This window comes from Phalangium opilio, unplaced genomic scaffold, assembly GCF_054372755.1.
Source record: "Phalangium opilio isolate 3A_F unplaced genomic scaffold, DU_Popi_V2 ptg000032l_1, whole genome shotgun sequence".
Classification (NCBI taxonomy): Eukaryota; Metazoa; Arthropoda; class Arachnida; order Opiliones; family Phalangiidae; genus Phalangium; species Phalangium opilio.
Genome location: NW_028324159.1, coordinates 8,839,431 through 8,911,519, shown reverse-complemented (window position 1 = coordinate 8,911,519; position 72,089 = coordinate 8,839,431). Strand labels below are relative to the sequence as shown.

The 72,089-nt window shown below is 36.0% G+C and overlaps 3 protein-coding genes and 2 long non-coding RNA genes across 5 annotated transcripts; 2 read left to right on the top strand and 3 right to left on the bottom strand.

Moving 5' to 3' along the window:
* The first annotated feature begins 15,631 nt into the window (after positions 1-15,631).
* LOC149685916 (uncharacterized) lies at positions 15,632-16,753 on the top strand. The gene has a single exon (XM_089870884.1). It carries the CDS (start codon positions 15,632-15,634, stop codon positions 16,751-16,753), a length of 1,122 nt encoding a protein of 373 aa, XP_089727010.1.
* A 5,308-nt stretch (positions 16,754-22,061) lies between these two features.
* Positions 22,062-22,638, bottom strand: LOC149685915 (uncharacterized). The gene is made up of 4 exons (XM_089870883.1): positions 22,618-22,638; positions 22,447-22,542; positions 22,263-22,386; positions 22,062-22,208 (listed from the first exon to the last, which is right to left on the bottom strand). Exons 2-4 carry the CDS (start codon positions 22,515-22,517, stop codon positions 22,062-22,064), a joined length of 342 nt encoding a protein of 113 aa, XP_089727009.1. The 5' UTR covers positions 22,518-22,542; positions 22,618-22,638.
* A 210-nt stretch (positions 22,639-22,848) lies between these two features.
* On the bottom strand, positions 22,849-25,633 carry LOC149685914 (uncharacterized). Its single transcript, XM_089870882.1, has 6 exons — positions 25,515-25,633; positions 24,671-24,749; positions 24,497-24,577; positions 24,229-24,432; positions 23,390-23,962; positions 22,849-22,992 (listed from the first exon to the last, which is right to left on the bottom strand). The coding sequence occupies exons 1-6, from the start codon at positions 25,631-25,633 to the stop codon at positions 22,849-22,851; spliced, it is 1,200 nt and encodes a 399-aa protein (XP_089727008.1).
* Positions 25,634-33,463: 7,830 nt separating this feature from the next.
* Positions 33,464-55,043, top strand: LOC149685913 (uncharacterized). Its single transcript, XR_016384026.1, has 2 exons — positions 33,464-33,549; positions 54,791-55,043. It is a non-coding gene; the product is annotated as an uncharacterized LOC149685913 (long non-coding RNA).
* A 4,453-nt stretch (positions 55,044-59,496) lies between these two features.
* Positions 59,497-60,787, bottom strand: LOC149685912 (uncharacterized). The gene is made up of 4 exons (XR_016384102.1): positions 60,700-60,787; positions 59,920-60,225; positions 59,751-59,855; positions 59,497-59,677 (listed from the first exon to the last, which is right to left on the bottom strand). It is a non-coding gene; the product is annotated as an uncharacterized LOC149685912 (long non-coding RNA).
* Positions 60,788-72,089: the final 11,302 nt, after the last annotated feature.

Genomic DNA, 72,089 nt, shown 5'->3' with positions numbered 1-72,089 from the left:
CTTTTACTCGGGAAAGGCATTTTAAGCGGGTAAACGCTTTAAATATCAACTTTAATAGGTTTCTAACTAGTAATAATGACTAGATATAAGTCAGGTAAGTAAAAATTATTAATAAACCTTAAGAATAAGTTATAGTTTATAACTGACATACCGATTTTAGTCCGATTTGGATGTTTCAAATGTTTGAGGGTGATTAACTGATGTCAGCCTCAGGTTGTTGAAGCTTGTATTGTATAGAATAGTTTGAAAACATAAACAGTAAAAGGTATTTAATGATTTTAAAAATATTCAAAGGTATAGTGAATGAAAATATCGTATGAATATTTCTGCTTTTAGGTTCTGGGCCTAGACACAAAATATTCAAAATGCCTAAAGCTAAAGATAAAACGGCTACAGGGAAAAAAACGTTCCCAGAAAAAATGAAGAGGATGCCTTTGATAATCCAAGACCTTCAACGTCAAAGTCAAAAGATACAGATTCCGATAAACGTTCGTATTGTATTTGCCGAACGGCAAATGACCCAATGAAAATGATGATACAATGTGACGTGTGCTCTGAATGGTATCATCCTTTGTGCATTGGATTGGACGAAGAGAATGCTGAGAGAATGGATGATTTCGTGTGTGAGGCTTGTGCGGAAGTTCTTCGAATAAATCCTTCGTTATCTGAAAAAGGACTGATCCGCCTTCAAGGAAGGGTTTCTCCCAAAGAAGGCTGGTGTGACACAAATATGACAGATAATTCAATAAATGACTGCATTAAGTCAAAATCACACCAAAATCAAGGATGGGGTCTGTATCGCGAGGGAGCCATCATTCGTGTAGAAACAAATGAACAAGACAGTTTATCTTTTATTAGAGCGGTATGTGAACCATCTATGAGAAAAATGAACTACGTATTTCATTTCTGCTTCACGACTGATAGTTGCAAAATTAAATGGGCCACATGCTCGTGTCCTGTGGGAATTAATGGTCAGTGTAAACACACAGCTGCAGTTCTTTACGAAGTCCTAGATATGGTGCGGTTAGGAGCCGATACAATTCTCAAAGGCTCTTGCACAACCAAGCTACAATTGTGGCATGTAAAACGCCCTGAAACTGACGAACCATTGCTATTTAGCGATGTACGCTTTGTCAAAAATGACCCAGAAAAGCCCCAGAAAGCTGATCTCGGTTGTGTCGTTAAAACACATGACCCAATGCCTGATTGGGCGCAACCAGTCACCAAAGAGAAGATTCAGCAGCTTGTTTATTTACTCAAAAAAATTGATAACTTGCCTGTTATCAATACAATTGAAAGTAACGGTTGTGTACCAGTTCTACCGCGAGTAACATGCCCTGTTACTTCAGATTTATACTCGAAACTTTGGCAGTCCATTGAGAATACTTTGGTAGAGCTCGGAATCGGATATCCATTATCGTTTGTTATTCACGTTTATGTCTACAAATTATTCGCGGTTAATTTACCCAGTTATAAAATATAGTAGCTTCTATTTTATAGGTTTGCCTATGCGGTTGTAGGTTGAAAAATGTACTGTATGCAAGCCCATATCAATCAACTGTATCCATTCGGATAAACGTTGAGTAAGTTACATTACGTACAGATAAGCTTACATATTTCGTAATAGGGTAATTTTTCTTACCTGAACATCAAAACTAGTTAATGTATAGCGTTCGTTTAAACTAAAACTCTGCGAAGCATTAATATAATTGAGATAAGTCTGTTTGCCTATTAAGCGATTATGAACCTGGTTTCAACATCTTATGTTAAATTAAAAATACAGTACAGTCATAAGTTTATGGCATTTGAACTTTGTGTCCTTGTTCATTGTTAGAATCTGAAGTTATAAAGGACGAGTAAAGTACTATTCTCAATCACAGTCGTACTTAAAAGTCATCTTATGACACTTGTACATGTGCCTCGAAGGCACAATTGTGCCGACAAGGCCTCGTTAGTTCCTTTTCTGGTTGCTCTTCATTGCTAATTAACAATGTAATTGCGCAAACATTCAGTGAATTTATACATATTTCAAAAAAGACAAAGTTGGTTGTTCACATTAGTAATGTATTATTAAAAATACTCCGTTTTCACCACTATTATATACAAGTGAAATATAAAATTCTGTCTAGTGTCATAGTAAAACTCTTCTTTTAAGTTCGATAAGTGTCACCAGAAAAATGTCCCTCAAAAGCAACTGACGACCCTTAAGTGAAAAATTTTCTCTTGCCATTTTGCTAACTGTTTGGTATACTTCTTTATTCACCTGTAATGGTACAGCTTGTTATGATATTATTCCACGACAATACTAACCTTAAACAGGTTCCACCATTCGAGTTTGTCGGTGTGAGGAGGAAGCTGTTCATGCTTGTAGTACTTGAGAAGCACTGAGTCTTTGATTATCCTTCGAGATCTTTCGGATAGACGCTATACAAGTAGTCAATGCCGGCGAAAGCTCCGTGAATATCCATTGTCGACGCTTCACTGCAATCATAGTATTTGTTAAAATCGTTCAGAGTAGGAAATTTTGAAATTCTTAACTTAAGAGACAGGTGGCCAGCCTAATATCCCATTTGCTGAGCGCAATAAGGTTTCTAGCCCGAGTCCCACAGGGACCATTAGCGAACTGTTTCGTCTGTCTCTGGCCCTCCATATTATGCCAGAGCTGACTCTTAATGACGGTAGACCTGCCATGCAGACTCCGTTTTGCGTACCCGTACGGGATGTGGACGAACTGCGCCTGTCCCAAGAACTTGGCCTCCGCCCCCCCCCTTTTAGCAAACCTCTCGGCTTGCTCATGGCCATGATAACCGCTGTGACCGGCACCCAGTACAGCTGAACCCTGTTGCGGGCTGCCAGTCGAGCAAGCAGATCAAGGCAGCTGCGCACCAGTTGAGAAGGGATCTGACACTGGTTCAGCGCTTCCAAGGCGGCCTGACTGTCAGAATAAATTCTTACAGTCCGTCCGGTATAACCTTTATTGACGCAATAGTCCGCGCAATAACAGATCGTGGCAATCTACGCCTGGAACACACTTGCATAGGTGCCCAGACACTCAGAAAAACCAACCTTTGTGGTTTGGCAGTAGTAACCGGCACCAGAGCCGGAATCAGTCTTAGAACCTCGGTACCAAGAGGCAGCAAGTTAGTCCACTCGGCCTGGTTGGGAAAGTGGGTGCTGAAAGGCTTTATAAAATCAAAACTGGTAACGGTTTTGTCAGAGCGCATCGTCAGCGACGGTTCAAGGGCGGCATGCTCCCAAAAGAGCTTGGTATGGCTGTGATCCCTAACTCTGGGTACCCAACAGCCATTATTGTAGAGCCTGTAGGCCCCCATGACGGCCTCCTTCTCAACGAAGAGATGAAGAGGAAGCTTATCAATGAGTATCTCCAGGGTCGATCTCATGGTCCCCGTGCCCCAATGCAGGCCAGCCGGTACCGTTTAAGACGTGTATAAAAAATATATTAAAAAGAGACTGAGTAGATTATGCCTCTATATGTAATCTTTAAGTATTTTAATCCAAGCACTAGCTCAACGTTTTACACTAAAGACGACAACCTAGAATAACTTGCTTAAGTTGGTCTTGGATCCTTGTGTATACGACGCACCTTCGTAAGAAATAGTTACTATTTTTGCACATAATATACAACAAATAAGATGCTGGTACTTACTTATCAGAGTACAGCCATTTGTCAAATTATTTTGCCATGTAAGACTCTCGAAATGAGATGTTGAAATGGCGCCTACAGTCACTTCACGTTTGTGCAACGTCAGGTTGGCACGATTCGGGTAAACCGAGTTCTGAAGAACAACCTGTAGCCATTAACCAAGGTCTACATGCAATAATATTCAGAAACACTAGTACCACCGTCCAGGACCACCCGAGTGACCCACCAGATAAACTTGCAGTTGATAATCCGTGTACATGCATCAGCTTGCAGATAACGGATTAAGAAACGGTTAAAAATGGATAACTACAAAGCATTAACTTAACTCTGAATAAAAAATAGTATTGCAAAATCGGATTAGATAAGGTTGTTGGTTTTTTATCAAATTATATACACCTACTTTAATTGCAGATTAAACTATCTGGCAACAATATTAATTGTAATTAAAGAAACTTATTTAATTGACTTTAAAAATTATAATTTAATTATTTTATCTGTTAATTAATGTTCTTAAAACGTACGTAAAAGATTATGTCAACTCCTTTACGAATCCAAAATTACGCTACGTAATCATGAACGGATGAAATTAAACATTTATGGATTTGGTTTCGAATAAGGTTTTTGGGAAATATAGATAAGCTTAAATTATTTGAATGGATAGATCTGATTGATATTCAAGAGTTCGTACCTAAGCAACAAAAAGTAAACATTGTAAAAGATGACAAAATCTACCTTGTTGAGGTAAAATGCCCATTCTCTTTGTACCAAAAGAAGAGGACAATCGCTCAAAGAGCTAGAGCTCGGAATTTGTATAACTTTTGTTGCTTAGGTACGAACTCTTGAATATCAATCAGATCTATCCATTCAAATAATTTAAGCTTATCTATATTTTCCAAAAACCTTATTCGAAACCAAATCCATAAATGTTTAATTTCATCCGTTCATGATTACGTAGCGTAATTTTGGATTCGTAAAGGAGTTGACATAATCTTTTACGTACGTTTTAAGAACATTAATTAACAGATAAAATAATTAAATTATAATTTTTAAAATAATTAAATTATAATTTTTAAAGTCAATTAAATAAGTTTCTTTATTTACAATTAATATTGTTGCCAGATAGTTTAATCTGCAATTAAAGTAGGAGTATATAATTTGATAAAAAACCAACAACCTTATCTAATCCGATTTTGCAATACTATTTTTTATTCAGAGTTAAGTTAATGCTTTGTAGTTATCCATTTTTAACCGTTTCTTAATCCGTTATCTGCAAGCTGATGCATTTACACGGATTTTCAACTGCAAGTTTATCTGGTGGGTCACTCGGGTGGTCCTGGACGGTGGTACTAGTGTTTCTGAATATTATTGCATGTAGACCTTGGTTAATGGCTACAGGTTGTTCTTCAGAACTCGGTTTACCCGAATCGTGCCAACCTGACGTTGCACAAACGTGAAGTGACTGTAGGCGCCATTTCAACATCTCATTTCGAGAGTCTTACCATGGCAAAATAATTTGACAAATGGCTGTACTCTGATAAGTAAGTACCAGCATCTTATTTGTTGTATATTATGTGCAAAAATAGTAACTATTTCTTACGAAGGTGCGTCGTATACACAAGGATCCAAGACCAACTTAAGCAAGTTATTCTAGGTTGTCGTTTTTAGTGTAAAACGTTGAGCTAGTGCTTGGATTAAAATACTAAAGATTACATATAGAGGCATAATCTACTCAGTCTCTTTTTAATATATTTTTTATACACGTCTTAAACGGTACCGGCTGGCCTGCATTGGGGCACGGGGGCCATGAGATCGACCCTGGAGATACTCATTGATAAGCTTCCTCTTCATCTCTTCGTTGAGAAGGAGGCCGTCATGGGGGCCTACAGGCTCTACAATAATGGCTGTTGGGTACCCAGAGTTTGGGATCACAGCCATACCAAGCTCTTTTGGGAGCATGCCGCCCTTGAACCGTCGCTGACGATGCGCTCTGACAAAACCGTTACCAGTTTTGATTTTATAAAGCCTTTCAGCACCCACTTTCCCAACCGGGCCGAGTGGACTAACTTGCTGCCTCTTGGTACCGAGGTTCTAAGACTGATTCCGGCTCTGGTGCCGGTTACTACTGCCAAACCACAAAGATTGGTTTTTCTGAGTGTCTGGGCACCTATGCAAGTGTGTTCCAGGCGGAGATTGCCACGATCTGTTATTGCGCGGACTAATGCGTCAATAAAGGTTATACCGGACGGACTGTAAGAATTTATTCTGACAGTCAGGCCGCCTTGGAAGCGCTGAACCAGTGTCAGATCACTTCTCAACTGGTGCGCAGCTGCCTTGATCTGCTTGCTCGACTGGCAGCCCGCAACAGGGTTCAGCTGTACTGGGTGCCGGTCACAGCGGTTATCATGGCCATGAGCAAGCCGAGAGGTTTGCTAAAGGGGGGGGCGGAGGCCAAGTTCTTGGGACAGGCGCAGTTCGTCCACATCCCGTACGGGTACGCAAAACGGAGTCTGCATGGCAGGTCTACCGTCATTAAGAGTCAGCTCTGGCGTAATATGGAGGGCCAGAGACAGATGAAACAGTTCGCTAATGCTCCCTGTGGGACTCGGGCTAGAAACCTTATTGCGCTCAGCAAATGGGATATTAGGCTGGCCACCTGTCTCTTAAGTTAAGAATTTCAAAATTTCCTACTCTGAACGATTTTAACAAATACTATGATTGCAGTGAAGCGTCGACAATGGATATTCACGGAGCTTTCGCCGGCATTGACTACTTGTATAGCGTCTATCCGAAAGATCTCGAAGGATAATCAAAGACTCAGTGCTTCTCAAGTACTACAAGCATGAACAGCTTCCTCCTCACACCGACAAACTCGAATGGTGGAACCTGTTTAAGTTTAGTATTGTCGTGGAATAATATCATAACAAGCTGTACCATTACAGGTGAATAAAGAAGTATACCAAACAGTTAGCAAAATGGCAAGAGAAAATTTTTCACTTAAGGGTCGTCAGTTGCTTTTGGGGGACATTTTTCTGGTGACACTTATCGAACTTAAAAGAAGAGTTTTACCATGACACTAGACAGAATTTTATATTTCACTTGTATATAATAGTGGTGAAAACGGAGTATTTTTAATAATACATTACTAATGTGAACAACCAACTTTGTCTTTTTTGAAATATGTATAAATTCACTGAATGTTTGCGCAATTACATTGTTAATTAGCAATGAAGAGCAACCAGAAAAGGAACTAACGAGGCCTTGTCGGCACAATTGTGCCTTCGAGGCACATGTACAAGTGTCATAAGATGACTTTTAAGTACGACTGTGATTGAGAATAGTACTTTACTCGTCCTTTATAACTTCAGATTCTAACAATGAACAAGGACACAAAGTTCAAATGCCATAAACTTATGACTGTACTGTATTTTTAATTTAACATAAGATGTTGAAACCAGGTTCATAATCGCTTAATAGGCAAACAGACTTATCTCAATTATATTAATGCTTCGCAGATTTTTAGTTTAAACGAACGCTATACATTAACTAGTTTTGATGTTCAGGTAAGAAAAATTACCCTATTACGAAATATGTAAGCTTATCTGTACGTAATGTAACTTACTCAACGTTTATCCGAATGGATACAGTTGATTGATATGGGCTTGCATACAGTACATTTTTCAACCTACAACCGCATAGGCAAACCTATAAAATAGAAGCTACTATATTTTATAACTGGGTAAATTAACCGCGAATAATTTGTAGACATAAACGTGAATAACAAACGATAATGGATATCCGATTCCGAGCTCTACAAAGAGCTCAAGAGAAAGATTTCTACTTGACTCTCAATGCAGAACGAAATCTATACGAAATAAAAGAAACCCACGACTATTATTACCAAATACAGGGGCAACTGCTAGTTGCTAATGTCGCAGAATGTTTTTTCGTTGTACACGTCCCACCATCTGATCTAGAGTATGCTATAGTTTAGAGAAATGACAACTTTGATGTACCCAAAACTTTGTACCACGTATTATGATTATTTGTTGCCATATTTTGCAGAAGAATGGGCATCTGGTAACAAAAGGGGGAGGAATAAATAAGGAAAAGCCTGGTCACTAATGCGTAATATTAATTTATTTGAAAAAAATAGGCTTCATTCTCGGATTAAAGGTCCACAGAAATTTGATAAATGACAAAAAATCATGTAAATTTTATCAAGAACAGGACACAAAGTAATAGGAATCACACCCTGTAGTATTTGAAACTCTTTCACCTTCCTTATAGTTCGTTCAATATGTATCCTATTTTTAGCAATATCCCTGCTTTTGGTCACCTCTTTTTCCGTAAACTGATCACGATCACCTAGATAGTCTGGAATGCTTAGATTAATTTTTCTAGCCTCCAATTCCTTTCTGATATCAAAACCCCGATCGGCCATTACTAGATCCCCTTCTTCGAGTTGGTCAATTAAATGACAATGGTTGACCAGTTTCTTATCGGAGGTTCGCCCAGCATAGATATTTGAAAAATAAGTTATATGTCCATTTGGGACTGGTGAAATGGCAAATAAACCTTTATGTTTGTACGAACTAAAAGTTTTGCGTTGAGCATTAGTCGCTGATGGCATGTTGATGTAAAATTCGCTACAATCTAGAATAACCCTCAAATTTCGAAAATGTCTCTTTAAATCATCTGGAGTTCTTAAGTTTACTTCCTTTGCTGTGGGCCAAATTAGCAAACATTGCAATTTCTTGGGCAAAAATAAAATCCAGGTGTTCAGTATTTTGGATATATAACTTTGAGAAACATTATACAAGTCCCCCAATACTTTTTCGGGTAAATTTTTCCTCAGACGAACAAGTACTATAAAAAATTCTTCGATTGGACTTAGTTTTCTGCGGCGACCAGGTTTTCGCAACGCTGACTCATAAAGGTTTACGTCGTCATCACCAATTTCTGGATTATTTGGGTGTTTACCAACATACTTTAGTCCATTGGCTTCGGGTAGCAAATGTTGATAAAATCTCCACAAATGGGTATAGGAATGAAACCCTGTATAATATTTGATGTCGGCAGCGCTAAGAAATCTTAGTATTGAGAATTTTTCTTGTACTAATTGTTTAAGCAGGTCTAAATTTTAACTTTCAATTCTTCTTTGCTTGGACTGCACACACAGATGATAATGATAGTGGTGTAATAGAGGTTCCTGCACTCTCTGATGCTGCTGGCTAGGTAACGAAGACCCAGGACTATCCAATGCTTGTGTTGTTTGGCGTTGTTTAAGTATAGTTTTCACCGCCGTTTGGTCTTGATCATCCGTTTCAGGTTGTTGGATGGTTTCGCTAGAAGCAAATAAAAATTAGATGATCGGATATTAGGGGCGAATATCGTTCTAACCAGCAATTACTAAGTTTCTGCTACTTGGAATTTTTTATATATCATTTACCCCATAATAATTTCTCACTGACTTTAAAGGGATCCACCATAGGCTTCCAGCCCTGGTCTAACTACTGTTAAGCAGAATGCCTACCCGCCCGCCGCGACAGCAGCACCATTCCTCAAGGCCAAAGAGCTGGGTGTTTTCCCCTGGGAACTATAGTCAAACAAGCGAGAGAATAGCGCTGAGCCCCATAGGCTAACATTTATTTCAACGCTATTCTCTCGCTGGTTTGACTATAAAAGAGGACATAAACCCAAAAAGTTCTGGCAAGCCAGACTTAAAGGTTTCCAAACAGTGACGTTGTTCTTAGTTGATTAATTGGCTTGTTCAATGTGTGCGGGTGTGCGCAACGTTTGTAGCGAAAGATTCCTTGTTAGCAGAAACATTTTCCAGATTAAACTCACTTGGTGTGATAGCTATGATATTCTTTCAAGTAATGCAGCGCTCTATATTTTGCTTCCTGATCTGACATTTTTTCAGCCAAAGTGTGGTTTCCAGCCTCACTGTTGCTTCGTGCGCTCAGTTCTTCTATGGTTAGTCCCTCGGTGACTAACGAGGTCAAACTTTTTGGTTCAATAGCTGCATCAGATTCTTCATTTGCATTCAAGATAGGAACAGCAAAAACATATTGCGGATCTTGAGACCAAGGAAACTCAAAAAAAAAATACCGCTTTTTGCCTTTTCTTTCTTTATACTGCTCCTCCTTGAAATGCAACGAACATATAACGGTTCCCTTCTTAATGCGTGCAATATCAATCTGAGCAACATTCGCCCATTCAATTTTCCTCAGTTCATTTTGTGGGAACTCGTGAAATGATATATTGTCTGGATGTTTTGAGCTTTTACTTTTGCAACCAGCAACAGCACACATGTGAACCATCTTTTATACAACTTTCTAAGTTTCTACACTATCTATATCGAAGAGCACCGTTTGAATATATAACATGGACTACCAACTGCATGTATCAGCAAAAACAACAGTTTGTCAATATACAATGTTTGCTTACTCACTTTCAAAATTTAACTTAATATATTTTACATACTTCTGAAAAAAGGACGCATATTCTATGCCGAAACTAAATAACAAAATATTTCATCCACCGAAAGCGATTCAACGTTCCGAACCTAAAAGCAGAAATATTCATACGATATTTTCATTCACTATACCTTTGAATATTTTTAAAATCATTAAATACCTTTTACTGTTTATGTTTTCAAACTATTCTATACAATACAAGCTTCAACAACCTGAGGCTGACATCAGTTAATCACCCTCAAACATTTGAAACATCCAAAACGGACTAAAATCGGTATGTCAGTTATAAAATATAACTTGTTCTTAAGGTTTATTAATACGTTTTACTTACCTGACTTATATCTAGTCATTATTACTAGTTAGAAACCTATTAAAGTTGATATTTAAACCGTTTACCCGCTTAAAAACGCCTTTCCCGAGTAAAAGCTATTGCAGCAGACGACGGACGACTTTTTTGAGCTTTTTCCCATTACTCGCTCCCCACGAATGCCGAGATAGGCCTAACTTCCGGCGGTATGGAAAAAGGTGGATTAAGGCTCTTCTTCCCTCAAAACAACGTTTTTGAGCACTGATTATATCAACGTAGTTCATTTATTATTACAGTTATAAATTTTAGGGTTTCAAATATAATAGAGAAATGTCTGCTTAATGTACTGGTGCTAGATTTGTCCATCTCAAATATCGGAATCATTAGTTATAACTATTTAAAGTCAATTAAGTTTAGCCCTTACATGTCTCCTTTTCATCCTACCGTTTTGTAGAAATAGCAAACCAATTGGGTTGCGAAATATGGCATTTGGTTCAAAACATTTGAATGTATGATATCAGTACTTTTTGATTCCTATATCTTTTTAATTTTAAATGATAAGTGGGTTGTAAGTCAAACTTTAACTTTTTCCAAAAATAAAAGGCCAGGTTATTGGCCTGAAGTTTCAGTTCTGAATATGGTATCATTATAAAATTACTCTCAAATCATAGATCAAAGTCTCACCTTTTTTATAAGGTATTAATAAAATGATATGCTTCTTTAGTTTTAAATAACCGTAGGATGAAATACATCCTTATAATTTATCCATTGCATTAACACAGAGCCCTTGTTCCGAAGGAAAACCGCCAGGGGTAGGTGGTGTTTCCAAAACAGAGAAATTGCTTCTCTCCCGCTCAGAAAGGGGCAGTCGAAAGGGAAGGGGGTCTAGTTGGGGTTATAAAGGACATTCCGAAGCCAAAGTTTTTGACAATACTTACAATGGGAAAAGGGGGAGGTGGAATAGGGGTTGAGAGAGAACACTGGACTATAGAAAAAGGCTAGGAGCACGCTTGGCTTAGACTTCTGCATTTTTCAGTAGAAAACCCCACATTCTGTTGGGGGGGGGGAATATTGAAGAAAGTGTTTGGTTACTTGGTATTTTACAAATATGTTTCTAGTTTAGTTTATGTGCTCGGTTATAACAACTGGTTCGGACTGTGAATATAGTTTTAGCTTCTTTATAATTTTTGTGCTAGGAAACATTTTTACTATTTGAATAGGAAGTTATTAAAAACCATGGGTAGTAAGCAAAGATATAAAACTGCGAAAAGCAACAAAACTGCAAAATCAGCGAAATTGCGACATCAAACTGTCAAAGAGGATTTGCAATAAAAGGAGCACCCCGAAATCGATATAAATCAAGAGTTAGGTGAAGTACCCACTAATTACGAAAATTCTGAAGAAACGATGGAGCAAAATGATACGAATAGTACTCCGAAAGGACCTAAGAAACCGGAACGTTTGAGCACTCCGAAACGATCAAGAATTGAAGCGCGTTCTTGCACTCCGGTCAGCTGTCGCAATCGTAATCGTTTTGATTTAGGGCAACTAGAATTTAGGTAATTATATGAAATTGTTTCACATTAGAGAGATTGACAAATCTAATGAAAAACGTGTATTTGTACGCTTGAGAGAACAAATCTCGCCACGTAACCACGCGTTCACGCGTACAGGATTTTTCATTTTAGATATCCCTAACATTATGTTTATTTAATTTCAACCGTTTGTTTCTCGGTTTAGGCGTATATTGGCCGACAATGCTCTATATCTGGCTAAAAAAATCAACAAAATGAAAACGCTATACTCCCTTCAAACCTCACTGGCTATCGAATCGTAGAAATTCAACATGTCTTTGAATGGAGTATGAAGTTGCAAGCAGAACACGCCAAAATATGTACAGCGGGAAACCTAAAATGGGTGAAGGAAATTCACGAGGGCCTCAAGAGCAACTTTGTTTTCGAATGTTCATCTTGCAAAAGAACTGAAACGAGAACATCTGATAACTCCAAACCAGGTGTCAACGAGAATGCTGTTTGAGGGGCTGTTACATCCAGAAGTGGACACACCCAAATTTCTAGTGTCTTGGCAGTATTGAATATACACCCAATAAGCTATAAAAGGTATCAAAGAATCGAGACCGAATTGGAATACGTTTAGAGCTCCCATCTGACTGACGAAATGAAGAAAGCTGGGGAGGAAGAACGAAGGTTGGCCGTCGAAGCCGGAGATGTGGACAAGGATGGTGTTCCGTACATTACAGTTATATATAAAAAAGACTTGGTTTGCCCAAGCCTTAAAAACAAAACGATAAGAGTTTTTCCAGTTGACTGAAGCGCGGATATTATTTTTCTCTATTGAATTTTAAAGACAATCCGTATTTTACTACTCTTTAGAATTTAATTCAATCACCTGATTTTACTGCTAATGGATTAGTTTCCTATAAATTAATTGAAATAAAAAACTACTTATCTCAGATTTTTCAAGAACAATTCCATTTTCCTCAAACATTTTATCATGAATTTTTTTCTTTTCAAGGGAGAACGTACTTTAATTTTCAAATAATACTCTCAGTAATAATATATTATATCATGATTATATGCGTTCTTTTTGAATGCAAAAGGGGGCTGTTATAACCTTTCTTATATTTTATAAAGGGGTTCGTTTCTTTTAGCACAGTCACAATTATTGTACTGTGCATATCAGTACTAGTGGGGAAGATTTAAGGAGTGTTGGTTGAGTTGCTGTTTAGTTGACTACATTATGAAAACTTGATGTGTTTAAAACCTTTTGAAAAGAAAATTCTCGGAAATTAAAAAAGATAGTGTCAGTTTGATTAAATTTACACGATATCACTCAAAATAATAAATGCATGATAAAATGTTTCAGGAAAGTGGAATTGTTGTTGAAAAATCTGAGATAAGTAATTTTTTATTTCAATTAATTTATAGGAAACTAATCCATTAGCAGTAAAATCAGGTGATTGAATTAAATTCCAAAGAGTAGTAAAATACGGATTGTCTTTAAAATTCAATAGAGAAAAATAATATCCGCGCTTCAGTCAACTGGAAAAACTCTTATCGTTTTGTTTTTAAGGCTTGGGCAAACCAAGTCTTTTTTATATAATATCTGTTCCTTCAGCCTTAATTTGTATTAATCTACTATAAAAATAATAATATGCTTGTCAAACGTCATTAATTCGACGTTCCAGTAAGATGTTCGTGAGCATATTGGCTCACTCCGAGTGCCTCTCATTATTTTATGGGAAAGATTAAAATTTTAAATCATTTGGCAGGGGAGTGGTAAATTAATTCACAATTGGTAGGCGGGTGGTAAATTAATTCACCATAGATAGGCGGGTGGTAACTTATTTCATGAAAAAAAGGCGGTTGGTAACTCAATTAAGTTTAGCTGACCTTTTTGTATAGATTTAAAAAAAAAGTTATTTCTAAACCACGCGCCAGCACGCGCACATTTCATTGAAAGTTTGTTATTTAAGAATTTTGCCTTCTATATACTAAGATTCTTCATCAAAAATAGACAACGAGCTTTCCAAGACTCGAACCTGCGATGTTTTGCCTCGAATGCAAACGCGTTATCCATTACGCCACATGCCCGTACTTCGTAACAAAAAAAAAATATCCAAACATTGTGTTTATAGGATTATTTCATTTATGTTGAATAAAAGATCTGTAAAAATAAACACCGAGCTTGCCAGGACTCGAACCTGCAATCTTCTGCTCCGTAGGCAGACGCGTTATCCTATGCGCCACAAACCCGATGGAGGCTAAACATAATGTTATGCAAACAGTGTAATATATGTAACGGTTTTACCATGATTTATAAATTAATTAAAATAAAATACTTAGACTTCATTGTTCTTAATCAAACTTCAGAAGTTCAACATTCAATAGTTGCTTGATAATTCAAAAGTGTTCCGAACCTTATCTTCGCAGTAGTTTCTGAGTTATTCGATGGAGTGGACCACCAAAAATCCCATGCTTTTTCTATGGGACGCTAAGCCTAAAATCTGTGAATTATTTCTTTAACATTACGGGAGAGTGTGGGTTCTTATCTAGAAGGGCCTACCGGCCCTCTAGAATTTGTGATGGTGGTTGGAGTCAACGATCTTACGGTCACAACTACAACGCTCCTTCGGGAGTAGCCGCGATTATTGGCTATCGAACGAAGAAGCTGGTTTTTGTAGGAATACGCAACAAATTCTGCTACAAATGCGTACTTGATAGCAAGAAGACTGAAGCACAGCGGATTGATCACCAGTGCTACCAAAACTGGGATGGCTCATCTTCGGCAATGGAGGACGATATAATTGTTGAAGGCTTCAAATGCAGCGAGACAATGCACGGACTACGAAACAACCGGTTCATTGCGGATGGTGATTGAAACGTGCATTCCAAGATCATGGAAAAAGTACCTTATGGATTTAAAGTAACGAAATTTGAATGCGCTAATCACTGTGTTGAATGCTATACTGGATCTTTACACAAAATCACATTGGATACAAAGTATTCTTACGACGCAAGGGTTCGTATTTTGAAACTGCAAATAAAGAGATTGACAATTGCGGCGAGAAGCACCATTGGAACAAATGGCAACGCCGAAGACCTACGACGAGACTTAGCAAACGGACCTCTTCATGTATTTGGACAGCAAACGGACCTCTTCATGTATTTGGACAACATGACAACTGTAGGGAGTATTTCTGTAAATATCGACGAGGGGAGAAGATTCAAACGGAAAAAGAGAAGGAAAAAAGCAAGGCGAAATTTGTGATATAATGTAGTTTAAGTCAGTCACATATATACTCTTTTTGTTCATTTTCCACTACACTCCTCTTGGAAGAAAGATACTCCTTGGGGAGCATAGAAAACCAGTTTTTGGGTAGGAGAGATAGAGGAGTAAAGAATGATAAATATGTCGGGTTTTGTATCGTACGAGGTATACATGTATTTTTAAGGTGTCGGGAATAAAATTTGTAATGAACTTATTGAACTGAACTTAATTAGATGATACGTATATCAGGAACATAACATGGTGTCAGAGTTTTTCGCGATCGTTCTCCCCGCTTTCCATTTTTTCGGTCTCCTCCCGCGTTCTTCGTTCTCCCTCGGTTCTTCCTAGGGCGTGGTTTTTTTCTCCGCCGTTTTTTTTCCGGGAAGGAAGATGGTTACCCCAGCCGCTCCCGTGACGGTTTCGTCGGCATCATTTCACGTCGTCCCGCCAGAGCCTTTGAACTTTTCTATACCTGGCGAGTGGCTTAACTGGAAGCGACGCTTTGACCGTTTCCGACTTGCGTCAGGCTTAAAAGATAAGACATCTGAGGAGCAGGTTAACATGTTAATCTATTTAATGGGTCCCAAAGCTGAAGACATTTTCCAGTCTCTAACTCTTACGGCAGCCGAACAGAAAGATTATGCAAAGGTGCTATCAGCGTTCGATGCTCACTTTGTTGTTCGTCGGAATGTCATTTACGAGTGTGCACGGTTTAACACTCGTGTTCAACAGGACGGAGAATTAGCAGAGACTTTCATCACTGCTTTATATACATTATCCGAATATTGTGATTACGGGACAATGCGCGATCGGATGATCATGGATAGACTCGTTGTTGGCATCCGTGATAAACAATTATCTGAACGTCTACAGTTGGATTCAAATCTTACATTAGAGTCAGCGATCAGAGCGGTTAGACAGCAGGAAGAAATAAAACGTCAACAAATTGCATTGCATGATCAGCAAAAGCCTAATAATACAGATGTCAACGTAGATAGAATAAGCAGCAACCTTAAGAAGTTCACAATAAGTCCCAAAGCACAACAGCAAACCCTTCGTCCACCACAGAAACAACGCGTTCCTGATAACAGTAAACAAATTCGGTTCAATAACAAGCAAAAACAAGTGTATACATGTATGAGATGTGGTAAGCCAGAACAGCACAGCAGAACGGAATGTTCAGCCATAAGAGCGAAGTGTCTTAAATGTGGGAAGATGGGCCATTATTCAAGAGTATGTCTAGGACGAAAATCAACTATCCGAGTTGTCTCTGAAGAAGCCTATCTAGGCGCCATATCAAGCGACAATGAGACAGCACGCTATTGCTACAAGGCGCAGGTCCGTGTAAACGATGTACCCCTACAATTTAAAATTGATACAGGAGCTGAAGTAACTGCTATACCACTGTCCGCCTACAATGCTAATCGTCACATGGGACCTTTAGTTGAGCAAGACAGATGTGTTCGAGGCCCCGATAATAACCGACTCCAATGTGTTGGCATGGTATGCTAAACTCCAAGTCAAAGATGTCGTTATAAAGCGAAAAATATACGTAGTTCGAGAATTGGATGGTCCCTTGCTTAGCATAGATGCAAGTGAAGATCTTGGATTGTGGGTGAGATTACAAGAAGTAACCACCTCTGTGCACCCTGAACAAGAAAACCCAGCGCCATTTCAAGGCTTGGGGAAGTTGGATGGCACCTACAAAATCAAGTTGTAAGGAGATGCCCAACCCTTTGCGTTATATACCCCACGGCGAGTACCAATTCCGCTAATGGACAAAGTTAAACGTGAACTCGATGACATGGTTTTCCGAGGAGTCATAACACCTGTAGAGGAGGCTACCGCATGGTGCGCTCCTATGGTGGTCGTTGCCAAACCCTCAGGGCAGATTAGAATTTGCATCGATTTCACAGAATTAAACAAGTGCATACAGAGAGAATATTTCCAACTACCTTCTGTAGATCATATACTAGGGCAATTGACAGGAGCCAAAGTTTTCTCGCTACTTAATTGTAACAGTGGATATTGGCAGGTGCCTCTCGACCCATCTTCGCTCGCTCTAACTACATTCATAACGCCCTTTGGACGATACAGTTTCAATCGTTTACCCTTCGGACTCAGTTCTGCTTCAGAACATTATCAACGTCGCATTCGCCTATATATCGAAGGAATTCCCAACTGTGTAAATCTACAAGATGATATTTTGATCTGGGGTAATACAGTTGAAGAACATGATAAAAACTTACGTTTAGTCCTTGCGTCCCTCGAGCGTCATGGCGTAACGTTGAATAAGCAAAAATGTAAATTTGGCGTAACCTCTATAAACTTTTTGGGCCATCGAATCGATGGCATAGGGATACATCCTGACGAGGATAAAGTGAAAGCTATTCGAAGTTTACCACCTCCTAATAATGTTACGGAACTACGGAGAGTTATTGGAATGGCCAATTATTTGAGCAACTTTATACCTAATATGTCAGAGACGTTACAACCCTTATATAGCCTGTTAAGTAAGAAAACTGACTGGTTCTGGGGTTCCGCTCAGCAAGCCGCTTTTTACAATCTGAAGCGCATATTGACGGCGCCACCAATACTTGGTCTTTATGATCCAAAGAAACAAACATTTATCTCAGCGGACGCTTCTTCTTATGGTATCGGAGCCGTATTGCGTCAGGAAGATGAGAAAGGCATTCGCCAAATCATTGCATACGCATCAAAAACCCTATCTGAAGCCGAACGTCGCTATGCTCAGATAGAGAAAGAAGCGTTAGCCCTCACTTGGGCATGTGAACGGTTTTCTGATTTCATCACGGGTATAAACGTCACCATCGAAACTGATCATAAGCCGTTGGTGCAAATACTGCATTCAAAACAATTAGACGATTTGTCACCCAGGTTACAACGCCTACGGATCCGCATGATGCGGTATTCTTACAAGATTACGTTCATCCCTGGCAAAGCATTGGTGGCCGCCGACACGCTGTCTCGCAGCCCCCTAACCGACGTTTGACAAAACCTAATACCCCAATTGCTAATATAGCATAGATTATCCCTAAAGTCCCAAAAGGTTCTTTTTTCCTGTTTGGTGACTAATGATATGAGAGATTATTCCAAATCCAGGTAGGATAAGAATATAAACTTCTGGGTGTCCAAAAAATCAAAATAAATGCTGGTAAAGAATAGGGTTTCCCCCTCCTGCGGGATCGAAGAAGGATGTATTAAAATTCCGATCTGTAAGAAGTATCGTGATAGCACCTGCTAAAACAGGCAAAGATAGAAGAAGTAAAATAGCTGTAATTTTTACTGATCAAACAAAAAGAGGTATTCGTTCTATAATTATTCCTTGTGTTCGTATATTGATAATTGTAGTAATAAAATTGATAGCACCTAAAATTGAGGATACACCTGCTAAGTGTAATGAAAAAATAGTTAGATCGACAGATGCTCCTGTATGAGCAATATTTCTTGATAAAGGGGGGTATACTGTTCACCCTGTTCCTGCCCCGTTTTCTACTACTGTTGATGATAGTAATAGTAAAAAAGAAGGGGGAAGCAATCAAAATCTTATATTATTAAGTCGGGGGAAGGCTATATCAGGGGCTCCTAATATTAATGGGACTAATCAGTTTCCAAATCCCCCAATTATAATAGGTATTACTATAAAGAAAATTATAACAAAGGCATGGGCAGTTACAATAACATTATAAATTTGATCATCATTTATTATTGACCCAGGTTGTCCCAACTCAGCTCGGATTAGTATACTAAGGGCTGTACCAATTATTGCAGCCCATATCCCAAAAATTATGTATATTGTACCAATATCTTTGTGGTTAGTAGAAAATATTCATCGCGGTAAAATGTCTGAAAAATAAGAGATAAATTGTAAATTTATTTATGGCTTTAAAGAATGTATCGCAAGGCAAACTTTCCCTACCCCTCTTTACTGAGACCACCCCTCAACCGCTGGAAACTGACCTCGAAGCAATGCGACATTTACCGTGCTGTGGAGAGAATTGGAACTAGAGGAAATGGGCCACTCTCATTACTGTCACGACAAGGGAGGTTTTGAAAAAAAATCGGAGACCTGCATACACGTGTCCTACCCCACGGCATTGTTACCGTCCCTTCCCTTCATTTTGACAACTAAATAGGATTCCATGGAATCGGAACCCCTGTGAATTTTTCGACGTTTCAGTGAGATACTACTGTAAATACGATTCTACATGTCTACTCTCCATTGGTAGCCTTTTTATCACAGGCATAAAGCTCACTTACCTACATTTTCAGAAATATAGTTGACAGTACCCCTTTCTTAGAATGCATTGTAAAGTGGTAAAAGCCGAAGGAAGCGCGATATTTCTTTGTCAGGGCCGGTTTTGCCTTTCACTTCCCATCTTATCTTATACTTCGAGAAAGGTCCGAAATGCGCTGTAGCACAGTCTTTTTTCTAAAATTATATCTACACGGTTTCCAAGTTTTCAAGCCAAAATTACCACATGGCAGGAATTTCATCTGTTAAAATTGCCAAAATAATGGATGAAGACGACAACATTTTAATAACTTGTAATTGTAACGGTGCGTGTTCACGCGGAAGTGAAAAATATAGGGGGTTTTGTGTTTGCCGAAAAAACGGGAAGAAATGTAGCCCTGAAGATGGATGCACATGTGGAAAAAAAAATAAAGTGTGTAGCAACCGCGAGATAAATCAAGATATCAACGAAAATACGGTAAGATAAATCATGTTTAATATTTTGGTGCGTGATTAGTGCCATGACTCGGAACTTGATTCCTGTATATTTTATCTGTATAATGTATGGCAAACACAAGGATAAATACATATGCCACCATGCATATGACTTTCTCTTTAATTGCCATTCACTGTTGAGATCAAGAGTTTCATAACTAGTTAATGCCGTGTACCAACGTACATCTCTATTCGATGTGAATTGCATTGAAAAATACAGGAATTCATTCTTTTATTACATAAATTCTCATAGATTCTAAAATTTTGTATCATAGTTTTTATCTGACTAATCAGTTTTAATTAAATACGAAAATATTTTTTGAAGTATGTAAGGTACAGCCATATTTGTTCCAGTTTAGTTATTTGTTAAATTGATTTTGGTCCGTATGGAAAAAGCAGAATTTCGTTCTCTTTATGTTTTCCCATACACGCCTTTTTATGCCATATAAAACCTACATATAAATAACTTGTTAAATCGCTTATAATTCCCGAATTAAATCAGAATTCACTGAAAACATAGTCCGTATGATTATGTTACACTTCAGTATTCTGATGGCATTGTGTTTGGTATGCCGATCCAAGAAAATCTAAAAAATGTAAAATTCGTTGTGAAAATTTTCGTATGTTATGAAACAAGCGTGTATCAGTTGTGGATTGTATTGGATCTTTCTCATTGGCACGCGTTATTTGTGGTCTTATATCAAAATAAATTTTCTCCTTCTAATCAGAAATTTTTTTCAGAGTTTGTCAACTGTTCGTGGAACGAAAAGGAGAAATGCAAATTCCGATAACACACAAACTGGTAAGTCGAGGAATATTGCCGGAATACCTCATGAAGGTTCAGAAAACACACTTGAGTTTTTTAATTCGGGCAAAGCCGAACATGACAACCACATAATGATGATGAACCCTAATCACGAAAGAGGAAAGAAGAGAACGCGCGGGGTTCCTTCAATGAGATCAAAAGGTAGAACCAAGACAATTCATAGCCAAGAAAAATCTACTATCCATGACAGAGGATTAATCAGAGTAAGGGGCGCAAAAGCGGTAAGGGGTGGAAGAGGTCAAAGACGTCAAAGGAGCAGAATAAAATTGATCGATTCTGATGTAAGCACTTCTGAGCAAGATACTGGCAATGCCATTTTTAACTATCAAGCGCACATTGAGGTACTCCCATTTTGCTACTCGAAGTTGCATAAAATTGATAAAGATTTATTTTTATCCTTAGTCCATTGTTCACAATTTACCAAGGGAGGAAATTGAAGAGTGGTGTTTCCGCCTTGCTTGTCGAATCCCTGAAGCGGAAACCCTGTTAAATAATCTACAAGTTAGATCCAGTAAAGTTGTCTATCAATTCCACAAATATATAGAATTTATAATGCTGCACTTTTTATATTATATGCCCTATATTTATCAGGACCAGTCTGTTTTGATATCGAACAATCTTTGGCTTCTGCAACACGACCCTCGACCTCTGTTTCGACAACTTCACTTGCAACCACTTCTGTCGTTCCACAAGACGATGGAGATGGAGATGAAGGAGCAAATTCCCAACCGAAGCCAAGTACTCCCGTAAATAACATGATTTGCATCTGTGGGCTTTGCCGACCCATGCCAACTGAAGTAGAAAATGTGTGCTGTATGCACTTCAACTGCATTACAAGGGGCCCATTATTTTATTTCGAATGTTTATTGCCTGCACATCTTGTATTGACAATGCGACTGAGACACGAAGGTGGAATTGTTAGAGGTATGGGGAATTTACTAAATTGTAATTATCGCCACGCCGCGTATCGCAATTTCACATTGTGGCAGTTTGGGTACCTTGGCGAAGGCCGAAGGCTCGTAATTCCTTCTTGTTGCGTACTAAGAATTCGCAAGGAATATCCGGAACCAAATGGGGTTTACAGAGGATTCATCCCTGGCCAACTTCCAGGTTAAAAACTGAATTTATTGTTCACATTCGGTAGAATAAATGGAATAAACTGACACAAAAATTTTAAGCGCATTTTATTTTCACAATTGAAAAATGTGTATCACAATTAAATTATGTACGCCTATATCACAATTTTATAAAATTGCCCCATGGTTTTGAATAAATCTCGATTTGTGCAAATCAATCATTTGTTCTTTTGGTGGCATATCTTTCATACCCCTCGAACGATGTATATTTCTGGGGTCATCAGAATCTAAACCAATTTTTCCCAAGTGGCTTCCCTGCAATTATCAGGGTTTCTAACATGTTCGAAACATGAAGCGAGGGTTTATTACCTCAAAATCAACTCTTTTTTTGAAAATAGCTTCTTTCAAATTATCAATGTAAGGATATTGTTTCTTTTCGTATACTTTGGCTATTCTCATGTCTCTAGTTTTACGATTATACGAAAAACGATACCTAGGAAGGAAAATTAGATTGAAAATTACTCGCAATTATAAGATGTTACATTTTACTTACTGAGGTTTGTTACTCGTAGTTAGTGCTTGTTTCAATCCAACGTGCGCGTTATGGTCGATAGCTGCAACCATTATTCTAGTCTTGTAACCTATCCAACTGTGTTTAACATTTGAAGTTAGTAAACTTTAACTGGCATTCCATCGCGTTTTATATAACAGCAGTGAAACATACGTAAAAGAATGCCGCTTTGGAGCATAGCTTAAAATCAAGCTATTAAAATTTTCAACCCAGCCTGTATGCCTGAAAAATCACCAGTAATAATGTTATACCATAAGTGGATATGGTTATTCTTAATGCCAAACAGTTTTCTAGAAATCAGCGTATTTACCTGAATTTTAGATAATATTTTAGTCTGCGCAAAAGGAATGGGTTTTTAACAATGCCTTCGACTACTTTAAAAGGTTAAGAGTTTGGTTCAATCCAAGGTTTATCGCGTTCCTCTTCGGGCAGTGGCATTTCGTGTGGGCAACAAAACGCAATCCCAAATAAATCGGTTTGCCATTCATGCTCATTTGCAATATGTTTCAGGCAAGACAGCCATGACCACTGGGAATTTAAGGTTCAGTCACAAATTTGTAATGCTATAGGCCAAACTTTTTAAGTGCTCGTCAGAAATCATGGCTTACCACTAACTTCTCAATATTTCCTTCACACGTGAGTGAGCAATACCAAAAATGGTTTCTAATAGAAGGGGCCCATTGTGCCAAAACTGCACAGCCTTTGCGGTTCGATTCCTATTTGTGGACAAATGTCTAGGGTACTAAAGTCGTTTCTACCTCGTTCACACCGATATTGTGCTATGCGGTCCCATCAAGCACTTAAACTATTTCCTCACTAACCTGAATTAACTTGGCATGAATATTTTTGCTTCCATGCCATGTATCCAGAGAAAGGTCCGCTTTGGGAAACACGCGATCCGCTTTATCTAAAACAATAAATATACCGTCATCTCCAAAAACCAGAGAGAGAGAGAGAGAGAGAGAGAGAGAGAGAGAACCAGATAGTACATACTCATTTCAGCTACAACTTGTGGATGGGCATCAGTTACAAGTTCAATTATTGTAATCTCATGTTCGGATGCTAACCTGTTAACATCTTCAGCGGCTTTCTTAAAGCCTACAAACTCCATGGAAGAACTTTTACCACTGGTTTCTCTAACATCAATGTTCTGTATCGACAAAATCTTTTTGGTCTCCGTGTCTGCCAAAGTGTACGTCAAGTACATAGCTGTATGGCCTGGTGAATCATTTCGACCGTCGCCAGCAATGATCAAGTTTTTCCCTTTTAGTTTACGAAAGGTTTCTCTTTGCATATTTAACCAGTACTCATTCACCGCTGGATAGATGTAACGCCTTTGATAGCGATAAAACGTGTCTTTTCCAAAGAACTGTATGTTGGAATGCTTGGCTAGGTTAGAAATTTTAGAGTACAATCCACCAGACAAAATTATTGCGCTAGCAACAACCAAATTTCCTGCATGAAGGCCATTCAAACGTGGTTGGCTTTGCCAATTTCCCTAAATGACAACACGAAATATGATTAAAATATTGGAAAATAGTTTATAAGAAATATTTTTCACAACTTTGAGACGTGACTCCACGACAAGCTCTAAGTGACCAGTGTCAAACTTAAGGTCTATGCCACATATTTTATAAACTTACAACAAGGGAAATTACTTCCTCTTTACATAGCAAAGCTTAAAATTACAGTTCTTTGGCATTCCAAAATAATCTTTTGCTCAATTAGGATGACAATTTAAACAACCATACTTTTCTAACTTACCCTTGTATGTCTCTTCGTTTGGTTTGAGGAGCACTTCCAAGTATAAACAATGGCAGTACCGTCAAAGCGGTTTGAATACTCTAGAAGTCGTCCGCATGTACATTGAGAGCCGTAAGCTTTCTGAACTAATTCCGACAAATGTGAGAGATAGACTAAGACCATTGTGTCTTTAATTATTTCATCACTTGTTTTGGCTTTGCGATGCTAAATGAATTTGAAACGATTTTTGGACATTATGCATGTGACCTTGAATAAGGCGGGCCCATACCTTTGGAGTTAGAGGCACAACAACAAGAGGGGAGCAGGGTGAAGGAATACCACCAGTTGGGCTCAAGAAATCTTTAGGCGCCTATTGGAAATGATCATATACATATATATAGTTTGCCGTGACATTCTCTTTATATCAAGAGATTGATTTATCTACGAGACTTTTTTTACAAACCGATATTGATTTTGTAGGGGTTGAAATTGGAGTTGTAGTTGTACCAGAAGAGCTATTTGTGCCCAAGATATCCTTACACCTATTTAACAATTGCGGGTTATAGTGCTGTTATGTCATGTGACCAGTTTTTCATCTAAATAGATCATTGGGTGTTGATTTCAAATGGAATTGGAACTTACGTTTTTTTCGCATTTTTTGGAGTTGAATGGTGTGAACTAACTTGCCAAATTGATTCCTTTCTACAGTGTTTCTTTGGTGTATCATGTGTATGCCGTAAGCTTTGATATTTTATGGGTGAAGTGAATAGCTTCCGCCTCATATGTTTCAAGAGAGGGCTATTCTGACGAAAATTATGAGAATTCAAAAGCCTTTTATTTCTAGATGTTCTTGTATCAAATATTTTAGGGGAATAGAACAGCCTCTGCTTTTTAGCAATTCCGACTTCACTGATGTCAGGGGTTTGGGGGGAATCTGAATTCTTCCGCTTTCTTGTAGTTTCAATAGGACTACCTCCGCGAGCCTCTGTTATGGCAGTCACACTATCCTTCAAATATGTTGTTCCACTGATACTTATGTTTTTTTTACTGTAATTTTTTAACCCTCTATTTGTAGATTTAATTATTTCCAGTTCATCCCTATATTTCGTAAAATAGGTATAGTTGACATGGATTTTGAAACACCTATGACGCATTTGCATATTTTTTGTTTTCACCGCCATTTATCGATCAATAACGGTTTACTTCATTGAAAAGTTAAGAATTAGACCTAATTTAAAGTGAAAATTTGCAAATGCGTTCATCATCAAAATGGTATACCATCCGAATAATAAAACAAATCAGCTTACCATTTATCAAGTAAATAGCGGGCAAATTCATTAATTAAATTTAGTTTCTTTTTACCCGTGGACCATCTTGCAAATACCGAATCCGAGAGGTAAACCGTATGACGCGTTTTGGCTGCCATTATTACCCGAACAGTACTCTCATCCCGAATAAAACTTACTAAGAAAACTTCACCCCTTTCAGCTACTCAAAGTGACAAGCGAAAACATTCGACTGTAGAATTTCAGTCAATTTCAAATTAAAGAGTCAATACGCACGAAAGATGCGCGCTCTCTGAGACTCTGACACTCGTTTCTATAAATATCATGATGCTATAGCTTTGAATGTGATAGACTTTCCTGTTGGTACGTACCGAGCTTGAAGAGGCGTGTATATTCTAAGAAAAGTCTTTATAATGGTACAATAGATTACCCGACCACTGTGGGGTAGCTAAGTTGTGAAAAAGGGAGTTACTTGTCGTTTTTAACCTTCCTGTACAAAAACCATGGAAAAATATACCTTCACTATATCACTCCAGCATCTATTGTATCTTATCTCCAAGGCGCATACATTTACCTATAGAGCCATCTATTTTAAAAAATGGAACTATATCACCAGTGTCAACATGCGATACATTCTTTAAAAGCCTTTTACTAAAAGTTTTGGCTTTATATTTTATTTAGAATTTAAAATTGCAAATTTTAAGGAGAGTTTTCTAAAGCTTAAAAAAATTTATTTTAAACTTTGAAGGTTTATAGTTTAGTTTAACTTAAAGCTTTAGTAAAATATGTTGATTACTGGCCCTCTTAATAAAATAATAATAAAATAGGGGGAGTATCTTGAGGAAATTTGAAAAATATTTTTTTTTTGAGAAAGAATTTAGTGTTAGGGCTACATAGCTCAAGCGAATGTAGAAGAATAAATTTGTTGTAACGGCTCATGGAGAGAGAACGCGAGAGAGAACGCAAGAGATAACAATAAAACAACTTTAGTTTATTACGCCATCAGACCGAATGCCCTTTTACATTGTTAAGATTTGGTATATATAGATAACTTAAAAAACATGTGATAGGTAAAAAACGATAACATATTAGTAGATTATTTTTTTTCCAATATTGGAGGAGTTCCAACACCTCCCCTTTTAAGTAAAATCGTAGGACTTCTGGCGGGGATCCATAATGAGTCTCTCGGGTATCTTCCTTACTCTTTCTGACCGCCGTACTTCCTCGGAGTCTGCGTCAGGTAAGTTGAACCGTACATGGCGTTCGGGAGCGGGCACTGTGGCCCCAGCAGGAACTCGGTCGGGATCTACTCTTCGGTCTGGGATGGGTAGATCGAAGGTGTCCATGAATACCGAGTAGGGATTTCCCTTAGGATCGTTGTTCAGACGGTGGTAAAGTTGATTGGCATGGAACTTCTTATTAGTGGCGTCATCCATAAGAACATCATAAACTACGCCTTTGACCGTTTGAATTCTCCCTGGATACCACGTCTTTGACTGGTGTTGCCGAGCATAGACTAGGTCTCCGACTTTGAAGGTGCGTCGTCGAGCTCCATGATGACGGTTGAATTGTCGTTCCATGGTTGGATTGCGTTCTGATGACGGAGAGACCGGCGGATGTAGGAGGTCTAGCTCTGTACGGAGTGTTCGGCCCAAGAACAGTTCGGCAGGGCTTTTCTGGTCTATACTGTAGTTAGGGGTTGAGCGATAAGACAGCAGGAAGACGTCTAGCATATAAGGGACATCTCCTTCGCCCTTGAGTTTCTCTAGTGCCCTCTTGAAGGTGTCCACGAAACGTTCCGCCTGCCCATTAGATTGCGGATGGTAGGGCGGGGAGAAGATATGCTGGATTCCTTTGCGGGAACAGAACGAGGCGAAGTCGTGTGAAGTAAACTGGGTTCCGTTATCGCTCACCAGTACTTCCGGATAACCATAGCGTGCGAAAAGGTTATTCAGGACGGATATGGTGGCGGATGACGTGGTGGTTTTCATGTCGAAAATCTCGGGATACTTGCTATAGGCATCGACGACTATAAGATACTGGTGGCCGTTATGGGGACCGGCGTAGTCGATGTGTATCCTCTGCCAGGCCTTCACGGCTTTCGGCCAGGAATGCAACAGAGTCTTGACAGGGAACTTTGCTGCAGAGCGACATTTGGAACATTTCTTCACGAAGTCTTCAATTTGAGCGTCCAGAAAAGGCCAGTAGGCGTGAGCGCGAGCCAAAGATTTCATCCTACTGGTTCCAGGATGTCCTCGGTGAAGTAGTTTCAGGACGGTTGCTCGTAATGGGTAAGGTATTACCACTCTATTCTGTAGAAGCACGCAACCCTGCTCGATAGTAAGCAGGTCCTTCCTTCTGTGGAATTGTTCGAGGGCAGTTGCCTCTGGTGTCGCTTGGAGATTCTTTAAGGTCGGCCAACCATTCTGAATATACCCGACGACTTTCTGTAAGACTGGATCCGCACGAGCAGAGGATTGAATGTCATGGAAGGTGACTGGAAGCTGTCGGACTATGGTCTCCACATCGTCTGTGACTTGAAGACTTGCGAGTACGATGTCGTCGTCCGGAGAGGAATGTGACGAGATAAGCCTGGACAAGGCGTCTGCCTGCCCGAAAGAGGTAGTCTTGCGATATTCTATCTTGAAGTCATAAGCGATAAGAATGAGTGCCCAGCGTTGAAGACGGTTAGCTGTATGGACCGGTACGCCTTTCTTGCTTCCAAAGATTGCTAGCAGCGGTTTATGATCAGTGAGCAGAGTAAAACGTCGCCCATAGAGCATTTTGTGGCACTTCTTGACCGCGAAGGTAAGCGCGAGACCTTCCTTCTCGATTTGACTATAGTTCTTCTCCGCCGGGGTCAATGACCGTGATACATGAGCTACAGCTTGAATTGACCCATCTGGCATGCGATGTTGGAAGACCGCCCCAAGTCCATAATCGGAGGCATCAGCAGCGACAATGATGTCCAGTGTAGGATCATAATGCGTTAAAAGGAGATCTGATTGAAGCGTCATCTTCAGTTCCTCGAAGGCGTGCTGACATTTAGGTGTCCAAGACCAAGTCCGTTTGGATTCCAATAATTCGTCCAGTGGTTGTCTCATGAAACGCATATTATTAACGAAGACCTGGTAATAGTTTACCATTCCCAAAAATGACCGTAACGTTGATAGGTCAACTGGTGCTGGCATGTGGACAATAGCCTTGATTTTCTCGGGGTCGGGTCGTCGACCAGCGCTATCAATGATAAATCCCAGATATTTTATTTGTGTCATGAATAGCTTACATTTCTCGAGGCGAAGGCGGAATCCATAGTCTTTAATGCGGGAGAGTACTTCTTTGAGGTGTCGCTGGTGATCTTCGAAGTTACTGCTGACAATGATTTTATCATCGAGGTAAGCGGTTGCGAATTCAAGTCCAGCAAGCATTTGGTCCATTATTGTTTGGAAAATCCCCGGAGCGGATTTCACCCCAAACGGAAGTCTCTGATATTGGAAGATTCCCAGGTGAGTGGAAATGGTACAAAGTGGTTTAGACTCGTCGTCCAGTTCTACTTGTAAGTATGCTTCAGATAGATCCAATTGGGAGAAAAGTTTTCCCCCGTTGAGTGTCGCAAATATGTCTTCCGGCAACGGTAATGGGTGTTGGTTGAGTTCTATGGTCTCATTCAGGCCGGTGGAAAAATCTGCGCAAAGACGGGTGGTGCCGTTAGGTTTTCTTACGCTTACGATTGGTGCTGCCCAATCAGTGTGCTCGACGGCTTTCAGGACATTTGACTCTTCCAGGCGTTTGATCTCCATTTCGATAGTTTTGCGAGCAGCGAACGGAACTGGCCTGGCTCTACGGTATACTGGAGTGCTTCCGGGTTTGAGAGTAAGGCGGGCTTTCGCTTTAGTACACAGCCCCAAACCGTCCTCAAAGACATCCGGAAACTCGTTCTTCAGCGTCGCAAGGCATTCGGCGACAGGTGAGGCAGTACAGAGGTTAATGGCTTGAGTACCGAGTCGGGAGCATTGTCGTAAGCTATCCAGAAGACCGAAGAAATCCAGGGTTTCCACTCCCAGTAGGTTTAGGGATCCGTCTTTTGCCAAGTAGAAGCTGTGTTGAATTTCTGCTGTCCCTGTTTAAATTTTGCCGTTGCTTTCCCAAGGAATGTAGTGCTTGATCCATCGAATAGCACTCCTTGCTCGCTACAGGGGGTTAACTTCGGCTTACCAATTCGTTCGTAAGTCGCCTCATTGATAATGTTGCCTTCCGCTCCACTGTCCAAGTAGAAAACTACGGGAACGTCGTTAACCAAGAATTCCCCCGTTATGAGTTTCGAAGGTCGCATGGAATTCAGGCTGACTGTATTTATCTGGCTTCTGTCTGGTTTCCGGTGTCCGGATACTCGTTTCTGATTTTCGCATTGACTAGCGAGGTGACCTATTCGAGAGCATTTATGGGATTCAGTCTTAGCGTGCGTGCATTCCCTGACCCAGTGCATCTCTCCGCATCGAAAACAGGCGTATGGCGGCGGTTTCGAAGATCTTTGAGATGACTTGGCTCTCCGCTTCTCGGGAGATCTGGAAGGATGCCGTACAGAAGTCTTCCGACGACGGAAGCTGTTGATCGGCGTGGCCTTTGCTTGGAAAACCGTCTGTTCAGTCTTCGTAGCGACGATGGTCAGGACTTCGTCAATTACATTCTTGAGTTCAATGTTGGCCTCGGTATTTAATCGTTGCAGGATTCTGGTTCGTATGGTTTCGTCTTCTGGTCGTGAGAGTCCACATAGGGAAACCAGAATTCCGAATTGATCTTCGGTCAAATCGGAGAAGTTGAAACGCTTTAGAAGTAGTTTAACGCGATTAAAATACGGGCCATAACCTTCATCCAAGTGACGCTGGATCCGCATTAGGTTGAATCTTTCTATGAAGAGTGTCTGTTTCTTCCCGAAAAGTTTCTTGAGGTTCTCTACTGTCGTTGCATACGAGTAGTCTGTTGGCTCTTTGGGCATACAGGACCGATAATACTCGCTGAAGGCTTCGTTAGACAGCTTCGAGACCAGATACTTGACTTTGGCAACGTCGGGCAGATTTGGGACACTAATATCCACGAGATAATCAAATCTCTTCAGCCATTGTTCCAATTTGTCGCCATCGTGCTCATCAGGCTCGAAGATTGGAATGTCAAGGCAAGCTATTGTGGATGTGGGTGCTGGAGTCGAGGTTGACGGACCGGCGGTTCCTGTTGTCTGGAGTAGAAGGTCGATGATCCTTTGGTTCTGCTTCTGGGACGCTATTTGCTGCTGCATAAACGCGTTCAACACGTCTCCCAGAGCGGACGAGGAGGAGGCCTCGGAGGATCCGCTTTCCTGCTTCGGCATGTTCCCGGAATCGGTATCGCGACTTTACCCGAAGTCCGTAACGCGACTATACACGAAGACCGTAAAGTGACATCCCACTTCTGACACCACTGTTGTAACGGCTCATGGAGAGAGAACGCAAGAGATAACAATAAAACAACTTTAGTTTATTACGCCATCAGACCGAATGCCCTTTTACATTGTTAAGATTTGGTATATATAGATAACTTAAAAAACATGTGATAGGTAAAAAACGATAACATATTAGTAGATTATTTTTTTTCCAATATTGGAGGAGTTCCAACAAAATTTATTATAGCTCTTATGATAAGAATTATACTTAGGATTATTCAATTTAATTTGATTAATATTGATAGGACTATTAGCTTGGGGTAAAACCCTAGTAAGGGGGTTATCCCCCTATATTCAATATTAGAGTATAAATTAAGATTTTATTTTTTTTTGTTGTAAATAAAGTACTATTGATTGAAATTATTTTTAAGGCCTTTATGGTTATAGAAGCAAAGATTAAGGATAAAGAATAAATTAAGAAATATATTATAACTATATTAGTTCTACATATTGTAGCACTAATTAGTCATCCTATATGTGCAATTGAAGAGAAAGCTAATATTTTCTTTGTTCTTGTTTGAAACAGCCCCCCAAATGACCCCCAAATAGTAGAGCTAATTAAGGTTAAGATAATTAGGCTGGATATTTTATTATGAATATTAAGAATTATTAAGGGTGCAAACTTTTGCCATGTTAAAAGTAATGTTATTATGTTCCAAGAAATATTTTCAGTGATAGAGGGCACTCAAAAATGAAAAGGTGCTGCCCCTAGTTTAGTTAAAAGAGCAATTGTGATAATATCTGTTCTTAGTATAAAAAATTGTTTTGAATTGAAAATAAAAGTAGAGCAGAAGAACTAATTGATTGAATAGTAAAATACTTTAGTGCTCTTTCTGATGTTAAAATTTTTTTTTGTTAATAATTAAAGGAATGAACCCAATGATATTTATTTCTATCCCCAACCAAATTGGAAACCATGAGGTAGCTCTAATTGAAATTAGAGTACCTAATAATATTATTATAATAAAAGATAAAGATGAAGGTTTTATTAACATTTAAAAAAGGAGGTGTTCTCATCTTTAGGGTATGGGCCTAAAAGCTTTAATTAGCTTACTTTTTTAGTTTAGACTATTTATAAGTTTTAAGTTATTAGGTTAATATATTTTTAGTCATAACGTGTTTTATTTTTTAGTCCTAAACAGTTTAATTTAGGCTTATAGTCTTATTATTATTTTAAAGTTTTATCTAAAGTTTAGAGATAGTAAATTAATGAGGCCTTGCTTTTATATATTAAATGAATTATATGTAGATTAAATAATTAAATACCGGCGAAAAACGTGCCAGCCGCCGCGGTTAGACGAGAGGTGTAAAATAAGATTATTTTTGAGGTAAGAAATTTTATGTGTTTTAGTAAATATTATTTTTATTTAGGTAAAATTTATAATTGTTTTATTTTACTAAAAAGTTTCTTAAAAGATTAGGTTTAAAAACTAGGATTAGATACCCTATTATTCTAATTTATTAAATCCCTTAAAGGATTAAACTAGGTAAATAAAATTAAAAATTTTGGCGGTGTTTTAACCAAGCAGAGGAACTTGCCCTTTAATTGATACCCCCCATAAAATCTTATTTTAGCTAATGTTCATATACCGTTGTTGTCAGTTTACTTTTTAAGAAAGATTGAGTTTTCAAAATAATTATTTAATTATAACTTCAAATCAAGGTGTGGTAAATGCTAAAAGGTGAGGTGAGTTACATTAATTTAACTTGTGGATTAATTTTAATGAAATTAAATTATAAAAGTGGATTTGCTAGTAAATTAAGAATAACATGCTTATTTGAAATAGGCTATAAAACATGTACATATCGCCCGTCACTCAGGTTCTTAAAGCTAGATAAGTCGTAACAAAGTAAGTTTAAGGGAACTTGAATCTAGATTAGCAAAATGAAGCTTTTATAGCAATTTATTTACACTAAGGAGATCTTCTTATTGAGAGGCATTTTGATTAGGTTAGTTTATTAATTAAGTTTTCTAGTTTTATTATTAAAAATATTTATTTTAAATACTTATTATTATTAAAGAAAAATTTTATTTGCTTGTTCCGTGAGGGAAAATAATTTTATGGTTATAGAATAAATTAAATGTAGTACCTTTTGTATCAGGGAATTTTAATATTTAAAATATTTTTTTTTCCCGAAAAAAATAAGAGTTATATAAATTTAATTAAACAGTTAACTGTGACAAAAGTTAATTAGATTTTTATATAGTAGTGAGATGTTATCCGTTTTTTTTATATCTGGTTTCTTTAAAAATTATTTTAGATAGGTGTTTAGATTTTGTTATTTTTAAATATTTAATTTATTAGGGCTAAGCTTAGTATTTTAATAATTATATAACAATACTAATTTATAGGTATGTAGGCTTTAAAGTGGCTATTTGTTTAATAACATATGTTTATTATAAATTTATATTAATTAAATAAAAAGAAGGTTAAAAAATTTAAAATTTTTTTATAATGAGATTATTAGTAGAAAAGGATTTTTAATAAGTTTAAAAGGTACCTTTTAAATAAAATTATATTTTTTTAAGGAACTTGGCAAAATATTTTTTCGACTGTTTATCAAAAACATTTTTTTAAGGTATTAAATTAAAATAAGCCCTGCTCTATGATATTATTATTTATTAAATAGCCGCAGTATACTGACTGTGCAAAGGTAGCATAATCATTTAGTCCTTAATTGGGATCTTGTATGAAGGGGTTAACGAAAATTAGCTGTCTTAAAAAAATACTTTGAATTTTAATTTTTTGTAATAATGCAAAAATTTATTTAAGGGACGATAAGACCCTATAAAGCTTTATTTTAAGTAAAATCCAGTTTTAGACATATTATTTTATACTAAAAATTTTACTGGGGTGGTATGTTAAAGTCAAAACTAATATATTTTAAAATTTTTGATCCAATTTTATTGATAAGAAGATTAAGTTACTTTAGGGATAACAGCATAATCCATTTAGGGAGTTCAAATCGAAGAATGGGATTATGACCTCGATGTTGAATTAAAATTTCTTTAGGGTGCAGGAGCTTTAAAAGATAGTCTGTTCGACTAGTAATATTTTACATGATTTGAGTTCAAACCGGTGTAAGCCAGGTTGGTTTCTATCTTTAGTTAATTATTTATGGATTAAATTAGTACGAAAGGATTTTTTAATCAAAATTATTTTAAAAAAATACCTTATAAAAATAAAGGGTGGCTATGATAAAGCTAACAAAGTTTTACTCTTTTTTAGTCTCCATTTTGTCAGATTGATTGAGTTAAATTTAGAATTTAATTAGGGGTGAAATTTATAAAGCCCAAATGGGATCCTTGAAAAATGTTATCTTTGATAGTATACATTTTATTGTAAATAAAACTTATTTAAAATAGACTTTAATGTTTTTTAAGTATACCATGTTCACATGAAAATTGAATAAGTTCCTTAGATAAAATACAAATTAACCCAAAAATTAAAAGCAGACATTCTGACATTTCTAAAAATTGTCCAGAGGCTCTCCTTATTATAAATAAACACATTGTCATATTTAATACTAATTTAAAAGTTTACGTTATGACATTAAAATATTATTTATGTCTTTTACACCCTTAATTTTTAAGGGTTTTAAAAAAAATATTAAGGGTGTAAAAACTTCTTTTATTTTTAAACTATCTATTTATCTTTTATATTAAAGTGTATTAATAACGTGTGTTTATTAATTTGTAAAAATTATTATTGTAAAAAATAAGGGGTATATATAATAAATATCAAAGTTATTAAAATAAAATTTAAGAGATATAAGGGCTTTTAGGGCTAGGCCCTAAGTTTTGGTGTTTTAGCACGTTATTTTTTGAAAGTAAAAGAAATAAATATACTATTAGACTTATTAGAAATTGAATAATGAATACTTTAATTAATGTGGCAGATTAAGTGCGATGAATTTAAGCTTTTCTCTTTAATAATAGTATTATTGAGTTATGTGTTTTTGTTAGTTTGTATATTAATTAGAGTAGCTTTTTATACTTTATTAGAGCGAAAAATTTTAGGGTATATTCAAATTCGAAAAGGTCCAAATAAAGTAGGGTTTATAGGGTTATTAGTTATTACAGCCTTTTGCTGATGGTTTAAAGTTAATAGTTAAGGAGCAGGTATGACCTTATTTAAGAAATAAAGGTTTATTTTACTTAAGACCTATTTTAGGTTTATTTTTGGCTTTTATTTATTATAGTTTATTTTTATTTATTTGGGAAGGTTTTAACCTAGTTTGGGGAGTGGTCTTATTTTTAGTTATTTCTAGTCTAGGGGTTTATCCTTTATTAGGTTGTGGTTGGAGAAGTAATTCAGCCTATGCTATGTTAGGTTGTTATCGTGCTGTCGCCCAGACAGTTTCTTATGAAGTTAGACTAGCTTTAATTTTATTGTCTTTAGTAATTTTACCTGGGGATTATAATCTTTTTACTTTTGATTCTTTTGGTGCCACTAAGTTTGTATTATATTTTTTATTATTATTCATCTGAGTAATTTCTTGTTTAGCTGAGACTAACCGTAGCCCCTTTGATTTTGCTGAAGGGGAATCAGAGCTTGTATCTGGTTTTAATATTGAATATGGAGCAGGAAGCTTTGCTTTAATTTTTATTGCAGAATATTCTAATATTATTTTTATGTGTATTTTTACTCTTTACTTATTTTTTGTTTTAAATTTAAGTTTTTCTTTATTAGTCTTATTTTTAATATTTGTTTTTTTATGAGTGCGTGGTTCTTTCCCTCGTTTCCGTTATGATAAGTTGATGATGCTAGCATGAAAGAGATTTTTACCCTTGGTTTTAGGTTTTTTCTTATTTGTGTTTGGGGTAGTATTAGTCAAGTTTCAAATTTTGAAAATCGTTAGGTGTTAACCTATTCAATGCTTTCAAAACAAATGCTTAAAATTAGCTAAACGATTAAATTTTTTTGATTAGGTTGTCTTGCATTAAGGTAAGCAAAGGGTTAATAATAAAATAAGAAAAATATAATACCGTAAGAACTTGCCCTATTATTAGGTTAATAAAATTAGGATGTTAGCTCATGACCAAAATAGAATTTGGTTTAGAGGGTAAAACTGTAGTGTTTGAAAATTTCTTTTTATTAAAGGTATAACTATTAGGATAGCAATAGATAATACTAAGGCTAAGACACCCCCCAGTTTATTAGGAATAGATCGCAAGATTGCGTAGGCGAATAAGAAGTATCATTCCGGTTGGATATGTAAAGGGGTTACTAAGCTATTTGCAGGGTTGAAATTCTCAGGATCTCCTAGAAGGTTAGGAGAAATTAAAACTAGGGAGATGAATAAAGTTAGTACGATTGAGTATCCTAAAACATCTTTAATAGTGAAGTAAGGGTGGAAAGGGATTTTGTCAATATTTCTTTTTAAACCTAAGGGATTATTAGAACCTTTCTGGTGAAGAAAAACGATATGAATAAAGATTATTGCTGCTAAGATAAAAGGAAGTATAAAATGTAGAGTGAAGAATCGTGTTAGAGTGGGGTTATCAACTGAGAAACCCCCTCATAATCATGTAACTAAGCTTCTTCCAATATAAGGAATGGCAGAGAATAGGTTAGTAATTACTGTGGCCCCCCAAAAAGATATTTGTCCCCAAGGTAACACATAACCTAGGAATGCTGTAGCCATTAAAATGAATAAGATGATAACTCCTGTCATTCAAACAGTAGAAGACTTATAAGACCCATAATATAATCCTCGCCCAATGTGTAAATAGATGCAGATAAGGAATAAGCTAGCCCCATTTGCATGCGCAAACCGGAATATCCAACCTATATTTACATCTCGTATAATATGGGATAATGAATTAAAAGCTAGGTTTACATCAGCGGTATAGTGTATAGCTAAGAAAATTCCTGTTATGATTTGGAGGATTAAGCATAAAATTAGAAGGGACCCAAAATTCCATCAATAAGAAATATTAGAAGGTGCTGGGAGATCAATTAGCGCAGAATTAATTACTTAAATTAGTGGGTGAGTTTTTCGAATTGGTATTGTCATTTAATTAAAATTGTGATCGTAAAGGCCCTGTTTTAATTTTTGTGATTTGTACCACGGCAATTAAGGTAATAAATAAATATGTGGCGCTTAATGTAATTAGAGTAGGGTTTCTCATTAGTAATATAATTTCATTTGGTTTGTTAGAACTCAATGGGTAAAATTCTTCAAAAATTTTTATTATTATTGTGATTAAAATTGAAGCTAGGGTTAGTAGTTTAAGATGCTTAGTGTAGATAGGCTCATTTGGGGCAATTGAAGCTTTATAAATAAACAGGATAATTAAGCCCCCTAAAAGTATCAAAATAATTATATATCCAAATAGTGAAATATTTGTGGCTGTAAAGGTTATTACTGAAATAATAATAACGGATCTAATCAATCTTAGGATAATAACTAGGGGGTGAATTGTGTATATACTAAGTAATATCAATAAGGTTAATAGTACAGGAAAAATAAGTTTTAACCCGCAACAAATTGAAACAAAGCTGCAAATTTCAGATCTTATAAATTTTTGAGCGCTCTTTAACGTGATGTGGTCTCCCACACTCTCCCAATCGAGAAAACATTTAATAACTCCGGTTCTACTTAACCGATTAACACGCAATTAGGCTTCAATTGTAGATCACCTTCAACCACATAATTCATCTCTTAAGATATTTTGCCCTACAACTAACCGGAAGTTCACATTCTGACCCTGAAGATTTGCCTCATATAAAAAATGGGGATTTAGAGCATTTATGGTTTCTATTTTCAGAATACGTTTCCAAAATCGATATCTATTTTTCCAATCCGCCGCCATCTTAAAAAATGGCGCCCAGAAATGTAAAATATATTTTCTATGTAATGAAGTACGCGCGTTTCAACCGATTTCACAAATATTTAGTACACTGTTTTGCTTTAACCTTGAGACGGGCTGAATGGTCTTTCGGGTTAGATTTTTTGCCATCTTTTAAAATGGCGCCCAGTAATGTAAGAAAATATTCTCTATGCAAAAAGTCCGCGCGTTTCAACCGATTTCACAAATATTTAGTACAATGGTTTCCTTTAACCTATAGACGGGCTGAAAGGTCTTTTGGGTTCGATTTGTTGCCATCTTTTTTAATGGCGGCCAAAAACTTAAAAACCCTTCTTTATGGAATAATGTCCGCGTGAAAAGTAATAAAAAATATCCCGACGGGCTGACGGACTGTGCCGAGTGCCTTCGCTCCTACGGTGCTACAAAAATATTAGTCATCAGTAAAATATACACATTATTTATATCATTTTAGATGGAAGTTCTAATTACACGCGAGCGACGCCGCGGGTAACGGCTAGTTAAACATGTAGTTCCTATTTCTGACAAATTTTGTTTCTTTTCTGACAAGAGCTATAATGTATAGTACGGAAGAGGGTAAAACAGCCTTTGTACCATCATAAAACTTAATGTTTTAATAAACCATTCTTCGCCCACACTTGTCAAAAAAGCGTGTAACAAAGTTGACAAGACCAAGTGTATACTTTAAATGAAGATTATGGAATTGAGCTTTTGAATTAGCTTCTCTTCCACCAACAATTGCGGCAGCAAAGCAGCATTCAAATAGAGTTTATCACCAAGTTCAAACGTGGTTTGGAAGCAGCCTAAATGCTAGAGAATGGGGTTGGAGACAGGTAGGATCTGAACTCTAACCAATCGTTACCACTCTATAACCTGCTCCAGCTGAGCTTCTGCAGATGATCCCTCGTAAATGCAAGGAAGACTGTGACTTGAAATGTGAATGCGGTAAAACTGGTCCAGTCTGTACTTCAATTTGTAGACAATGCAAGGGAGTATCTTGTTCAAATAAACATAGAGATTTTGAGGCTAAACCTCAAGAATAGGACTATGATTAAAATTAAGCATAACCAATATTGATAAACATACTAATATACAAGTTGGTAAACCAAAATAAACCTCTCCGATACGAGACGCAATTAATAATATTAAGAAAATATTTAAGAAAATATAATTGATATTAATTACTTTAGTCGACAGTAGTTTAACGTAATTTTATTGAAGTCATTTTAAGAAACTTAATTGCTAAAATAATTTTAAACATAGCTATTGTTGACGTTTAACAATTTTTGGAAATTTAGGGTAAATAAGGCGACTGATTCACAATAAATGATAAGAAATCCGCAATTGCATGAACCTTTGGTTGAAGCCCTGCAATTGGGAGGCTAGACGTTTCTCGTAACCCTAGCCGATCGCCACGCACCTCTTGATCCTAACGTTGGGAGTAGAAGCCAAAAATTATACTGCGAACACGTTTGCTCCAATTTGCCAACTGCGAACGCAGTGACCGACACACACAGACAGACACCCCCCCCATTCACGTCCACTATAATACCTCTCCGTGACGTCATCGTCACTTAAAGAGGTAAAAATATAATGGGAATAATATATTTTAGGTTTAAAACCCGCTTTGCATTTATTTCGCTTGAAACCGTTTCGAAATACTCAAAAATTAGATTTGCCTTACCTTCCGGGCTGGATTGTGAACTTCCGGTTAGTTGTAGGACAACATATCTTAGGATGAATTATGTGTTTGAAAGTAATCTACAATTGAAGCCTAATAACTTGTTAATCGGATTAGTAGAACCAGAGTTATTAAACTTTTTCTCGATTTTGGAAATGTATTCTGAATATAGAAACCATAAAATGCTTTAAATTCCCAATTTTATATGTGGCTAATCTTCAGAGTCAGATTGTGAACTTCCGATTAGTTGTAGGACAAAATATTTTAAGAATTGAATTATGTGTTTGAAGGTGATCTACAATTGAAGCCTAATTACGTGTTAATCGGTTATGTAGAACCGGAGGTATTAAACGTTTTCTCGATTTCGTCCGCCATTTTCCAATATGGCGGAAATTCCTCCAATGGGAGAGTGTGGGAGACCACACCACGTTAAAGATCGCCCAAAAATCTATAAGATCTGAAATTTTCAGCTTTGTTTCAATTTGTTGCGGGTTCCCTCTTTTTTTGGGCTAAAATGACTGTACTATAATATGAAAAGTAAAATTTTTAAGAGATAGTTATAAGTTATAATATTAATTTTGGGGATTAAAGTTACTGTGCGGTTCTCTTAAAGCTTTAAGAATTAGTTCTATTTTGGTTTACAAAACCAAGGTTTTATTATAAACTATTAAAGCTTAAATGGTTATATTAAATTTTTATGTTTTTTGTTTATTTTTTGGGGGATTACTATGTGTAGTGTTAAGACGTTATCATTTGTTAGTAGTAATTTTGAGACTAGAATTTTTAATATTATCTGTTTTTTGTTGTTGGTATTTTCATTATCTGGTGGGGTAAATAATTGTATTATAATAATGTTAATCTTTTTGTAGTAGTATGTGAAGGAAGTTTAGGTCTGGGAATTTTAGTGAGATTAGTAAAGGGATATGGTGGAGAACTTTGTAGCTCTTTAAATTTACTTCAATGTTAGCTTTTATTTTTTTTGATTTTCTTTAATAGTTCTTAGAATAAAATTACCCTATTATATTTTGTTAACCTTATTAGGCCTATCTTGTTTAGGTTGAGTAATAGTTTATCCTATAGAAGGGGTTTCTCAGATTTCTATAGTTTTTGCGTGTGACTTATTAAGCTATTCTTTAGTTTTTTTAACCCTTTGAATTTTATATTTAGGTTTATTAGCCAGAGGCGGAATTAAAAGGGAAAATTTTAATTTTTTATTATACAAAGTTTTATGTGTATTTATATTATTAACTTTAGTGTTCACTTTTCTAGCTATAGATTTATTATATTTTTATTTTTCTTTTGAAGCTTCTTTAGTTCCTCTTTTGTTATTAATTGTTGGGTATGGTTTCCAACCAGAAAAGCTAAAGGCTGGGGTTTATATGCTATTTTATACTATATTTGGTTCTCTACCTCTCTTATTGGGATTGTTATGGATAGGGAGGGATTTAGGTACTATAAATTTTTTTATTATAGCCTGAGAAGTCTAAGGAGTTCTTCTTATTTATTTTTTTTTATTTATTTAGCTTTCTTAATTAAGTTACCTGGGTATATAGTGCATTTATGATTACCAAAGGCTCATGTAGAAGCACCTGTTTTTAGGGGGGTATGGTATACTACGGTTAATCCCTTTATATTTAGGGTTTTTAGTTGAGTAAGGGGATATTATTTTATCTTTTTTTTAGGGGGGGGGGGGTAATTATAAGATTTGTATGTTTGTCCCAAAGAGATATAAAGGGGTTAGTTGCTTATTCTTCAGTAGGGCATATAAGTATATTTCTTGGGGGTGTTTTTAGATTATCAGTTTATGGTTATTTTGGCTCAGTTATTATAATACTTTCCCATGGATTTACTTCTTCTGGGTTGTTTGATATTGTAAATATGATTTATGAGCGTTTACATACACGAAGACTTCTCCTTCTTCGTGGTTTAATCTTAGTTCTACCTAGTTTTTCATTTTTGTGATTTATTTTAAGTGTAAGAAATATGGCTGCTCCTCCTTTTCTAAATTTAGTAGGGGAATTGTTTCTTTCATTTGGGATAGTTCAAGTTAGATGCTGACTAATATTTCCTTTAGGGTGTATATTTTTTTTGGCTGGATGTTATTCTTTATATTTATTTTCTTTGAGCCAACATGGTCGATTTTGAACTTTTAGAAGATTCCACCCAAGAAGTTTAAGGGAAAATTTGGTTTTATGGGGGCATATTTATCCATTGTTATTATTAGTTTTAAATTTGGGTCTTATTATTTACTTAAGTAGTTTAATAAAAAAATTTAATTTGTGGGATTAAAGATAGGTCTCCTTTTAAGTAAATGTCAAATTTTTTTATTTGAGCTGGTTTTTTATTATTTATTTATTTTTTTTTATGGCTTTGTATTTATTAATAACTGGGCAAGTATTTTCGTATGAGTATGAATTGTTTAGAACTTCTGGGAGTGGGGGTTTTATTTTATTATTTGATTGAGTGGGGGTTGTATTTTTATCTGTTGTTCTTTTATTTTCTTTTTTTGTGTTTGTTTAGAGTCATTCTTATATGATAGGGGATGGTAGAGAGGTACGTTTTTTTTCTTTAGTTTTATTATTCATTCTTTCAATAGCTTTATTAGTCTTGAGTCCCAACCTAATAAGTTTACTATTAGGTTGGGACGGTTTAGGTTTAATTTCTTATGTCTTGGTAATTTATTACCAAAATATTCGTTCTTTTAATGCAGGTAAATTAACAGTTTTGAGAAATCGGGTAGGGGATGTAGGGATTCTTTTGGGTATTCTTGCGATAGTAAATTTGGGGGGCTGGGATTTTATTTTTTTTAATAGTTTAAATTTGGATTTTTTATCTGTTTGGTTATTTAGTTGTATTTTTTTAGCAGCCATAACTAAAAGAGCACAAATTCCTTTTTCTTCTTGACTCCCAGCAGCTATAGCTGCCCCCACCCCTGTTTCTTCTTTAGTTCATTCTTCTACTTTAGTAACAGCTGGAGTTTTTTTATTAATTCGTTTTCATGAACTTTTTTTATTCAGAGTGTATGGTAGGGTAATAATATATATTTCATTATTAACTTTATTAATGTCAGGGGTGGGGGCATGTATAGAAATAGATTTTAAAAGGGTCATTGCTTTATCAACTTTAAGTCAGTTAGCTTTAATAATGTTTAGTTTATCTTTAGGTCTTTGGGAGTGAGCTTATTTTCATATATTGACTCATGCAATTTTTAAGGCTTTATTATTTTTATGTGCTGGTTCAATGATTCATGGGGGTAATGGATTACAAGATATTCGGATATTAGGGGGTTTGTTAAATTTTTCTCCTATGCTAGGTTATGGTATATTGTTAAGTTTTTTAAGATTAGGGGTATCCCTTTTAGTTGTGGTTTTTATTCAAAGGATTTAATTATTGAGTTATTTTTAATAGAGGGGTGTGGGTTATTATATATTTTTATTTTTTTTAGGGGTTTTTTCAACAATTATTTATAGATCCCGTTTAATTTATAATTTGTTATTAAATGGGTATATAGGGGTAAATTTTTTTAATTACTCTGAAAGAAAAGAGATAAACGTTTCTATTTTTTTCCTTTCAGTACTAGGGGTAAATTTTGGTGGTGTAATGAGTTGATTATTATTTGATTATAGTGATTTAGTTGTTTTGTCTCTTGGTGATAAAATATTTACGTTAATTGGTGTTTTTTTAATTTTTTGGTTTTGATTGCCAATTAGAGAAATGTCCATAAATCTTTATCGTAGAATTATTTTTTATTATTTTATTTCTATATGGTTTTTATTAAGTCTGGCTTCGTTTTTTATAAGTAATTTTTTTAAGCTTAATAGAGTTTCTTTTGTAAAAGGAGATTTAGGTTGGGGAGAAATTTTTGGGGGATTAGGAGTTGAAAAATTTTTATGTTTATGAGGGGGTGTTTTTCAGCGGATATATTATAATACCTTGTTTGTTCAAATTCTTTTACTTTTACTTTTATTAGGTTTAATTTTTTTATTAAGTTTTTATTTAAGTAGTTAAATTTATAATATGATTTTGAAGCAGTCAAGATAGAAGGGATTCTCTTAAATAAATTAAATTTTTTGTATTTCTAACTTTAGAGTATTTTGATTATGAAAAAATCAGGTGTTTTAATTACACTATAGAAAAATTAGAAGTTATGTTTTTGAGTAATAAACAGAGTTAAAGTTAGCGGCTTTAAAAATTTTAACTTCTTTAGAAGGACTTTATTAGTCTTTATTCTTATTAACATTAAGATACCTCCTTATTGGTTTCTTCTAAAATAAGAATGTTAATTCAAATTTTCAGGTCGAAACTGAATGTGATATAATTTCACTTTTATTAAAAGGCTAGGTGGGGAACAATTTCTAAGTGCAAATTAGATTTTATAAATTTTAAATACTAACCTAAACTCAACTTAATCTCCCTTCTTTTCATTCATGAAGTAATCCTAGAGTGACAATAAAGATTAATCTAAACACTGAGATTCTTATAATATAAGATTTAAATAGGAATAAAGGTGAAGGTATAATTAAGATGATTTCTACATCAAAAATAAAGCAATTAAGAAAAACTGTAAAGAGAAAGGTACTCGAGTTTTATAAGAAGGGTTAAATCCACATTCGAATGGAGAATTTTTTTCTAGGGAAGGGTTTTGTAATTTGGCTAGATTTGAGGATAGTAGTATGACTATTATTCTTAGAATAAGAGCTGTTGTAAGCATTAATATAAATATTATTTATTTTTAAATAAAACTTTTTAGTTGGAAGCTAAATGTACTTTTTATACTAAATAAATACCCTCCTCATCAATAGATTAAAGAATATAATAATAGTCATACTACATCAACAAAATGTCAGTATCATGCTGCTGCTTCAAACCCAAAATGGTGAGTTTTAGATAAGTGGAGGTTAGCTAATCGGATTATTGTAATTAGAAGAAAGGTGGTCCCAATTAACACATGTAATCCATGAAATCCTGTCGCCACAAAAAATGTAGTGCCATAAATTGAATAAGCAATAGTAAAAGGGGCTTCAATATATTCTCAGGCTTGTAGAATAGTGAAATAGCCCCCTAGTAAAATAGTCACTAAAAGTGATTTTTTAGCTTGGCTTAAGTTATTATTTAGAATACTATGATGTGTCCATGTAATTGAAATCCCAGAAGATAGGAGGATAGTTGTATTTAATAGTGGAATTTGTAAGGGATTAAAAGGTTCAATTCCTTTTGGGGGTCATATCATTCCAATTTCTACATTTGGTGATAGACTTCTATGTAAAAATGCCCAAAAAAATGAAACAAAAAAAAATACTTCAGAGATAATAAATAGGATTATTCCTCATTGTAATCCAATAATAACTTTAGATGTATGGTTCCCTTGAAGTGTAGCTTCTCGGTGAATGTCTCGTCATCATTGGAATCTTGTAATGATAATTAGGAAAAATCCTAGGGTTATAAGTAGAGGAGATTTAATGTGAATTCAACTAATTGTTCCAGATGTCATAAATAGTGCTCCTAGGGCAGCGGTGAGAGGTCAAGGGCTTTGGTCAACAATATGGAATGGGTGGAAATTTTTCATAAGGTAGTTAATGTACTTCTGTTGTGTACAATGAGATTAAGATAATAAATACATAACCTTGGATAATAGCTACGGCTAGTTCTAAAGTTAGTAATACTAATTGTGTATTAATAATTAAAAAGTTATTTTTTATATTTATAATTGTACCTTGGTTCCCCAATAAAGTTAATAAAAGATGTCCAGCAATTATGTTAGCTGATAGCCGGATTGAAAGGGTAATGGGTCGGATGATGTTTCTTACAGTTTCAATTAAAATTATAAATATTATTAAAGCTGGGGGTGTACCATTAGGTAGAAGATGGGCAAATATTTTATTTGTATTATTAATCCAGCCGAATAGTATTAGAGTTAGTCATAGGGGTAAGGCTAAGGTCAATGAAATTACTATATGGCTTGTAGCTGTAAAAATGTAGGGTATTAAACCTATTAGATTAATAATTGCTAGGAGTCAAATTAATCTTAAAATTAGACTTGTGATCCCATTAGTAAATGTCCAATTTAAAAGATTTTTAAATTCTAGGTGTAAAGTGTAAAAAAATTTTTTTGTAATAATTGAGAAACGATTATTTTTGGTCCAAAAAATGTGGGGTAGTATAAGAGATGGGATAAATAGGGATAATCAGTTTATTGATAAATTAGATGAAGTTGAGGGGTCGAATGTAGAAAAAAGATTTGTTATCATTTTCAGTTTAATGTTTTTTTAATATTTTTTTTCTAAGATGTTTTTCTGATCTTAGGGATTTATTAAAAGTTATGTTAATTAGATTTAATATGGTTAGAGTGAGAGGGAGAAGTGATAGTAATCATCAGTTTATAGGGAATATTTGAGGTATTAAGAAAAACTTAAAGTAATTATATCTTGACAAGATATTGTTATAAGATTTTAACTATTTTCTTTCATTAAGGGGGAAATTCCCATAGTATGGTTTAAGAGACCATTGCTTAAAAGTTTCAGCCACTTAATGAGTCAGAATTGTTAATTCAGTTGATAAAATGTTTAACAGGGATTCTTTCAATGATAATAGGTATAAAACTATGGTTAGCCCCACAAATTTCTGAACATTGCCCAAAGAATAAACCTGAACGATTAGAGATTATAGGCACTTGATTAATTCGTCCTGGTATAGCATCTGCTTTAATTCCTAGGGAAGGTATTGCTCAAGAGTGGATTACATCAGCTGCAGTAATTAGTATTCGGATATTAATATTTGTAGGAATGATTGTTCGATTATCCACATCTAATAATCGGAATGTTGATATTGGTATTTCTTCATCTAAAGGAGTTATGTAAGAATCAAATGAAATTTGTTTGAAATCTGAATATTCATATGATCAGTATCATTGGTGTCCAATTGTTTTAATTGTTAAATTAGGTCTTCTGGTTTCATCTATTAAGTATAAGATTTGTAATGATGGGAAAGCGATAAAAATTAGTATAAAAGCTGGCACGATTGTTCAGAATGTTTCAATTTCTTGCCCTTCTAAAAGATATCGATTAAAGGATTTATTAAATAAAGTATTTGTTAGTATGTAAGCTACTAAAATAGTAATTAATGTAAGGATAACTATTGTATGATCATGAAAAAATATTATTTGTTCTATGATAGGGGAAGCAGCATCTGGGAATAAAATTTTGTTTCAGGTTGCCATTATGTTTTAAGTAATAGCTAATTGGCTATAGGTATGGTCCTCTGGAGGAAGGGGGTTATTCCACTCAATAGAAGAGGGTATATGGGATGAAAATAAGATTAATCGTTGGGATACTAAGCTTTCTCAAATGATAAAAATGAAGAAAATTAAGGCAATAGTTGAAAGTATAGAGCCCAGGGAAGAAATTACGTTCCATGAAGTATAGGCATCTGGGTAATCTGAGTATCGTCGAGGTATCCCATTTAAACCTAAGAAATGTTGGGGAAAAAATGTTAAATTAACTCCCAAAAATATAATTATAAAATGTGTTTTTAGTCATCGGGGGTTTATTGCAACTCCTAAAAATAAGGGGAATACCCCCAATAATAGCAAACACCGCCCCTATAGATAAAACATAATGAAAATGAGCAACTACATAGTAGGTGTCATGAAGCACAATATCTAATGATGAGTTAGCTAAGATCACACCTGTTAATCCTCCAATAGTAAATAAGAATACAAAACCTAAAGCTCAATATAATGATGGATCTATATTTAGCTTTGCACCATGAATTGTGGCTAGTCATCTAAAAAATTTAATACCTGTTGGTACTGCAATAATTATTGTGGCTGCTGTAAAGTAAGCTCGTGTATCAACATCTATTCCTACTGTGAATATGTGGTGGGCTCACACAACAAAACCTAATACCCCAATTGCTAATATAGCATAGATTATCCCTAAAGTTCCAAAAGGTTCTTTTTTTCCTGTTTGGTGACTAATGATATGAGAGATTATTCCAAATCCAGGTAGGATAACAATATAAACTTCTGGGTGCCCAAAAAATCAAAATAAATGCTGGTAAAGAATAGGGTCTCCTCCTCCTGCGGGTTCGAAGAAGGATGTATTAAAATTCCGATCTGTAAGAAGTATTGTGATAGCACCTGCTAAAACAGGTAAAGATAGAAGAAGTAAAATAGCTGTAATTTTTACTGATCAAACAAAAAGAGGTATTCGTTCTATAATTATTCCTTGTGTTTAAGGTTTCCCACAGTTCGGTTCAAATCGGTTTTGGACTAAAACTGAAACTGAACTGAAACGTTTCAGTTATGATTTTCAAGAACTGAAACTGAACTGAAATTATCAGTTCGGTTCAGCCAGGAAACCGAACTGATCAGTTCAGTTTTCAGTTATAACTGAACTGAACCGAAAACTCCTTCAGAGATTATCAAGAAGAAAAATACGGTGTCAGAGGCCCAAAATCCCCAGATTGTAACTATTAACCGCTAACATTTTCTACTACTACTATTTTGGAATCGTCAAGTGCCATACCTTAAAAGTCATGTTTATTTCACTAACTACTAATTATTAACAATTAGCAATTAACCTTTGACTAGTTAACTAATTATGATACCCTTTTTAGTTACTAATTATTGGTATTCTTTTAGCCTGTGTCTCTCTGCAGAGGGTTCCAGCTAATCGCGGGACTTAAATTAATATAATTAATTAATATTAATATAAATAAAATTTAATATTAATTTATTTATTATAATATTAATTATTATTAATATAAATACTAATAAATAATTAATATTATATTATGCGTAATTAAATATACGCGACATAAATGATGAAATATACGCGACAGAAATAATTTAACTCTACGCGACACTAATAAGGTAACTTTACGCGACACATCCCCCAAAATATCATACAGCATGCAATACTAAACGATGCCAGTTTTCTATTGTTCTACTAATGTTTGCGGGAACGTATTGATATCGTTTCCCGCGATAGATCGAAAGAGTACTTAACTATCTCTTCAGTTCAGTTTTTATCAGTTCAGTTTAAGAAATAAACCGAACCGAACTGAAAACTGATCAGTTTGGAGATGTGCAAACTGAAACTGAACTGAAGCAATCAAATCAGTTTAGTCCCTAAACTGAAACCGAAAATAACTGAACTGAACCGAAAACTGAACTGTTTGAACTGAACTGTGGGAAACCTTACTTGTGTTCGTATATTGATAATTGTAGTAATAAAATTGATAGCACCTAAAATTGAGGATACACCTGCTAAGTGTAATGAAAAAATAGTTAGATCGACAGATGCTCCTGTATGAGCAATATTTCTTGATAAAGGGGGGTATACTGTTCACCCTGTTCCTGCCCCGTTTTCTACTATTGTTGATGATAGTAATAGTAAAAAAGAAGGGGGAATGTTGTTGTTTGACGCAAGAACGACTCTGGGTTTAACTGGTTATAAACTCTTTACTAAGTTAATTAAAACATTTAAGTTAATTTCCGGGAACGCTACTGACAACTGATATCTGTGAACTGACGACTGAGAACTGATCAACTGTGAACTGAGAACTGATAACTGTTATCGGAATGTTATCCGGTTATATAGTTAAGGCATCGCGATAAAAAATAAAGATTACAAGAATGACCGCGATGCATAAAAAAATACAAGTGTAGAAAATATAATCTGGATATAGATAAAAAACAACCGGTATTATCTCTAATTTACAACAGTCCCTCTTAATATCGGTGGTTTCAATCTTCAATCCAGGGGGTGGTCATTTAATTATTTCCTGTCCAAGGGCTTTGACGCAGAAGAGGTGCTTCGGACGGAACAGGCTCTTTGTACAGACGTCAGCTGGCATTCCCTCTGTTGGTAGATTCCGCAAGGCTATTTGTCCCTCTTCTTCCAGGTCGCTGGTCCATTTCTTTGCTCTGGCAATGATTGACTTGTCGAACCGGGTTGACTTGACGATTTCTTCGAGGGATTCTGTTAATCCTTCCGGGACGACCATATATATTTCTTCCTCGAGTTCGCCATTAAGATAGGCCGTGACGACATCCATTTGGTGGACTTCCAAACCGCAAGGGCCATGAGCAGTCTTATGGAGCTGGATCTAATGACGGGTGCGAACGTCTCTTGGTAGTCGATCCCTGGTCTCTGGGCAAAACCTTTCGCTACGAGCCTGGCTTTCCTTTTCTCTACTTAGCCGCTGGGTAAGTACTTCGTTCGGAAGACTAGGCGATTTCCAAGGACCTTCTGGTTTTCCGGACAGTCAACGATGTCCCAGGTTTCGCACTTGATAAGCGAAACGAACTCTTCCGTTACTGCTTTCCTCCAATCGTTCGCGTACGGAGAAGCCAGGGCTTGCTTCATGGACAAAGGTTCTGATAAGATGGCTAGGTTTGCTGACTCATCGGACAGGGTTTCTTGCTCGTCAGTAGCCTCTTCAGTAGACTCTTCTGAGACGCTCGGAATCATGTTGAACGATTTCTTCGGTCGTCCGGGTACTCCAGTTCTTATTTTCTTCGGTCTTCCAGGACCTTTCTTCAGAACGAGGGTTTCTGAGGGCTCTTCGAAGACGTCCTCGTTTTCCTGGTCATTAGATTCTTCCGGGGTTTCATCTTTGAACTCCTTTTTGCTTCTTTGAATTCTTCTCTGCCAGACGGTTTTGCAGCGTGTGTAGTGGCCGGGACTTCGATTTCGCTTTTAGCTTTGCTTCCGTATTTCAGGTTGATTTCTGGAGTGACGAAATCATCATATCCGCCTTGTTTATTAAATTCTCCCAGGAACTTGACATTTCGACTTCGGTAAATTTGCTTCTGGGACGGAACCCAGAGTCGATAGGCCTTCGAGACTTCAGAATAGCCGATGAAAACGCATTATTTGCTCCTGGCTGCAAACTTCCCCTTCCTTTTATTTTCGTCCAACAGCAAAGCTTTGTCGCCGAAAATCTTCAAATGTTGCAGGGATGGCTTCTTTCCGGTCCATCTGGTAAATGGTACTTCTCCATTTATGCTCCGGGAAGGACAACGGTTTCGAATGTAGTTAGCCGTGGCCATCGCTTCTGCCCAGAATGATGGTGGAAGTTGCGCTTGTATCATCATACATCGGGCCATATCTAGGAGTGTTCTGTTCTTTCTTTCGGCAATGCCATTCTGTTCCGGGGTGTATGGTACGGTGAGCCTTCTTTTTATCCCAGAGTCTTTCAGGAATCTGTCGAATTCATTGTTGCAGTATTCGGTTCCGTTGTCGGACTGCAAGGTCTTGATTTTTCTCCCGGTTTCCACTTCAGCTCGTTGCTTGAATTCTTTGAAGGCTTTCAACACTTCGCTCTTGTGTTTTAAAAAGCTGACTTCACTCCACCGGGAATAATCATCAGTGAAAACGACGATGTACTTGGCTCCGCTCATTGACGTTACTCTCATCGGCCCGCATACGTCAGAGTGTACTATTTCCAGGACATGTGAGGTGCGGCTATCTTCGGTTTTCGGCAACGGCTCCTTCGATTGCTTTCCTTTGATACAGATTTGGCAGATTCCCAGGCTCCCATCTTTTTCAATGTTGAGCCCCGTAGCCAAATTCTTCCGGGCCATTTCCTTTAAACTTCTCTCGTTCAAGTGACCGAGTAGGAAATGCCAGTTCTCCAGGTTGCTTCTAGGCTTTATTTCCGCTTGCACTGCATGGACCGATTCTTCAGCCTTTCTCAGGAAATAAAGGTCTCCAACTCTGTCAGCAACTGCAATCACTTCTCCGGTTGCCGTTTTAATCCAGGCCTGCGACTTCTTGAATGTGACCTCATGTCCTTTGTCTGTCATCTTGGCAATGGATAGGAGATTTGTTCTTAAATCCGGGACATGAAGGGCTCGTTCCAGGCGAAGAATTCGATTGTCGCTGCCATTCGTTGCGGGTACTTTTACTTCGCCAACACCTCGTATCTTCGTTGACTCTGCGGTGGCCAGGTTTAAAGATTTCGTGGTCTCTTCGTAAACGTTGAAGCGATCTCTGTTGGAACTCATATGTGAGGTGGCTCCGCTTTTTCAGGCACCAGGAATCGTGATCAGCCTTCAGGTGCAATGCGAATTCTTCCTCGGCCAAATTTTCTGCCAGTACATGATGGGCGTTTTCTTTCTTTCTGGTTCTTATGCCTGAACCATGGTTTCTGTCGGGGCAATCGGCTACCTTGTGGCCGGGTTTCCTGCATCCATGACACTTGTACTTGAAGGTCGTGCTTCCTCGTCCACGTGAACCTCTTCCTCTACCCCTTTCTGCAGTTTTCCGGGAAAAGTGGTTACTGCCCATCATCGCATTCTGCACGGGTTCCTCTTCCCTTATATTATTAAGTCGGGGGAAGGCTATATCAGGGGCTCCTAGTATTAGTGGGACTAATCAGTTTCCAAATCCCCCAATTATAATAGGTATTACTATAAAGAAAATTATAACAAAGGCATGGGCAGTTACAATAACATTATAAATTTGATCATCATTTATTATTGACCCAGGTTGTCCCAATTCAGCTCGGATTAGTATACTAAGGGCTGTCCCAATTATTGCAGCCCATATCCCAAAAATTATGTATATTGTACCAATATCTTTGTGGTTAGTAGAAAATATTCATCGCGGTAAAATGTCTGAAAAATAAGAGATAAATTGTAAATTCATTTATGGCTTTAAAAGCCTTTTACTAAAAGTTTTGGCTTTATATTTTATTTAGAATTTAAAATTGCAAATTTTAAGGAGAGTTTTCTAAAGCTTAAAAAAATTTATTTTAAACTATGAAGGTTTATAGTTTTAGTTTAACTTAAAGCTTTAGTAAAATATGTTGATTACTGGCCCTCTTAATAAAATAATAATAATAATAAAATAAGGGGAGTATCTTGAGGAAATTTGAAAAATATTTTTTTTTGAGAAAGAATTTAGTATTAGAGTTACATAGCTCAAGCGAATGTAGAAGAATAAATTTATTATAGCTCTTATGATAAGAATTATACTTAGGATTATTCAATTTAATTTGATTAATATTGATAGGACTATTAGCTTAGGGTAAAACCCTAATAAGGGGGGTATCCCTCCTATATTCAATATTAGAGTATAAATTAAGATTTTATTTTTTTTGTTGTTGTAAATAAAGTAGTATTGATTGAGTTTATTTTTAAGGCCTTTATGGTTATAGAAGCAAAGATTAAGGATAAAGAATAAATTAAGAAATATATTATAACTATATTAGTTCTACATATTGTAGCACTAATTAGTCATCCTATATGTGCAATTGAAGAGAAAGCTAATATTTTCTTTGTTCTTGTTTGAAACAGCCCCCCAAATGACCCCCAAATAGTAGAGCTAATTAAGGTTAAGATAATTAGGCTGGATATTTTATTATGAATATTAAGAATTATTAAGGGTGCAAACTTTTGCCATGTTAAAAGTAATGTTATTATGTTCCAAGAAATATTTTCAGTGATAGAGGGCACTCAAAAATGAAAAGGTGCTGCCCCTAGTTTAGTTAAAAGAGCAATTGTGATAATATCTGTTCTTAGTATAAAAAAATTGTTTTGAATTGAAAATAAAAGTAGAGCAGAAGAACTAATTGATTGAATAGTAAAATACTTTAGTGCTCTTTCTGATGTTAAAATATTTTTTTTGTTAATAATTAAAGGAATGAACCCAATGATATTTATTTCTATTCCTAATCAAATTGGAAACCATGAGGTAGCTCTAATTGAAATTAGAGTACCTAATAATATTATTATAATAAAAGATGAAGGTTTTATTAACATTTAAAAAAGGAGGTGTTCTCATCTTTAGGGTATGGGCCTAAAAGCTTTAATTAGCTTACTTTTTTAGTTTAGACTATTTATAAGTTTTAAGTTATTAGGTTAATATATTTTTAGTCATAACGTGTTTTATTTTTTAGTCCTAAACAGTTTAATTTAGGCTTATAGTCTTATTATTATTTTAAAGTTTTATCTAAAGTTTAGAGATAGTAAATTAATGAGGCCTTGCTTTTATATATTAAATGAATTATATGTAGATTAAATAATTAAATACCGGCGAAAAACGTGCCAGCCGCCGCGGTTAGACGAGAGGTGTAAAATAAGATTATTTTTGAGGTAAGAAATTTTATGTGTTTTAGTAAATATTATTTTTATTTAGGTAAAATTTATAATTGTTTTATTTTACTAAAAAGTTTCTTAAAAGATTAGGTTTAAAAACTAGGATTAGATACCCTATTATTCTAATTTATTAAATCCCTTAAAGGATTAAACTAGGTAAATAAAATTAAAAATTTTGGCGGTGTTTTAACCAAGCAGAGGAACTTGCCCTTTAATTGATACCCCCCATAAAATCTTATTTTAGCTAATGTTCATATACCGTTGTTGTCAGTTTACTTTTTAAGAAAGATTGAGTTTTCAAAATAATTATTTAATTATAACTTCAAATCAAGGTGTGGTAAATGCTAAAAGGTGAGGTGAGTTACATTAATTTAACTTGTGGATTAATTTTAATGAAATTAAATTATAAAAGTGGATTTGCTAGTAAATTAAGAATAACATGCTTATTTGAAATAGGCTATAAAACATGTACATATCGCCCGTCACTCAGGTTCTTAAAGCTAGATAAGTCGTAACAAAGTAAGTTTAAGGGAACTTTAATCTAGATTAGCAAAATGAAGCTTTTATAGCAATTTATTTACACTAAGGAGATCTTCTTATTGAGAGGCATTTTGATTAGGTTAGTTTATTAATTAAGTTTTCTAGTTTTATTATTAAAAATATTTATTTTAAATACTTATTATTATTAAAGAAAAATTTTATTTGCTTGTTCCGTGAGGGAAAATAATTTTATGGTTATAGAATAAATTAAATGTAGTACCTTTTGTATCAGGGAATTTTAATATTTAAAATATTTTTTTTTCCCGAAAAAAATAAGAGTTATATAAATTTAATTAAACAGTTAACTGTGACAAAAGTAATTAGATTTTTATATAGTAGTGAGATGTTATCCGTTTTTTTTATATCTGGTTTCTTTAAAAATTATTTTAGATAGGTGTTTAGATTTTGTTATTTTTAAATATTTAATTTATTAGGGCTAAGCTTAGTATTTAAATAATTATATAACAATACTAATTTATAGGTATGTAGGCTTTAAAGTGGCTATTTGTTTAATAACATATGTTTATTATAAATTTATATTAATTAAATAAAAAGAAGGTTAAAAAATTTAAAATTTTTTTATAATGAGATTATTAGTAGAAAAGGATTTTTAATAAGTTTAAAAGGTACCTTTTAAATAAAATTATATTTTTTTAAGGAACTTGGCAAAATATTTTTTCGACTGTTTATCAAAAACATTTTTTTAAGGTATTAAATTAAAATAAGCCCTGCTCTATGATATTATTATTTATTAAATAGCCGCAGTATACTGACTGTGCAAAGGTAGCATAATCATTTGGTCCTTAATTGGGATCTTGTATGAAGGGGTTAACGAAAATTAGCTGTCTTAAAAAAATACTTTGAATTTTAATTTTTTGTAATAATGCAAAAATTTATTTAAGGGACGATAAGACCCTATAAAGCTTTATTTTAAGTAAAATCCAGTTTTAGACATATTATTTTATACTAAAAATTTTACTGGGGTGGTATGTTAAAGTCAAAACTAATATATTTTAAAATTTTTGATCCAATTTTATTGATAAGAAGATTAAGTTACTTTAGGGATAACAGCATAATCCATTTAGGGAGTTCAAATCGATGAATGGGATTATGACCTCGATGTTGAATTAAAATTTCTTTAGGGTGCAGGAGCTTTAAAAGATAGTCTGTTCGACTAGTAATATTTTACATGATTTGAGTTCAAACCGGTGTAAGCCAGGTTGGTTTCTATCTTTAGTTAATTATTTATGGATTAAATTAGTACGAAAGGATTTTTTAATCAAAATTATTTTAAAAAAATACCTTATAAAAATAAAGGGTGGCTATGATAAAGCTAACAAAGTTTTACTCTTTTTTAGTCTCCATTTTGTCAGATTGATTGAGTTAAATTTAGAATTTAATTAGGGGTGAAATTTATAAAAGCCCAAATGGGATCATTGAAAAATGTTATCTTTGATAGTATACATTTTATTGTAAATAAAACTTATTTAAAATAAACTTTAATGTTTTTTAATTATACCATGTTCACATGAAAATTAAACAAGTCCCTTAGATAAGATATAAATTAACCCAAAAATTAAAAGCAGGCATTCTGACATTAGTAGGCTGGATGTCCCGGGCGCACGCGCTTGGCTTTTCCGCGAGATGCCGTGAGTGACGTACCGAGGAGAAAAACCCGCCAAATATCTTCTCCGCAAATTTGCTTTTTCCCCCAAATTTCAAGTTTTCGAAGTTTTTTTTCTGTGTTTTCCCTCATATTTAAATATTTATTAATCATATTTTTGGAATCAGAAGAGTTCAAACTCTCAAAAAAGTAAGGTTTTCTTTAGATTTGAGATAATTTTTAAATCAGTTCGGTATTCCTTTAACATACGATTTTTCGCGTGAGCAAAATGTTATTTCTTTCCAGATGGCTGACAGTACGCTACAATATCTTGGGCAATGGCTTGATATTTTGCGCCACAATTTTCGTTATTTTGAGCAAAGGAACTGTTACAACCGAATTAGTTGGAATAATATTGGCTAATGCCGATCTTGTAAGTGCTACCAATGAAAGGCAAGGACATAAACAAACTAAGTTTCCAGTAACTTATTTAAGCAGACGAATATCATATCTAAATGGCAGATTGCTGTTTCTCACTCCTTACTGAGAGCTTAGTTTGGTGAAAAATCACTAATTGCCTTTAGTAAATGTCTGTAGGCCTATTCCAGTTGAAATTTGACCCCTTATAGACTGATTATTTAGTTTAAAATGGCACTGTTTCAAGTCTACAGCAATACTTTATCTAAAAATATAGTGGTTTTCCTTGCTTTTATTATATTATTTTCCCCAAAATTTAATGAAGGGTCAAATCGGTCACCTCAAGGTATTACCGGTTTCCTTTACCTTTGTACTCTTTATAAACCACGCTTTGAAACCAAATATACCTGTTCATATATCTGAAAATTGTCGCTCCTAACTCGAAGGGTCCGACATTTACACGAAATCCCGTACGCTATTCGCAAAATCGCGAAATATTTCACAAAATCACGAAATCTTTGAAGAAATTACGAAATCAAAGATGAAATTCCGAAATCTTTGGCGTAATCGTGGAATTTAGAAAAAAATACGAAATATTTGGTGAAATTGCGAAATCAAAGAGGAAATCCCCAAATCTTTGGCAAAATCGCGAAATCAAAGAAGAAATCCCGATATTTTTGACGAAATCGCGAAATCAAAAAAGAAATCACGTATTCTTTGTGAAATCGTGAAATGACGAAATCTTTCTCGAAATCACGAAATCGCGTATGCTTTTCTGGCAATGTCGGACCCCTCGTTCTAACTCCTTTGACTCTGTTTTTGATGTTGGTATATTCCTCCCTAGGTTTAAGCTTGAAACTTTAATACTCCTTACAAGTATAGGTATGCCGTAGTTGTCTTTAGTATAGATAGGGTCCGTGAGAGAGGAATTTGGAGACACGACTTTTCGTGGAAAATATCCTTTAGTCCTTTGATTATGTAAATTATTATAGGCTTGTGGTTTAGTTGTGAACTTTTTTAATATTTTGATTTCGTAGATTCAACAATCTATCAAAATTACAATTACTGGATTTACTGGTTTGGAAACCAATATCGTCTCAATTGAACGAGCTGATGAATACTGCCATTTGGAGTCTGAAGCCGAGTGGGAGAAACCAGAATCCCAACCACCGTCTGACTGGCCTCAACGAGGACAAATCATATTCCAGGACTACAGTACTAGATATCGCGCAGGATTGGATTTGGTCTTGAAGGACATAGATGTCAAGATCGAGCCCGGAGAGAAAGTGGGCGTGGTGGGTCGGACAGGAGCTGGAAAGTCGTCACTAACCCTGGTGCTATTCCGTCTCATCGAGGGGGTGCGTGACCAGATCGTCATAGACGGAGTGAAAGTGGAGAAAATGGGCTTGTCCGATTTGAGATCGCGGCTGACCATCATCCCCCAAGAGCCCATTCTCTTCTCGGGCACACTGAGACTCAACCTGGATCCCTTCGAGCAACAAGACGACCAGAGACTGAGGGCCGCGCTTGAACACTCGCACTTGAAGTCCTTCGTGGCGTCACTGGAGCAGGGACTGGATCACCCCGTGGCCGAAGGTGGACAGAATCTCAGCGTCGGGCAGCGCCAGTTGGTTTGCTTGGCTCGTGCCTTGTTGAGGAACACCAAGATCCTGATCTTAGACGAAGCGACGGCGTCGGTCGACATGGACACCGACGATCTCATTCTAGAGACCATTAGGAAGGAATTCGCAAACTCCACCATCATCACCATCGCACACAGAGTAAATACCATCTTGGACTACGACAAGTTAGTTTACCCAGTTATTAAAAAAGCTTAACACGTCAAAATGACTTATTATATAAATGGTTGTCTTTTAACATTTAACAGGGTGATGGTTCTCGATCAGGGTAGAATTGCGGAATTCGACTCTCCGAGTGCTCTTTTGAAGAACAAACAGTCGATGTTCTACGATTTGGCAAAAGATGCCAATATTCTATAGATCACTTTTTATCTTCGCAATAAATGTTTATTTCTTAATAATAAAACGAATATTCCCTATCATTCTTTACTATCATTATTGGAGGACTTACATAGTGCGCGAGAAATTATCGCGGTCTACACTGTCGTATACACATAAAAAGGTTCCTAGTTAATCGAATAAGAATAATTACAGTACAGAAGAGTACACAGAAAAAAAAGTGTTTAGAAACTAAACACTTGCCTAAACACGAAAATGCAACAGATTTTTTATCATGTTTAAAAACACTCATGTTTCAATAGGAATTGTGTTTAGGTTTGCAACACCTTATGTTTAGGTTTTAAACGTGTTGATCGTTTGTCATATCTAGCATTTAATTATGTTTAAGGTGGTAGATGTCATGTTACTGCATTATAATGCTTAGTATCAAGACATGTTTAGACGATTATATGGCTAGTTCTAAAACATGTTTAGACGATTATATGGCTAGTTCTAAAACATGTTTAGACGATTATATGGCTAGTTCTAAAACATGTTTAGACGATTATATGCCTAGTTCTAAAACATATTTAGACGATTATATGCCTAGTTCTAAAACATATTTAGACGATTATATGCCTAGTTCTAAAACATATTTAGACGATTATATGCCTAGTTCTAAAACATATTTAGACGATTATATGCCTAGTTCTAAAACATATTTAGACGATTATATGCCTAGTTCTAAAACATGTCGTTTTAGGTTTGTATGTTTAGGTTTTAAACGCGTTTGCATTTGATAGGTCTAGGTTTAAAGCACGTTTAAATCTTAGTTTTTCAAACACGTTAAATGGTATATAAGCTTAGTTTCAAAGATATTTGCTGGTTTATTGTCAAACCTTTTCATCGGTGTTACGATGTGCGTCCGTTTAAATGCTTATGTGGAAAAAATTATATGTATAATACTTGAAGTAGAACTTTATTACACTTTTATTTTGTAACTTTCCAGAAACTTAAAGTATTTTGTATTTTTATGAAATTTCGCGTTATCTTCCAATAAGAATTCTTGGAGAAATCCAAGAACCTGTACCAAGGCCGGAGGATAACTAAAGTCAAAGATATAAAATATCTCTAAAAGAAAGAAGAGGCACTCCAACACAATATTCGTATTGCAGTCTATTGTAACATTTTCAGCAATGATATATCCATTGCTTAGTTCATCCATATTGTTTTTGATAAACACGATTTGTGATGATAGTATTTGCGACTCGATTGGAGGGCCCTATACATATAAACAGGAAAACATTTAAGACAGTTATGAATTAAATCAAGCACATTTTGACTTCAGTTACAATTATAAAAAGCATTGAACGCCCCTATATAACATTCAAAAAGTGAAAAACACTAAATGAATACTTACAGGTTTGATGTGAATAATAGATATTTCAGCAGATTTTGTTTTTTTCGCAAAGTGCTTGCTCTTATTTTTTGTTCTAATTTGTGTTGATAAACATCTTTCCACAACTTCGAGGAACTCTAACACAACTTCATTATTTTTCAAAGATTCCTTAAAAATATTTTTAAAAAGTGATGTTTGAAATTATAGGTTACGTTTCAAGACAATAAAATCAAATCTATACATAATCTTTGTCAGGAAAAACTAGAGAACAGATTTTTAAGTATTTTTCTTGAAAATTTTGAGCCTTTTTTTCCATGCCTTCCAGCTGCTTGAATTCAGCATTTATCTAAATTCAAAGAATACTATAAATTTGAAAATAATTTATAGAGACAATCTGACGATGATCTTACATATGCTATTTCAGTTAAGGGCGGATACATTTCCATAATGGTCTTCATGGTTACACCAGCTGTTATGGATTTTCTACGGTCAGCAAATGATTCACGAAGCAGTCTTAAAATTCTTGGAACATCCCTATCTGACTTTTCCCACTCGGTCTTAATATTTTCACGAATGTCTTCATTATTTACAACTGCCTTTTCCGCTTCCTCAATTATAACAGCTTTAGCCACCGAAGTTTTCTTTGGTTCTATCCTTTTCTTTTCTATGAGAAGAATATGTCGACATTTTGCGGAGAGTTTCTTTATGAGCAAATCCTGTTGAAAATAACAAGCTATAAGTTATCGACAAAATATTTTTCATTCGCTCATTTATGGAAGGATTTAGAAAGGCCAATCAATTCAAATACGATAAAATTTAACGAAACATTTCCGTTTGCCTTTAGGTAATTATCAAATTTGCCATTAACAGGCCTAAATGATCTGAAATTAATTCAACCAGTTTTACACATTTTAAAGCAAAATCTAAATGACGATCTCATCTGTTATACTTAAGCGTAATTTTTACACTTTCGTGGATTAATCAAATATTGTATAGAGTCGTGGTTGACATCTACGATAACTACTATATTACCAATGAGAGCTCGGTCAGATTTTGCTTTAACCTATGAAGGGACATTGACTGTTATAATTTTGGTTTGTTATGAACTTGAAAATTCTACTAAAATTCATGGATATGTTTTGATGAGTTTTGTCAACGTTTTCCAGTCTATATTTTCATTATGTTCTTACATATGGTCTTTAGGCCTTATTGTCCACAGCAATACAAGGATATTTCAAATGCACCATATTCCCAACAGCTTGGTAATCTTCCTTTTTGTTCATATTATATCTCGACAATAGCCCGTATGCCAACTCTTTAACCAAATCATCAAAAACTGCCATTGGCATTCCATCTTTAAGCTTAGAATGAACGTAATCTGTCAATATTGGTAATGATGTAGGCACTTGATCCTGAAAAATTTTTGTATTAATTTCACATATGCTAAAAAAATAAGGTACAAAAGCATAATGGTTATACGATACCCTTGACGAGGATCCACGTGAATCACTAGGCAGGCTAGATACATCTTCAGCTTGCAAAGGCAAATCATCAGAAACCAAAATAGAAAGACGATCATTTGGCATGGTACTACTTGGAATAATGTTTTTAGTAATCAACGAGCTGTTGATGGGCGAAATACCACTTCCTGAAGCCACAGAACCGCAAATTTCATTATCAGATATGTCGTCGACCTGCATCAATGAGACAGCGGCTTCGGCATTCTAAAAATTTAAAGAAGGCCTTAAATTCACCTAGAGCCCTTTTCTACAATAATTAAAGCGACAATGAACTTTTGAGTATAAATTTATCATATATTAAACGGTTAAACGAGATTCAAATGCACTATAATTACAAATATTTTGAAATATCTCCCACAATGGGAAAGAAATTAAAACAAACTTACCGTCATAACAACACCTCACCCTCATTCAGGGCCATTAACAATTCAGATTTAAATTCCAATATTACTTCCCAATCTTCTAGCGATGTACCATCGCTTTCGAGAACCAAAGTGATGTTTCCTTGAAATCCAAACTTGGCCTTTACTAAAATCAAAAGAAAAACAAATACAAACTGATAACAACAAGGGTCGCCCAAACTTACTTTGGGTAAACATCTCTTCTAAAGAGTTACCCATTAATGCTTTTTTGACACTCCTGTCTGAGTTTGTCACCTTGAAAACGGGCATTGTAATATATAGAAAGGTATAATTTTAGGTATGCAGACAAGGTAAAACCAAGAAGTGATATCTAGTAAATTAGGGAGAAGGTATAAATTCGCCACATTTCTAGCTTTATCACCAGTCCAAACGTAGGTCCGGAGTTAATCCCTGCTTCTAAATTACAACCAGCATCTCATTTGTTCTTGAAAACTCACGTCAGCGCGACGCGAATGACGAAAATTACGTATTTTCCGACTGAAGAGAGACGAAATAGCCCGGCCTCCTTTTACGCCCCCCCCCTTGTATTTTGAAAGGGGGACTGGGACTATGGCGCGCGAGAATACTATGCATCTTATATTTTCTCCCTAATGAACTAGATATCACTTCTTGGTAAAACCGAAATATTGATTTAACTAGTCCTGCTTATATTTGAAAATTTTAAAATCGTGTGGCTATTAAAATATCTTGAGTATTATTAACCGTCAATTGGTGCTATTAGAGATATTTAGCTTTAATATTTCTTGTATCTATAACCTCACTAGATTTTACTGACTTAAATAACCAAACTATTCAAATAACGAATGAAAATAATGCACAATTGTATTCTCGTTTTTACACAAAGCATTTATTTATGAAGCCACTTTTGTATTTTATCAAATATATTCGGCATTATAAATAATTGTCAGATAGCAGTTTTTTTTGTAATATGTTGGTTGTGGCCATTTATATTTTATATCACTCACTGAAATTATAATTGGTTTGCAAATTTTTGGTTTTTCTAGTACATATCGTGCCAAGTGCTCATCGTAGAACATAATGTCTAGATAGATGCAAACCGCGTAGGTCTTTCCATGTATGCACAGAATTTTATCGATTATGAGGAATATGGGACCATCCTCTTGAGAAAAACTTTTAAGCAGTATTGTGTTTTTCCTGTAGTTTTGTCCTAGCACTCTGACTTCCGGGCTTACAAGAACTTTCATTTGAGGCAAAACCAGAATTTCTAGTTCCAAAAGCTGTCCTCTTAATTCTTCCTCCATAAATTCTTCGTAACCTTCTTTGATCGAATCACCTTCATATATGAAATTTTGGGCTTTGCCACCAGCACCATCGTTCTGTTGTAGACACAACCATCTTTGATGCCGCAGTGCCATAGTTTTTGGCACAGACTTGAAACATCGCCAATTTGTATTTTTAAACTGTGAATGTTTTGCCTCGGACCTCATACACCAATGATGCCTAAGTGGTCCAAATCTTTCCATTTGTTCTGGAAAATGATTCAAGTAATGTATTTTTGGTGTTATCGTGTTGTCAGGGTACAAAGCTTTGAAATTTTCTCTATGCGCTGCTACTAAGAACTTTAAATTGAATATAGTATCGCGATTCACGACTGATGACAAAGACAGTAATGTTATTTTTAGCAGTAAAATAAAATTTTTCCAATGCAAGTCACTTTCAGGAATTTTATCAACGATGTATAATGGCATATTGAACAACAGAGTTTTCATGGCTGACGCAGTTTGTTTGAGCTCTTTCTCTAATAGACCCTTTTCAATTATCGCCGGCTTAACGGAAATTTCGTCTTTCCCATAAGCGAAGCCCTGAATTTTGTAGTTTAATTCTTCAAGACTAAAGTATTTTTTCTGATACATAAATTCTTTTAACATAAGCCTGATTTCGTATTTAACAACCCCTTCTAAAAGCACGTGCATAGGATCATGAAGTAATTGTTTGTAAATAAAAATCCTGGAATTCCATACAATGGGCTTTCTTTATTGACACCATATTGCTTCGACCAATAAAGTTTTGCTTGCTTTGAACAGTTTTTTAAGGAGAGGCACCTATCTTTGTGTTCTAATTCGTCTCTTTCTTGAAAATCAGAGTGGAGGAATGACTTTGCTATATCTGGTTTGGTTATCTCGCATGTTCTACAGAATCTAAATGCCCCCCTACACCTTCTTTAAAGCCACCAAGTTCTTGAGCTGCGAGGGTATCACCCGTTACGTACGCTAGTTTGCCCTTGAACATTCTATTTTCACCATTAACATAAAACGCTTTCCCATTTTCTAACTGTTTTAAACTCTCTTTAAAATTATTTATAAGTTTCTCTAACCCAAATTCCTTAACATCTTTTTGTTTACCTACAGCTAATAAATTAATATTGGTTAGCTTTGACCGAAATTCTGGGGGAATATTGAGAATTGGCCAGTACAGTATTGTAACCTTATGTTTTTTAGCATGAGATCCAATAGGATTAGCTATTTCTAAATCATCAGTATACAAAGAAAATAAAAGATAACTATGGGCAACTGATTTCAAGTCCTTAAAATGTGCTCCATCCCATACATCTGCCATTAAATATTCATCAACATGTCTCGCACCCATAAATGGCTTACATAAATATTTCCCTGTTTCTGGCATTGTAAGAAGAGCTTCCAATGCTTTATCGAATGGAACATAATATCCAAAGACATCTTTGCGAAAAACTGTTGATTTTGAATTTGAACTCTTTGTGTGATCCCTCTTCCCCAAAACTACTGACTCCGGGGGAATATAATTCATTTTGGATTTAAAGAATGCGTTTTGTTTGTGTGTGGTCTCAAGATATTGGAAGGGTACATGTTCTTTATCAACCTCTTTATAATGATCCAGAAGGGCCTTAGTGGCTTCAAGCACCGAAGATATCTGATTATCACTTAATTTGAAGCTTTCCTTCAACTTTAGTATATAGGCTGCTTCTATAAAAGTTTGCTTTGAGGCCAAGATGTCTATCTCAGTGTCACTATTATCTTCTAAATCTGGAAAACTATTTTCCACCATAGTGTTATCTTCTAAATTTTCTTCTCGGTCATTATGGTTCTTCCTTCGTTTATGGCTTCTTAATGAACTATAATTATTGAAGGTGGCCTTGCAATTTGTGCAATGATATTTACAATCAATTCGATTTCTATGTTTACTTAACATATGTTTATCATAAAGAAATTTTTGTTGGGTAAAAAATGGGCAAACAGAACACTGGAAAAAAGTCTTCCAGATCCATCACAAACGGTGGTAAAAAAAACTAGAATTTAAATGAAAAAAATTAGAAAAATTAAATATTAACTTTTGTTCCCATTATGTAAAATCTTATTTAGTTTGTGAAAATAGAACATTCGTAATAAAGTATAACACAATCACTCTCGCGATATTATTTAAAATTTCTTGTTTCAGACTCTTTTGAATCATTTTGATGCGTTTGAAAAATCGCGCGCTCTACGGTCATAGAGACATCTGGCGACGATATTCTCGCGGAAACGGCTTCAAAGCAGACTAGTGTATTAAATTTACGCGCCCTCAAAAAATATATTATTCCAACAGGCTATAATAATCCTCAGAATCCCTATACACTGATTACAGATTATGGATGATCGTTTTATTACTGTCTAGGTTGGGGATTTATTTATACCGCGTATTCCGATTAGCACATTTAAAAATAGAGTAATTGATTTCCTATATACGTAATTTTCAGACTAGGAAGACTGTTACCATTTACACCAGGAGGCCAGGCTATTTGGTGGCAAAACTTCAGTATCAAGTAGCCCCGCCTCCTGGTGTAAATGGTATCAATCATCCTAATCTGAAAACTATGTATATGGCAACGTGCTAACCCTCTATCTCATACTTTAGTGATATTCCACCTTTCGGTGGCGAATAGTATTCTCTATTGCTAAGTTCAAGTTGTCCCCAACGTTGGGGATACACAGTTCACTCCCCTCTCTACCGAAAATACTCTCTACGGCTTTTACACCAAGTACACATTATAGTGATATACCATCTTCCGGGGGCGATTAGTATTCTCTATTGCTAAGTTCAAGTTGTCCCCAACGTTGGGGATACACAGTTCACTCCCCTCTCTACCGAAAATACTCTACACGGCTTTTACACCCGTGGCCCCTCGATTAAACATGCTATGCTAAGTAATAAGAGACTCACCTTTGCTAGGTCTTTTTTGGTATCCACTATCAATGAAATAAAACATTCTAATTCAAGTCCTATAAACATAAGCAATTAAAAAGCACTCACCAGTCACCAGTCTTCAAAATTGTAAAGGAAACTTTTCGCGAAATAAGAAGATCCGTCGTTTTCAGAAATACGCTGTTATAAAGCGCTTGTCGCCTCTCGTGGCAAAACCTATATTTCCGTTTAACTTCGACATATAGCTTAATTCAAACAAATCTAGCCAACGGATTGAAAATATTTTTTATAATTACCACCAAGAAAGCTTATATATTCCTCATGTCGCACCATCACTTTAAAAATATGTTATGCTAAAAAATGTGCATAAATAAAGTCCTTTTCACAATGTAAATTGTTGCTTATTTTATGAATATAGCCAATATATGTCGAAAACCGCCAAAAACCGGCTATAACAAAGTGACATAAGAGAGTAGAACGCCAGTATTGGCTACAAAGATGGCGGCCACTGTTAAGGCGGGGGAGCCTAGTTTTTACGTTTTCTCTCTTTTTTTGTAAGCTTAAAGGTAGGAATAAATTTATAAAGACCATAATATAAAGTGAGAAATATTTATTTCACAAGAACAATGAAGACTAATTTATGTTAGTAAAAATGTCTGCAGACAAAGCCCCAGTCAATTAAAATATATAAAATTTTACAAATTTAAAATTATTTAATGTAACCATAAGGTGCTGTAGTATAATCGGGGAAAACGCGAACTTTATCTACGACCACCTGATATGTTTTGGTCTGTTCTATCGTAATTAAAGTATGATTGGGTAGGCGTCGTATTTGAGGTCCAATGGGTACCTGCACAGAGTTTATTTCAGGTTTCCCCTGGTTGTTCAATCCCAATAATTTTTTCATGATATCAAAATTAACATAATTTTCTGTAGATGTGTATAAGTAGAATCCTTTAACTTTAATAATGTTAGTAATTTTATCAGTTGCGGGATCGTAAATGTTCATGGAATAGTTTTTAGCCCCAGCACTTCCGAACTCACAAATATATGCGTCTTTTCCGTAAGGTTCTAGTTCATTTTTTAATTCCCCAAGGTAGTCCCCTGTCGGGAGTATAGGGACGCCATCTGGTGAGAGGTAGATAAGGCTGTCAGTATCCATATAAAAACAGAGGTCACCTACCATCTCAAGATGTTTTAAAAGATGAAGTCGTGCCATAGTTGTTATATAACACGCTATTCCCACATTTGTATGCTTATGCGCTATCTCATTCTCGGCAATGTCTTCTGATTAAACTAAGATGGTGTTGTCATTTAAAGTCATGAGACTTTTTACTTCTTTATCGGGGTTGAGGATCAATTCGTATAGAGTCTTGGCGTCTTTTATGATGTCTGTTGAGGCGTGTCTAGTTTTCTGTCCAAATTTCCCCCAAAAAGAGTTAAGCATAAGCTTACTGAGGCATCTTAATCCCTCGTTCTTTTCAATTTTATCTATATCTAGATCTATCCCCTCAACTTCTTTGTAGTTCCTGACATAATTTTCTTTGTCCTCCTGGGTGATACAATCGGCAGGGAAACCGCTAGCCAGAGTTTTGTACTCCAAAAAGGCGTTTACGTAGTCTTTAAAAAGACCGCCTTGTTTAGTCTCTGTGTTGTATTGTGTGATCTTGTACGACCAGGCTTCGTACATGCGCGTGATTTTGTATCCTCGCTCTACGGCGTATCTCAACTCGTCGGTAACCCAGGTACCCCGCAGCTCTCTCTGATCAGGTGTGTGTGAACAGTCACCTTGAAATTGAGTTTAGGGGAAAGGTGAGCTTACCATTTATCCGAGCGGGTAAAACCGGATGTATGAGATTTTGAGCCGGTAGTATGTCGCATTTGAAAAGCCATCAAAAGAAAATATGTCAGGAAATTATCTAAAATAATTTGTGGATGTCCAATAGGAATTTTACCCGTTTTGTTCACGAAAGGATATAAACTGGTGAAATCAACGTAGTGCATTTTTTCTGTACCAGCTGTTTTATGATATAGTTTGTTAGCGCTACAACGACCTCCAAAGAAAGCATCACGTGGGTTCAATCTTTTGGCTGTTTTAATACGAATGTCGTTGCGTTTTAAAAATCATTTATTTCGGTGTTATTTGTTTTGTCCTGTTGCCACTCGCATTCCCATTTGACATTCACTTTGTAGTGGAGGGCTTCTAGTTTACAAATTTTTTTCTCGGTTTTTGTGTACCTCGTATTTAATGTTTGAGTGGGGTCGCCATGTAAAATCATGTTCCTATTTATAGGGAAGTGAACTTTACAGCCATGATAGTAGCATCCCATGTACTCGAACACTTCTTTGTTTGTGGGGCAATAACCATCTACCTTTAGGGTTTGGATTTTAACCTCCCTACCTCTAAAAGAGGATTGAATAAGAATGTTTCTGTCGTGAGACGTCCATTCTAGCCATTCAATAACGCCGAAAGATTGATTTTCGCCAAGTCTGTAGTAGTTTGATGGGATGATGCTAATGGTGTTGGATTTGAGATAATTTTTACGATAGACATAGGAACAAACGCCTGGGAGGGTAACTGAGCCGCAATTAAATGGGTCTACGCTAGTAACTTTAAGTAGGAGCGACCGAAAGTTAGACACCCTAAAAATAAGAGTAAAGTGTCGTTCTCGCAATAATAATACAGTTCGCTTAAAAAATTAAAGCCTTTACCCTTACTGACTTCTGAAGGGTGCCATTTTAAGAAAGTGTCCAAGTTTTTCCTGGTGAAATACTGACACCCGTAAGCTTCTGTCGGTGGTAGAGTGTCCTCCAATACGTAGTTAGTCTCCTCTTGTCTGTCTATATCGAATTCGTGATCCACTACGTTGAAAAGGAAATGAGGAAAATACCCTTTAGCGACATTAGGGAGGCCGAAAGTAGCGGGAAACTTAGATAAGGCGACTGGGATGAAGTTGTACGAGTCAAGGAATAATATATTTGATAGTTTCATTTCTAAAATCCGAGTTCCGTTAATTTTCAATAATTCTGGTACAAATTTCTCGTCACGATTAATTATTTCTCTAATTAATAGTTGGTTGTCATAGTTACTACCAAAATGAGACATCACGATGACTTTCTTCACGTCGAATAAGAGGACTAAGTAGTCGAGGAAGGCAGCTATGGGTTTGCCACCTGTGAAGCGTTGTTTGCGAGGCCCAAATTGATTACATTTAATACAATTAACATCGAGGGACGCTTCGTCAATGCAGTCTCCGCAAACAGAGATGCTCACGCATAAGATGGCTTGATGCTCGTACGCTCCCAACTTGTCCGTACATCTTTTCGTTTGTATACATTCAATGGTTTTTTAGCAGGGTTAACATTGATTGTTTTGTCTTTGATCACTTGAATGTAGCATAAATGATCGCTGGGTTGATGCTTCCCACATATAGGACAGAACATCTCCCCACAGCTATGTCTAGTAGTACGTTTTCCGAAATCAATTGTTTTAAAGCAGTTTTTACAAATGTAAAGCCGCTCGCAAAGGGATTTTTTGTTCCCAGCTGGAGTAGTAGGGACTATACAAATAGCCACGGATCCAAGATGGCCGCCACCCCAAGATGGCCGCCCTCTCCCCATCCAGACAACCTCAAACTCAAACCAAACCAAGATTAGCCTATTTTATCATACCTGACATACCCTGCCTTCCAGCATGCTTTGCCTCCTTTATGATCCTTTTAATGGATCGACCCAGACTTGTGTTATTTTGCCAGATCCCTGTTTGAATTTCCCGCCATAACCCCATGTCTGAGAAACAAAGACAAATATACAAATAAAGATTTTTTAATAACAAATACCAAATAATATATACAATAAAATAGAGAATAACAAGAATATAAATATAAACAAAGATATTGCCATTGCCATTGTTTGTCATTAAGAAGGTCAATACTTCTTTTCTTTGAGTTGTGGCTTGTTCCCACATAAAAAACCGTGTTACATACTGAATTCTAAATTAAAAACCAAAAATATTTACCGCCATTTTTACCGCTAATGAAAACCACTCTTTAAATCATAATTTTGAAGGTAATTGTTCTTATCTCTAGTGTAAAAAGCATCTTGTTCAAAGTGACATTTTGATTTTCAAAACTTGATATTTTAGTCGAAATCTTAACTGAAAGCCGCTCTTTAAATCGTAATTAGCGCCGCGTTTTATTAACAATTTCACGACATCAACGTGGCATTCACTCTAGCGGGGCGTCGCCCACCAGCTTTTTTTCAGGCACTCTGGTGGCCTGGAGTGGCGGGGGCGCGGGATAAACGTTGACGGATGAATTTTAATAACCGAGAAACAGGGTAGTTGCGGAGCGTTAGAAAAAACACATTTTGAAGTACATGCCTCCATTGACTCAAGAAGATCTTGGGCATTTCGGCTACGAATCGTATCCACGTTGATCGAGCGAACAGCTGTTAAGTTTGAGAAGGACATCGAAGTCAAGGCCTCACTGAAGAGAACATGCTCCAACTGGTGCAGGGTACGCAGAACCTTATGCAGTGGCAGGACGTGTGGGTTTGTACGGGCCATGTCCCATAAAATTCTTCGTTGACCCTTTACCTCCCGAAGGAAGTTACATCCGAGCCACTGTGGAGGGCCTGGTCTTCTTGTTCTGGTCTGGTTGTTTGCGCCAGAACTTCTCCTTCATTGCAATAGTCAGTTGTATGGATGCAAATGACACTGCAATGAAGGTCGATTCATGAACCTCTTAAAGACAAGGGAACCATGATCAATGTTTAGTGGTGGGCCGCAAAAATGCGACTTCACACAAATTTCCGAAACTTTTTGCGCAGCCAAATGTAGCCAGTAAAGATTACAAAACAAGTTACGGAAATCGAGGCACATGAATCGAATTTGGTCTCTTCCCAGGCTATTCCTGAGACGAGACGGATGGAAAAATCGAATTTGGTCTCTTCTCACACAGCAAAAGCTGTGTGAGTCCACGATCGGCGGGTAAAGTCATCTTAGTAGAGATGGTACTGAACACGGTTAAACAGGAGAGCGTAGCCAGGTAACTGGTAACTCTCTCTTTAAAACACGACTCTTATATACTAGAATATCACGTAGATGTTTCAAGGATGACGACTTAAAACTTTCCTTGTTTTGAGGAAAATATTTTATTGGAAGCGGGTAGGGTTTAATTAACTAGGCATGTAGATGTTTCAAGGATAACGACTTAAAACTTTCCTTGTTTTGAGGAAAATATTTTATTGGAAGCGGGTCGGGTTTAATTAACTATTCACGTAGATGTTTCAAGGATAGCGACTTTAAAAGTTTAAGAATTTTTAAAGTTTTTGATAAAAAATAAACGGCGTGTTTTTTAAGATTGCCAATGGCTCAATGGGTTAAGGCAGGGTTTACTAATGTGATACCTAAAAAGGTGGCGAGTTCAAATCCCGGCCAGTCCACCGAACCATTGGCAATCTTTTTTATGTATAAAATAACGTTAGTCTAAGAAATTGGGGTTAGTTGACAAACAGGCCTTAGTCATGAATGACGACTTTTTTTAACTCTAGCGTCTAATACGTGTCTCGATATATATCCAAACAATACCCAGTCAAGTTTTAAAAATAATTTGCATCAGCCCCTTAACTTGACTAGTGATTATGAAGTTGGGTTGGCGGAAATCATATTTCCAAATCATTGGGTGAATATAAGCGAGGATTTTAACAAGTTTGAAATTCAGGTCACAAATGACTCTAATCGGGGCAATTACACGGCTGTTCGAGAGCCTATTGAATACCATAAATTAGAGTTACCAGTCCAACGCTATGTTAAGTCTTACGATTACAAACTACCCCAAAATTTCGTCGAGCTTTTAAATGATGATGTAAACAGTCATCCGTATTTAAAAGGCAAATTAGCTTTTAAATTAGTAAATAAATATATAGAAGGGGCCCTGGGAAAACAATTAGATATAAACTTTCCCGTTTACCTGCAAGTTTTAGGAGAGGAGAACATACGGTTTAGAATACCAGCAGCTTCACCCTTGGCTACATTATTTGACTTTAAGGAGGATAATTACGAAGATGTTCCTTATATATCCAAATTTCCTGTATCAAAGCATGCTAAAAATATAAGTTTAAATTACACTAACAATTACGTGGAAATCGAAATTGATAATGTTGGAGATAGTTTTAAAAAAAAATTTGATTACAAGTACATTCCTAAGGCAGCCATTAAACGTAAAACAAACTATGAAGTTCCGCCAATAAGAAAAAAGCCCCAGCCGGAATATAGGCCTGTTCCGCCATCTATACCTATTTTACCACGAACTACGCCTTTTCTTCCAATACCCATTGCTACGACTGAATCCGTAGTACCTGTACAACCACAGTTATCTAAAATAACCCCTCCACCACCAGACAAAATAACTTTTCCAAAACAAAACCCACCTAAACCTGACTTACCGAAACCCTACTATC

Bases quoted from the DNA above. Each gene is read 5' to 3' on its own strand.
- LOC149685916 (XM_089870884.1), top strand. From the start codon at position 15,632: ATGGTTACCCCAGCCGCTCCCGTGACGGTTTCGTCGGCATCATTTCAC.
- LOC149685915 (XM_089870883.1), bottom strand. From the start codon at position 22,517: ATGGTTGCAGCTATCGACCATAACGCGCACGTTGGATTGAAACAAGCA. The intron at 22,387-22,446 runs GTAAGTAAAATG...TTTCCTTCCTAG, and splicing joins ACTACGAGTAACAAACCTCA to GTATCGTTTTTCGTATAATC. The intron at 22,209-22,262 runs GTAATAAACCCT...TGATAATTGCAG, and splicing joins AAAAAAGAGTTGATTTTGAG to GGAAGCCACTTGGGAAAAAT.
- LOC149685914 (XM_089870882.1), bottom strand. From the start codon at position 25,633: ATGGCAGCCAAAACGCGTCATACGGTTTACCTCTCGGATTCGGTATTT. The intron at 24,578-24,670 runs GTTTGTAAAAAA...CATTTCCAATAG, and splicing joins CCCCTACAAAATCAATATCG to GCGCCTAAAGATTTCTTGAG. The intron at 24,433-24,496 runs GTATGGGCCCGC...AAATTCATTTAG, and splicing joins TTGTGCCTCTAACTCCAAAG to CATCGCAAAGCCAAAACAAG.